The sequence below is a fragment of the Tauraco erythrolophus genome, chromosome 20 (assembly GCF_009769465.1).
Source record: "Tauraco erythrolophus isolate bTauEry1 chromosome 20, bTauEry1.pri, whole genome shotgun sequence".
Lineage (NCBI taxonomy): Eukaryota > Metazoa > Chordata > Aves > Musophagiformes > Musophagidae > Tauraco > Tauraco erythrolophus.
Window position 1 is genome coordinate 7,107,431 of NC_141484.1, and position 65,750 is coordinate 7,173,180.

Below are 65,750 nucleotides of genomic sequence, written 5' to 3' on the forward strand. Positions count from 1 at the left end.
CATGTCCTCCTGGGAGCTTCCTGGGCAGATGCTGCAGATAGAGCGGGGCGAACGGTGCGGCCCCAACTGCCCAGAGGGTTTTAATGGGAAGAGGTTTGGCTGAGAGGGGCTGCAGGAGGGCTTCGTGCTGCCCGCTGAGCTCCAGCGGACCTTCCCCTTGGGCAGGAGAACTTTGGGCCATGCCCATAACGGCCGAGAGCTGCAGGACTGCCTCGGCATCTCCATAGCAGCAGGAAAAAGCTCTCCGCATGGAAGGATGGGCCCTCCCTGCGGATAACGCACGGCCAGCCCGCTGCCAAGGCGGCAAGAGAACACTCATCTCACCGGGCAAAACCACTTGCATGGAACCATGTGCATGGAAGAGCTCAGGTTTTCTGCTCCCAGCCCTATTTCCATCAGGACTCAGCCCTTCCAACACCAAAAGGCGGAGGTTTCACCTGCCAGGCGTTATTTCTGTTGTCCAGGCAGCTGCCCTGAAACGCCACTGACACTGGAGAAAAGGCAAATTTCTTATGCTCTTGAAATTACCCGAGAGAGCTTGAAAGTCTTCAGATACTAAAACTTTGATGCTCAAAATGGCTCTTGCAGAAGGTGCTGCTGAACACCCCACCTTTGCACGCCTCAAAGATCCCACCCCGCGCTCCCCCGTCACGTAGCCGGTGGCTATTTCTGCCTTAGCACTGCAGTGAGGGGTTTAATTTAAGAAAGCCATTTAGTTCTTTTTTTAAAGCACAAAAACTACCTCCAGATACGGCATAATGGGATCCAGTTACCTAAAAAAAAATATCTCCGCCCGACTCCTTCAGAGAGGGGTGTTATTATCTCCGGTAATAAATGTTGGAGCAGGAGGAGCAATATGTGATTTTCTTTTTTTTTCCCCTGTTCCACATGAAATTTGTGGCAGAAAAAGTTTGGCTGTGTGGGTGCAGGGGTTTTACTTTCTTTTTTTTTTTCCCCAGAAATGGCTGGAATCCGGCTGGACACAGGTTTTCACTGCAAATTGCAGTGATGCTCGTCTGCGCCCTCACTGTTTGTTCCCCGTGTGCTCCCTCCTCTGGAGTCCAGCTTCATTCCGGTGTGGGAAGGAGGAATCCCACCTCCTGATGGAACACAGGAGGACTTTTACTTATGTAGGAAGATAAGCTTATATAGGAATAACCTGTAGGAATAACCACAACTGTCGTACCACAGACATTTACTTCCAGCTGCCTTTGGTTTTTGGCAGAGCAGGGATGCTCCACGTGGCTTCTCGAATAAAATAATGACAAAAATACTGAAACAAAGCTTTGCAGCGGTTAACAAAGATAACGAACTCTCTCCAAATGAACCCCTGAAACACACTCCACTTAGCCTCAAAACTTAGCCCACCCCCCGTGACCTGTTTTTTAGGGGAGTGGGTTGTAAGGATGGATGAATTGCCCAGTACTGGGCAGGGGCAGAGAGAAAACACACGGAGGAGGGCACTGGCACTTGGGACAAGAGCGTGCCCAAAGCATGGCCCGTGGGACATCCCATGGGGAGCAGTGCCGCAGGAGCCAGCGGTGCGGCTGTAGGTTCGTGGTGGAGGGGCTGAGTCCTTGCCCTGAAAGATCTGAGTTTCCATGCTGCTGGAGTCCACCTGGGCACCAGCGAGGGGCTGGACTCACTTTTGGAGTGACACCCGACAATAAACCCTTTAGTGAGATGGAAAACTGCCGAACAAATACAGCCAAATACGGCGCTAGATCCTGTCAGATTCTCAGTTGCCGTCACTGATAAAGGAGCGATACTTTATCAGAAGAATGTTTTTAATGAGTGCCAGAAAATAAATTATCAGCAAAGCAGAGAAGAACATTGGCACGAAAAAGAGTCAGTCTGAGGCCACCAGCAGTTTGGGAGCTTCAGCCCACGTGAATAATGCAGTCAAAGGGGCAAGCAGGGTGGGTGCTGGGTGCAGGGAGCCCACCCGCAGCCCCCAGCCCACCCTCACCTCCCACCGCCAGGCTCTTCCACATCCTGGCCAGTCCCCAGCCTGGGCTGCCTCAATACAAGGGACAGTTTTTTATTTCCAGCACCATTGCTGTACCGCTGAGGTCTCCAAATGCACAGGGATGATTTCATCCTAACCCCTCTCCACACCTCCTGCTCAACCTTACCCTCTCTGAGGTTGCTCTGAGGACATGTCCAAGCCTAAAAGAGCAGCAGCTCGTCTATCGAGCCAGCAGAAAGCCAGACCAGCCCTCCCTGCGTGTCCTGCTGGTGCTGCCAGCAGCAGAAGCAGCCTGTGGGGCCAGGGCCGGCTCAGATGCCCCACACCGTGCTGCAGGGCTCTCCTCTGGGCTGTGAGGCTGGCAGCACATTGGCGTAGATCTCCTGCTGCTCTGGCAGGGCCTTCCGCATGCTGGCATATGTAGCCTCTTTTTTCTCTTCCAAACACTGGAAAAGGAGGGGGATAAACGAAAAGCATCCTTTGCAGAGTCGTTCCAGGGCAGCACCTCTGTCAGATGCTTTAAGCACCCAGGAGCAGCCATGGGGACCGGAGAGGGCACCCACATTATCCAGGGTCATTCGCACCCCAGCTTGGCATCTCCCTTTGCAGCCCCCTCCCTACCCACCTGACCCATCCTGCTGCCCACGCCGTTGCCCACCCATTCTGGCTTTCCACCCATCTTGATCCCAGCGCTGCTTTGCGTTCTCCTACCTTGTTGCTCTGCTTGACCTCCGTGTATTCGGTTGCGTTGTTTGCCGAGCAGCGGAAAGCCTCGGCGCTGCTGTACAGCTGGCTCTCGCGGTGGTTAATGACTGCGTAGTTCAAGGCATCCGCTCTCTGGCACATGAAGGAGAGGGATGAGCTCCTAACCTGCTGCTGCTCCCCTGCCTGCAGCTCCTGCCTGCAGCCCACAGGGATGGGAACATCTCCCATCCTGCTGCATTTCCTGATGGGAGCTGAGATGGCTGCAGGAGCACTGGGGGGGAAAATTCAAGCTGCAGCAAACGCTGGCTCAACATTTCCCAAGGGAAATCTGGTTCATGACACCAGCCCGTCCTCGAAAGCTGGCAGCAAACCTGAGATAACATTTCCCAAGCAGTGACTGAAGAGCAGCTGCCCCGCAGCCCCCTCGGGTGTGCTTTGCTGCAGGTTCCCAAGACTGTTTCATCCAGAGAAGCAGCTCCGGGGCTTGGAGGGGCTCAGGGAGAAACTCCTCAGCTCAATCCTAAATTCTCTTCCCAGAAATACTCTGCCATAGTCACACAAAATCCCTGGTCGGGTCTTTCTGTTGTCAAACCAAGCCCAAAGGATCCCTCCCAGCCCAAAGGGCCATGAAGTCAGCTGTGACCAAATGACTCCGACAGCTCATGTGTTCAGCTCAGGCTGTGATTTTCCCCTCTCCAGGCGAGCTCGGAACACACCATCCCAAGACCTTGTGTAGTTTGCCTTACCGTATGTGACGCACAGCGTGTCCTGTCCACCTCTACAGCTGCTCCAGAGAGGGCTGCACGAAGCACGGATGTGGTTAGACACGAGTGAAACAAGAGGAAAAGAAATGTATTAAGTAACTGCGTTGCCGCTGTGAATCTCACCAGGGAACGCGTTGCCCCATCAACCATCTAAACTGGAGCAGTTCTCCAAATAAAACCAGAGCCCACCTGCCAGCTGGTGATGTCCCCTCCCGTCCCTCCCTGTCCTTCACACTGGCCTTTAGCTTTGCATCAAGCCCAGCACAAGCCTAGCCTACGGAGTTGGACACGTCGGGAGAAGTTGACGGTGCCCAAACCCAAGTGGATGCTGTGCCGGGCAGCACCCATCCTGAGAGCTGCCGTTCCCTGATGCCGTAGGGATAAGACCCGTGGGACAGTCCCACCACTGCCTCGGGAGAAGGAGACCTCCTTGGTGGAGGTCTCAGTGACAGACTCAGGAATTGGATGGATCAGGGAGGGAATGGGGGAGAAAAACAGAAATAGAGAGGAAAAGACGAATATAGCAGCCGAGGGGCTCTGGTGCAGGAACAGTGTGTGTTTTTACCCTTTTTCCTCCTCCTGGACAGCATTACCAAAACGCCAGCAGCAACCACAAGCAAAAGAAGAACCACTGCGATGCACGGAGTAAGGATGTGCTCAACCACGTCCCAACTGCAAGAAAAAAAGTTTCTGTCCTCACACTTCTCGGCAGCAGACCTGGGAGGAACCGGCACAGAGCCAGCACGCAGGGAGTGGCTGTGGGCGACGGGGCTTGCCCTGGGAAGAAGGGAAGCCGGCGTGGGGGCAGTCAGGCTGCAAGCTGGGCACGGGGCAAAGCAAACCAAAAACTGCGGCAGCAAACGGACACTCAGGTCTGAGAGCTGCTGCATCTTCCCTATTTCAAGAATCAGTTCCTGCACCTAATTTTGCTCTGGTTCATCTCCACTCTGTTGACTTGGTTGTAACAGGGCAGCCAGGTGAGGTGGCTGTGCCCACTTCCCGAGCATGCTGACGGGAAGCCTCAGCTTCACCTGCTTCTGCGGCACATCCAAGGGGCAAGAGAGGAGGGAGGGAGGGAGCTGTGCCGGTCCCAGTCCGTCTGGTGCTTTGTCAGCCATCGCCGCACCGCTGTGCGTGACTACAAAGCAGAACAGGACCCAGCCCAGTGCTCAGTTTCCCACAAGCAAAAGATCCCTCTGAGTTTTTGGGGAAGAAAGAGGAGTTGATGCTGCAGCCAGAACCTGCACCTTGCTTAAGCTGCAAGAGGGACAGGGGACAAGCAGGATGAGTGACCAGAGGTGCTGGGATTATTTTCCACACAGAGTGGCTAGCCGAGAGGATGAAACGCTGATCTCTAAAGGTGAAAGCAGGAGGTTCGGATCCCTGAGGGAAGTGTGAAGAGCCTGGAGGGTCACAGGGCTCCAGCTGCACCAAAAAGACCTCATGGAGGGAGGTGGCTGCTGCGGGCAGGAGCTGGTGCTCACCGTGGAGTGCTGGAGCCTTCGTAGTGGGAGAGGTTTGATCCCGGCGGCACGGCTTTCCCCGGGGGAGTTGTCTGTGTGGGGACTGACGCAGAGGTAGTGAAATCAGGGGGCTCAGTGGTCGGCGTGTAGGGTGATGCCGGGGAGGCGGAAGAAGGAACTGTAACAAAAGAGAGGCTCGGTCAGCATCCCCACCCCCGCAGGGGAAAACGTGGTGGGTTTTGCAGGACAGTCCCATACGAGTGCCCAGTGCAGGGGCTGGTCCCTGGTGAGGGGATGGAGAGGGACGTTCCCTAAGCCCAGAGCCTTGTGCCCCCACAGCGGGAAGTGGGGCGGCGTAGAGGGGTGAGGAACTCACTGGTGTTATGAAATAAGGCAAGGAGAGCAAAGACAGGGCTGGCAGGGTCTGATGAGAGGGGAAAACAGGGCACAGAGTCCGCAGCAATGGGAATGGCTGACCGTGGGGCATCAAGAAGGAGCCGGGGTGAGAGGTGGGCACGGGGAATGGGTGATGGCAGCAGCCTGCCAAGCTCTGGTGACACGTCCTGGGGCTGCCCCACGGGGCCTGGGCACCCACCTCTCCCAGGCTGCCTGTCCCTGCAGCCCCCGCTCCCAGCACTGGCAGGGGGACACACCAGTGCGGGACCTGGGGGACCCACAAGTACTGACCTGGGGACACGAACACCTTCACAACGTCACTGTCGTCACGAGACAGCCAGCCCGTTCGCACCCCGCAGCGGTAGGTGCCTGCGTCCTCCTTGGCCAGGTTCTGCACAGTCACTGTGAACCTCCGCAGTGTGCGATTGTCCCAGATGGAGTATCGGCCCTGCTGCACCATGGGCTGCTGCTCCGAGGTGATGACGAGGTCTTCAGCACAGGTATAAATACTTCCCTGTTTGCTCGGATTGCACCAGAATTTTGGCTGCATCTCTTGACCCAACTCGTATGTGCAGGTCACCAAGAGGGACTTCCCAAGGAATCCGTGCACGGTCCTGGGCCCCGTCACTGCCCAGCAGCCTGTGGAGACACACGGAGCAGCAGGAGTGCTGCTGCTGCACCGACATGTCCTGCCCCGCAGGGCCGGTGTGGGGCTCGAGCCCCCGGGATCCCCCCAGCCCTACCTGGCAGCAGCATCCAGGCGAGCAGCAGGAGCCACATGGGCAGGGACCGCGGGTCAGGGCAGCCCTCCTGCCCCCCACGCTCTGTCTTCGTTGTGTCGCCGCGGCGTTGCTTCCTCTTCTGCTGAGGTACCACGACTGCTGCTGGATGTTTAGCGAGAGCCTGGGCTTTCTCGTTTCCTCCGGTCTCAGCTGACTTCCTGCCTTCCCTATCACGGGCAGCACTGCCACGCTCTGTCCCCAATCCTGCCCCACCCTGAGGGTCCCCTTTCTGCCCCTGGCACAGCACCCACAGCGAGTGCAGTCTCACCTCCCCACTGCCCAGCCTCTGCAGTCAGGCAGGGCACCCAGAGAGGGATCTGCCCCTCAAGGGATGGTTCAGCCTGGCACAGAGACCCCCTGAGCCCCAAATGTGCCCCAGGCTGGGTGGCGAGGGCAGCACAGTGCTCCTGCGTGGGTGCCCTGTCCCCTCCATGGGGAGCACAGAGGGGGAGCCTCAGCCTCCTACCCTGAGCAGCTGGACGTGAGTGAGCACCCGTCCCCGCTGCCCTGGCCATCAGGTCCTGCTGGGCTGCCCAGTGCCCTGATCTGCTCTCTCCAGGCTTTCCCCCCTGTCCCCATCCCTTGTCCCCTGGAAGCACCACTCCTCCCCAGTGTCCTCCCTGCCACCCATCAGGGACTACTGAGCCGGTGCTGGGCTGGGCAAACCCTTTGGGAAAAGCTCCCGGGGGTGGGGAAGGGTTTGGGGACAGGCAGGACAAACACAGCCCGTGCACAGGGACCCAACACGTGTTGCGTGTCGCAGGGTCTTTCTCCTCCAGCCTCAGGCTGGTCCTATCTCAGATCGAAGTCGCGCACGCAGACCCGCTGCCGATACCATCGCAGCTCTGGCCTCGGCGAAGGCGAGCAGACGGCTTTGCTGCCCACGGTTGGTTCCAGTTTGGCAGAGCTGGGGGTGCTCCTTGGCGGAGACACAACTGAGCTGTCCCTGTCCCTGGCTTGTGCCTGGCCCTGAACCCTGGAACCCCACAGCAGCTCTCCGCGGGGAAGGATCCCTGCCCTGAGCATCACCCGGGCTGAGCTCCGGGCTGCCAGGAGTCACTGTGCCATTGCTCCTGGGTCCTTTCCACTGCAGGGAACAACCTGGGAGCCCTTCAGTTCCCCATGGTTCTGCCTTGGAGCTGCCACCTCCATCCCCTCCACACATGGTATTTCTGGGGCAGGGCTGTTCTCAGCTGGCAGTGCCGGGGGCTGTCCAGGGACAAGAGGTCTCACCCGCTCCCCCAGTGTCCCCTTCCCGGAGCTTCCCCACTTCTGTGGGTTCACCCAGGAGATGGCACTGGCCAGGCCCAGGAAGATGTTGCCTTTCAAACCCCCCAGAAGCAGACAATAAACAAGGAGTTGAGACCCCAGCAGGTGGAAGTGCAGCCCCGACCCCTGTGCTCCTAGGGGGCTCCCAGCACCGAGGCGGCAGGAGCAGGCGAGGAGAGCGGGGTGCAGGGCCCCTTCCCTCCCAGGCAGCCAAACTGCTGCATCTGCAGCGGAAGTTTTGCCACATGGGGCTGGAGCGGGCTGCAGGTTCCTGGTTTGTGCCTGCTCCTCATACCTCCGGCATTTTAGTTCTTTAAACAGAGCTGAAGAGAAACAACTCTCCCCCAAGGCTTCTGGCGGAGATGCCAGTGAAGCTGGTTGTGCCATGAAATGCAGGACGCGGCGTAGCCCCAGGGGAGATGGAGGTGGTCATGCCATTCTCCATGCCATGGGTGATGGTGCCAGCCATCCCGTGGGACACAAGGACACATAAGGAGCAGGGTTTCTGCTGGATTTCAGCTGGTGCCTGCTTTTTGGAGTTACAGAACCTGGAAAATATTAGGAGCAATGAGAAAAGAAGCCCACAGTGCAGCTGGGTGCCATGGGAGCTTTGCTCTCAGGCTGGGGGTGGAAAGTCGGTGCAGTGGGAGAGACAGTTGTGGAAGGACAGCATTCCTCGACTCTCGCTCAGCTGGAAATGGACACTTGGCTGCATCGGGCAGGGCTGGCAGCGCTAGGCCATCCTGTCCCCATGCCAGGGCTCGGCCCCCTGTGACCCCATGTCCCCTGCGGCTGCACCGCAGCGTGGCACCACACAGCCCCATACATCAGCATTGGCAGCCACTAGCACCCTGGGCAGTGCTGGCAGACGAAGGAGGGAGCACGCGGGTGGACAGGCAGACAGACAGACAGGCACCTACAGGACACCCAGGCTTTATTGCAAAATTATCTTCAGCTGGCAGCTCCAGCTCAGCGGACGCAGGCTCTCTGCCCACCATACCCTCCCCTCTCCAGACCAGGGGTTGCCAGGAGGGGCTGAGGCTTCCCAGGGGGAAAAGCAGCCGGAGCCAAGCAGCTCCTGGCATGGGGCAGCTGTGGCGGGTGGCGGAGTCCCGGCAGGGTGAGGGGCAGGGGGGCAGGAGGGTGTCCCTGCAGCTCTGGGGTGGTCAGGGTGGGTGGACAGCCCGGTGCCCCAGTGCCACCGGCCACCTCGAAGTGCTGCGGGTTTTCCCAGTCATGGCTCCTGCGCCGGCTCCTCACCCAGACAGCCCCGCACACCAGGGCCAGCGCCACGGGCACCTTCAAGCTGAGGAAGAGCAGGAAGTGGATGACGCCAGGCTGGGACCTGCATAGAAGAAAGGAGATGATGCTGCAGCTAGAGTAGGGTCTGGGCAGCCAGGACGGGGATGGGAGCACTCGCATATCTGCCAGCCGCCCCACTTGCCCTTGGGATGCTCCTTGGGGCTGCTGCAACTGGGGGCACCCAGGGCTGGGGGATGGACGCAGGGGAAAGGGTGTCTTAGGCTGGGGGATGCTGTTGGGAGCTTTCCCTGACCCCAAGCCCTGACTCACAGCACAGGAGGCTCCCTACAGCCTGTGGGGCACAAGGGGTTGGTGGCCAACGGGCTCACGTCGCTGCCCTCGGTCGCGGCTGAAACAGCTGTGAAGAAAACACAGAGTCAGAGGAAAGTGGGGACCCCCCCACCCTGCACCCCATCCTGCCCCCTGCGCAGGGGGTCTCTGCACCGAGACTGCAGCCACGGAGGTGCAGGAGGTGGAAAGGGAGGTCTCCGGGCAATGCCCTGGGCACCAGGGAGGAGGAGGAGGAAGGAAAATGTGCGTTTAACTGGGAGGGACTGGGAGCCCTGAGAGACAGGCTTGCGGAAGCAGAGAGGCTGAACGGGGAGGTGAGGGGGGAGCTCTGCTCTGCATGAAGCCCTGTACAGCCTTTTACGTCCAAATTTGCACCGAGGCTGCCTGCAGCCAGTCCCGGCGCCTGCGAGGAGCTTGTTCCCGCTTTGACAAGCCCTGTGTTCCCTGGCTGGAGACTCCCAGTCCCCAGCACTGTGACCCGAGCAACGGACTCCATTGCACACCCCTGCTTTGCTCCCGACCCGGCTTTACCTGCAGAGACCATCACCTCGGTGATGTGCCATAGGTTGAACTGCTTCCTCCTCCTCACCCCACAGGAGTAACAGCCTGCATCCCTCGGCGTGACGCTGCCCAGCGTCACCGTGAACGAGCGTGTCGCGTGGTTGTCCCTGATGGACACCCCACCCTGCGTCACCGTCACCTCTGAGCCGTTGGTTTGGGCGATGTAGTTGAAGCAAAACCAGAGGAAGTTCGGGCGGCACCAGTACTTGGGGTAGAGCTCGTAGCCCGGCTTGTAGCTGCAGGACACGGCCAGCGAGCCGCCCTGCTCGGCCGTCACCTGCGCGGGGCCCGTCACTGCCCAGCCACCTGCGAGGGACACGGAGAGGTGCTGCAAGCGCTGCTGGCATTGCCTCGGGGAGCCGGGAGGGATCCAAGCCCGGGATGCCGGGGGACAGCCTGTCCCGAGGGTGGCTGCATCCGTGCGCCCGCTGTGCCGGGGAGCGGTGCTGAGATGAGACCTCCCCAGCTGTTAAAAAAGAGCCCCCGTCAAGTGCGCGTGTTATTAAAAAGGAAAAAGCCGTATCGCCAGGGTTCGTGTGACAGCAACGAGAACACCCCGTAGCCATTCACTGGCCACACGGTGTCTGCCGGGCTCTTGCCATGGCCACGGTGGGCTCCCAGGGCTGGCTCAGCTGCAGGCTCTGCCCAGCTCTGTCGGAGCCCGTGGGTGGGAACTGCCTGAGCTGTGCTCCCGGCTCTCACCTGGAAAAGGGTCCAAACCAGGAAAATCCTCATTTTCTAGCTTCTCGCTCCTGATGCACACTTTTCCCTGCAGTCATTCAGCCAGCACCCTGTGGGACGGAGCCAGGGTCGCACACACCCGGCTGTCCCAGGAGTTTCCCAAGCCTTCTTCTTCCGTCGCTTCCCTGGGCAGTGTTTCATCACAGACCCTGGATGTCTTTTTTAAAGGCGGTTGCTTCCTCCCTTCGCCCAGGGACTGTGACTCACCCCGGGGGTGTCTCATGAGGGTCATTCTCTGCTTTTGCTCTGAAACAGACACTGGTTCCCAGAAAAACATCAAAATGCAGCCTGTTCCTTTGTCACGATGCCCGTCCCAGTGGGAAACGCAGCCCCTTCCCATGCACAGAGCCCGAAGGGCTTTGTGGGGCTTTGTAGGGGGAACGGGCCAGAGCAGGGGGCTGGGGGCTGCTGTAGGGCAAATACAGGTCAGCCCCTATGGATGGACCAGTTGGGACTGCTGGGATGCTCTCCCAGTTGAGATGGACTGGAATGAAGGACTGGGATGATGGACTAGGATGAGGGACTGGGACAACAGACAGGGATGAACGACTAGGATAAAGGACTGGAATGAGAAGCTGGGATGAGGGACTGGGATGAGGGACTGGAATGAGGGATTGGGATGATGGACTGGGACAATGGACTGGGATGAGGGACAGCCATCCCTGCTGCACTCCAGCTCCCTGGCTCCCGAGCTGGCTGCTAGTGTGAGCTGGGCTTCTTTTGTTTGTTTTCTCAAGCAGAAGTGTCTCATTTCCCCCCCAAAAATGCCTTTTTGGGCACAGCCGTGGGTTTTGAGTGGCAATGCTGTTTTTTTCCCAAAACTAAATATTTCCACTGAAAGTTTCAGAAACCCAAACACAAAAGCAAAGCTTCTTCCCTGGCAACTGCCTTGCTGATGGCTTCTTTCCTCGACACCCTTTGAAACAGGCAGAAAGCAGAAACCCCTGGCCCTGCCAGAGGCTGAGGCTGCTCCTTCCCCCCATCCCGTCCCCCATCCCCGTCCCCCCACCATGGCAAGAGGAAGCTCTGGGCTTCCCTTCTGATCATCAGGTAACCCTGTTCATTCCCCGAAGCTGCTGGCCGGCGGCGAGCTGAGTCTCTGCAAATAGCAGCGAGATCTGAATTCAAGAAGTGGCTGGAGATCGCAGACCTACTTTTTGCTGATAAGGCTCCCTGGAAAGGCCGGGCAGCCGCAGTCCAGCCGCCTCCCCAGCCGCTCTCATCTTCCTTGCCCCCTCCTAACGCAGCCCCAGCAGTACCAGGGTGTCCCGGGGACCCCTAAAGGGGACAGCGGCAGCAGAGCAGCTCTGTGGATGCTCCAGATTGTCCCCTTTTCCCTCCAGACAGAGCTCCCACAGAGGAGTTTCTTATTGGATTTATCTGAATCCAAAGCAATCTGTCTGCTGTTGAGCCGGGAAAACATCCTCAGCCTGGGCAGGAATCAGGGATGTGGCTTCTTGGCAGCAAGAATTGGGGGTCAATCTGCCAAAGCAAGGCAGGGGCAGGGGGCTCTCGGGGTCTCACGGGCTAGGGGACGGTGCCAGCATGGCCTTGGGCTCCAGCATCATGGGCAAAGGCTGTTACACTGCCACGGTGATGGGACAGCAGCAGCCACCTCCTGCAACACTCCTTCACCTCCTGTGTGGGCAGCAAGGACATCCTGGGGATGATGACAGGGACATCCCGGGGTGGCCCCGCAGGGACTCTCTGCCCATGAGGGATGCTGTTCTAGGATGAGTAGGGAATTTCTCCCAGGAAATGTCAGCCAGGCATCGCTGTCACCTCCCCTGACATGGGTGTTTGTGTAGATAACATCATCCTCCAGCTTGGGGTCCTGCTCCGTGTCACTGCGGCCACCCTGGTGAGGGGACAGCAGATCCCCTGAAGAAAGCAACCTGTCACCCCTCCCAGCCTCTGCCACTGGTTTATTCTGGGTGGTGACCAGCATAGCTGGACCAGAGCCCGGGGCTCTGCCCTGCGTCACCTCTTCCTCCCACCTCACTGCTGGCCCACGAGCCAGTGGCCACTCCGAAAAAGGGTTCTGACCAGCAAAACCTCCAGCTAGCTGGACACCAGGGCTTACTTGGGACCACCTTCACTGTCACCAGCTCCATCAGGCCTCTACCCATCCTTTCAACCCCACACCAGTAACTCCCAGTATCCGCATTGGAGAGGTCCTCCACAGTGAGCAGGACCATGCAGAAGATGTGGCTGTCCTGGATGGATACCCGCCTGTGCTGCCAGGGTACTTCTCACCCTGTCATCTCCACCGCGTTGCAGCAGGAGTCCTGGCTGGCCCTCGACACCAGCACGCGTCGTAGCCCCGTAGCCCCGGGGTCACCTGCAGTGGAGGGAGAGGATCTCCCTGACCTGGCTGCTGACCTCCCTGGGACAACCAGAGCCCAGCAAACTGCAAAGAAACCCACAGTGACACTGGAGAGAAAAAGATCTGCAAAATCAGCCTCCCCCGAGCCCTCCTCAGCCCCCTTTGGAAAGAAGCACTCTGGGGGAGACCCAGTGTGCTGGCTTTTAGCCCCAGATCTGAGGCTGTGGTGATGGGAGGCTTTGGCTCTATTGATGCCTGATGTGGAGCCCGTGCCCGTGGGAGTGCTCAGCAGCCCCAGCTCCCTGATGACAGCGGGAGCTGGAGCATCGCCGGCGGGGTTGGAGCCTGTCTTCACCTGGGAGAAGGAGCCAGCCCCAGCCAGGTGCCATCCTCGTGGTCCTGCTTTGCTCCGGAGATCCACGAGCATCAGCGTCCCACGCAGGGCAGTGAGATGGGGGATGCTGAGCTGGTCTGTGCTTTTGGCTTCTTTCTCCGCATCTTCGCTCATGCAAGAGGCGGCGGCGAAACCCACTGCTCTGCTGCGGGGTTATTTTCACCTGGCTGGGCTTCACCTCGGGGCTGGGGGTTTTCTGCTGCAAGTGACAAGCTGCTGAGACGCTTTTTGCAGACTTGCACACCTGGAGCACATCAGGGATGGTGGGCAGCTGCAGAAATGGGATGTGGGACCCCGTGCACCCCACTTGGCAGGAGATGGTAGGAGAGGAGGGGTCTTCACCCCAAATGGCTGCTGCAGAGAGATGCTGGAGCACATGAGCTGGGCAGAGCTTCCAATGCTGAAACGGGGCAAAACCAGCATGGGAGCTTTAACTTTTGCTTGATCTTTGCAGAGCCCACCTCGTGTTCCTGGGGGTGCTGGAGGCTGTGTGTGCTGGTGCTCCCCTTTGGCCAGGCTAAGGAGCAATGCCGGGGTGGGCACAGCCTCCCAGGTGCTCGGAGGGCATCAGCTCAGCCCCTGGGCTGCATTTTGGCTGAGAGAGATGTGCCCCACCCGCTCTTGGGGTGCGAGTGCCTGGCCCCAGCCCTGGGCTCTGCAGCACCGAGCCGGTCTGGAGGGAAGTAGGAGACATGGGACATATGGAGAGTGGGAGAAGGAGTGATCTGGGCATTGCGTGGCGCTGCTGAGGGGTGTGAGTGGGTGGCTGAGGGTCGGCTCTGCTGATGGTGCCTGCTGGGACAGGGTAGTTGAGATGGTGTGGAGCTTCCTCATCTTCCTCCTCCTCCTCTGGCTTTTTTATCGCAGGTACATCCATGCTGGGGCTCAAGGGAAAATAAGGAGCATGGCTGCATCGCTGGAGCAGGTCCAGGCAGCGGCTCCCCCCGTGCTCTCACTCCCTGTTCGGCACTGGAGCTTCTCGCAGACAATGAGGCTTGGGTTGCCCTCAGGAGCAAGTAGCACCCGGAGGAGCTTCCCTGGCCCATGGCTTCACCCCATCTTGAGCTTCAAAGGCTGGCCGCAGGCCCTTCTACAGCATCTCCCCACTTCTTTTTCTTTCCATCATTGTCGTTTTTCTTCCCCTTTCTAAAACAGCTGCGTAGGTTTCCATTTCGCAGCAGGGTGATTATATTTGGGCAGATGACGAGACCTACCCAAACAGGGCCACTTCCTTCCGCAGCTGAAATCCTGTCACTTGCATGGGAGGCTGGGCTGGGGGGAGCAGAATGGGACCCCCTCCAGCCAGGCTCCCCCAGGACTCTCCCTCCACCCCCCCCGCCCTTCAGCCCCTTTGCTCTGTGCAAAGACCCAGAGGGGAGGGAAGCGAACAAGGCGCCACATTAAAATAGAGAAGCAGAAGTCTGAGGGCTGTGTGGGAACAGGGGTGACTGTGCCAGCCATGGCACCACCTCTTTCCTGGGGCACCTCGGAGTCACTGGGGCCAGAGGTCATGTCTCTGACCAGATCCTGACCTCCTCTTCCTCCCCATGTTCTCCTTAGTGCTGAGCACAAGAACCACAGAGGATGAGAAGGGGCTGCCAGGGTGCAGCATCCCCTGGTCCCCACTGCAGCCTGGGCCAGGATGCTGAGCTTTTAACCCCTGGCTGGGGTGTATTTGAAACACATCCCAAATCCTCTGATCTCACCTTGTTTAATAACCTCGTGGCAGAGTGGGGATAAACAGCGCTGCCGGCCTGCGCGTCCTGCTGCGGGACCCCGTGGCACGCTGGGGTCCTCGGTGTTGTGGGAATGGAGGATACGGGGGTTGTTTCTGTGGGATACAGGGAATTGCGATAGGAGAAGCAGAGAGAGCTCAGGCAGTGGTGGGGAAACACATCCTGGATGGTGGGAGAGCTGCAGGGGATGCCTGTTCCCCTCCCGTGAGTGAGAGGCTGAGCGCGAAGCTGCTCAACGCGTGTTCATGTAGATCGGCGGCTCTTCTGGAGCTCTGGAAACGGAAACGTCGTTTTGATTTTCAAACTCCTGAAATAGGGGAGAAATGCAGAGATTTGGGGCACTTTGCAGGTCCATCTATGCTAAAGCACTAAAAGCTTGTGACTGTTTCTACGTGGTTTGTGAGCTGCTGCCTGGGACAGGCTGCTAAAGGGGAGGGAAAGGCTGGTGTGGGGAAAGGAGGGTGATCCCAGAATGGGGCAGCTCCTCCCCACTGCAGGGCTGGGAGCAAGGAGCACCCATGGGATAACTTGCTGCATGCCCCGGGGGCTGCCCCAGCCCCTTTACCTGCCACTTGGCCGGGCTGTTCTCATAGTCATCATCGATCGAGCTGAGCTCCCACTCCCTGTTCATGTAGATGTTATTGCAACCAGCCACTCGCTCCCAGCTTGCAGTGACCTGGGGGGGGCCGAGGTGTGTTAAGGACAAGGGGGCTCCGGGCAGCGGCTCCCTCATGGTGGAGCCATCACAAGACCCTCATCCCACCACCCTCCCAGCTGGGGTACCTGGAAGTCCTTGTTTCTCTTCCTCTCCATGGCCCGGGCTGCTGGGGAAAGAGCAAGAGATGGAGAAGACCAACACGGAGCTCTCTTTGCAGAAGGGGAGCGTTTTGGGGGGGTCCTGAGCCCTTCCCCATGGGTGTCACATCAGCTCCTGTGCAACCTCAGGTCCTGGACCATGGAGCTCAGGGGACTGGGATCCTGGGGAGAGCTCCAGCCCCTTTTGCCCCAAGCCCTGCTCATGTCCTGGGATAAGCAGGAGGGCAGTGTGCGGTGTGCTGAGGTGGGGGTACGGGTGCTGGGGAGCAACGCGGGGATCCCTGCAGCCACCCTGAAGAGGGGGGCCACAGCCTGGGGCCCCAGATCACTTGTACCTCTGCTCTTCTCCAACGATGCTCTTCTCATCCTGCAGCAGATGGTGATGCCCACAACCAGCACCAGCACAGCGGAGGGTGTCAGGACCAGAAGAAGCAGGTTTGGGGTGCTAGGAGGGGAGAAAAGGGTGTTACTGCCCTTCTGCACTGCCCTCTCTACAGCCCTGTGCCCTAGGGAGGGCTTTCATGCCTGTATTTATCACAGCCCTGGGGGGCATGAGACTCTGTGGGCTGGCGAGGATATTCCAAGGATTTCTCCCAGGTTTCCTGGCCAGGGATCCATGCATGGGCACATGCAATGTCTGGCCAACTTGGCGTGAGAGAGTTGCACAGATTCATCCCCCACCACCACGGACAAGTACCCAGATGCAGCACATGCCTGCCCGGGGTGTTGTGGTCCCCCGCAGCCCTGTGGGACCTGGGCAAAGGCTCTGGGACCCCCAACTAGTGCAGTGCTATGGCATGCAGGGGTACAGCAGCTTTCTCTAGAGATGCCCCGCTGGCCCCAAAGCCCTGTGGACAGGCTGGGGGGGGACCCTGCATCCTCAGGCTGCCTGGTCCTTGGGCTGGGGACAGTCCCTCTCCTGTCCGGTGGCCCTGGCCCTCACCCAGCCTGCAGGCTTCTGGCTTGCAGCATGGTCATGGTGTTTTCCAGCTCCAAGGGAGTCCATGGGAAGGTGGGAGCAGTTGTGGCTTCTTCCCTCTGTGTGATGTGGAGGTCATAGTGTGTTGTCTTGGGCACTGCAGTGGAAAGAGATGGAAGCAAAGCACCATGATGTGTGTTATCTGGTCCCGGGCTGCAGCTGAGGCTGGTGACAGAGTGCTCCGGGATCCCAGAGGCTGCTGGTGGGGAGGTGTTGGGGGGTGGCTGGGAAGCACCAGATGTGGTCCCAGGGGGGCTGTGTGCACCGCAGGAGCAAGGAGAGGGATGCTGGGGCAGCTGGGCAGCTGAGAGGGGGATTTCTTCTATCTCTGCCTCTCCCCGACCTCCCTCCCAACCTCCCCTCTCCATTCCCTCTGCCCCTCCAGCCTCTACCATAGCAGAACGGCCGCGCCAGGCTCACCTGGGAGAACAGACACCACGACAGGGACCATGGGGTCATACCAGGGTACCTGGATCCCACACCAGTACTGATCCCCGTCCTCCACTGTCAGGTTCGTCATGGTCACCACGAACACGTGCCGAGTGGGATCGTCTCTCAGGGTCATCCTGTCCCCCCGAGCCTCATCCCCAGGGGCTTGGGTCTGAATGAGGACGGAGCAGGAAAACCAGCCGCTGCCCCTGCACCAGTACTTATTGGCATCCACCAGCTCTGGCTTGTACTCACAGGGTACCTCCACGGAGCCCCCCAAAGAACCGTTCACCTCTGCGGGGCCCCACAGAGCCCAGCATCCTGCAGGAACAGAGACTGTGCCAGCCTTCAGGTGAGCACAAGACCATGCACAAGCCTCCTGCCAGCCCCTAGCCCACTGCCCGGTCCCCTGCCATGCCAGCTGCTTTGTGCTGCCCCCAGAAAACCTCTCCCATAGCAAGTGGGGCTGCAGCCCAGAGGTCCATGTTCAAGGTTGGAGGGGCTGAGTGAGCAGGGAGAGAGGACATGGGGGGAACGGCTCGGTCTCTCTTTGCCTTCCCATGAAACCCCAGTGCCTTGAAACCCACTTCTGCTTCTGCCAGTGGGCTCTTCCGAAATCTGCCCCCCATCCCTGGCAGGGCAGTGTCCCCAGGCTCTCCTGGAGTCAGGTTTAAAAGAAAAGGAGAAATGCCAAATATACCCCTCCCGCACTCTGCAGCCAGACCCACCCCAAAGCATCCGGCTTTCCGTTAAAGCCACCTCTGCCAGCAAGCACAAGGTAGCAAACCCACCCTGCCTGCTGCTCTCATGGTAGGTGGGGGGGTTGCAGGATTCAGAGACTCCCCACAGCACTACCACAGGGTGATTTTAGAGGTCTGAGGGTTGGAAAAGCTTGCCAGCATTTCCATCCCTGCTAGATGAGGATGTGGGGTTTGGAAGGTCAGGACAGCCCTGGTGAGCCCTTATCCACTCCCACCAACACGAGAAGATCCCGCTCTCACCTGGGAGGAGAATCCAGGTCCAGACCAGGAGCCTTTCCCCCATCCCTGTCTCTGGGTGGCTGCAGGCTCAGCCCTCGCTCTCCGGAGCTACATGTCCCCGGCAGTGGCTGTGCCCGGTGCCAGCCGCTCTCGAATGACCCCTTTACCGCCTCTGTGTCGCTCTTGGCTTCCTGCTCTGGCTCCACTTCCCCCAGGGTGCGGGTCCCACCTCGCTCAGGACAACACGTTTGGCTGCTCCTCGGGGCCAGGGAGACCCACACCTGCCAGTTCTTTCCAAAGTGGCTCAGCCCGAGCGGTAACTTTACCCTTGCCAGCAGCACCCTGGGGAGCCGAGAAGGGGGTGGGAAGCAGGGAGGTGGCTTAGGCAAAGACCTCGAGAGGCTGAACAGCCTTCACTTTCTGTTCGAGAGCTTCAGGGCTGACAGAAATGTAAGTTCAGCTTTTCGAAAGGGGAAAACTCGATGCTGGGAAGGAGAAATATGCTGAGGATGGCCAAACCACTATGGTAAAATACTGCAGAGCAGAGGACTGAGCTCTTCAAAGCACAAACAAGAAGGTGTCAGCCCAACTGGGAACCCATCAGACAGGAGAGTCAGGCACCAAGTTACCCTGCAAGGGTTTTTGCGCGTGGACCAGAGAGATGCGGGACGTGTCCCTGCCACTGCCCAGCAAAGCGCAGTGAGCCCTTCCACCGTTCCTTGGTGCGGGAGGAGGACTGGGAGAAGCAGCTCAAAGGCGGAGGCTCCGGCTGGAACACACATGGGGAAGGCACCTACAAAGGCCTTTGCTGGCTGGGGATTTCGAGGGCAGCTCAGTTATCTGAGCTGAAAGGACTCCTTCGAAGAGTCACTTTGGTAGAGAGGCTGGGGGAATTTTCCAAGCCACATCCGTGCTGTAGCCCTCAGAGGAGAAGCACCATTTCCCCTTCCCTTTCTCCGTTTCAGGTTTGGTTTCTGGGCAGGATGAGCAGCCACTCAGCCCAGGGCAGGGGCTGGGACCCCTGGCACAGACCAGGGCTAGTTCCACCCCATCGCCACAGTCCCCAGGACCGTGTTACCCCCCCCAGGTCTCCTTCCTGCCCCTGAGGACAGAGCAGTGATTTACAGCTGCCCAGCACCAATGCTGCAACACCCACATGGGGTTTTACCCCAATATTTCTCCCTTCAGCTGCTGAGCGGAGGGGCTCTGGCTGCAGCGGGACTCTGGCTGGTGGGTGTCAATGAGGGTTTTGCAAAGGGGGTGGCTCCAGCTCAGTATCTTGGCCCCAAACTGTCTCAGCAGCCTGTGAGTGTGCTCCTGGAGGGAAAGCGCAAGATGGGAGCAGGCAGGAGTGAGGAGCCCTGGAGCACCGATGCGAGAGGCTCTGTCACACAACGGGCTGTGATATTTATCCCAATTAAAGTGAGTGTCAGGTCAAAGCAATGAAACCAGAAAGGGAGTGAAGCAATTCAGACAGAAACCAACGCAGCAGAGCGTGGTGCAGAGCTGCGCTGCCTGGGCCCCTGCGGAAATGGGGACAGCCCAGTGCAGAGCCCCACCCCAACACGCTCCAGGCAGGGCATGGGTGCTGGGGTGCTGCAGACCCCCCGGGAGGGAATGAATAAATGCAGCCACCTGCAGAGGAGGCTGCAGCAAAGGGCCAGGGAAGGCACTGGGCTCCGCACCAGCATCTCTGCTGGGTGGCCGTGCTGGGAAGATGCTGCCCTGATGGGGAGAGCCGGGTTCTGCCCCTCTCTCTTTCGGCAGCAAGTGGCTTGGGAAACACAAGACAAGGCTCTTCGGTAAGAGAAGCAACGTTGCTGAAACGCTTCTCAGCAATTCCACTGATGCATCCCGACAGGAGCAAATCGGTTTGTCTTTTCATCTCAGCCACACTTGGGGCTGGAGCAAGCCCTCGCCTGTGGCTCGGTGGCCATGTCAGGGAGCAAAACGGCCCCAGCAGCGGCAGAGCCATCGCTGGTGATGGGAACGTGGTGTCGGGAGATGAGCTGACACCCGCGCTCCTGCAGCCCCGTTCCCAGCCCCTGCCCAGCAGTGATGGGACAGGGAGCAGCATGATCAGACGCTGCTTTTGCCCCAGCTCTGGTGAGATTCTGGGTCTGGGTTCAGGCTTTGGTGACGGCCTTAAAAAAGAGGCCCAAAGCCCTCCTGGGACAGGCCATAGCTGAATCGATCAGTGTGTGCAGCCCCTTGGTACACAGCCCCTCACCAACAGATCTCCCCCAGCTCCCATCCCACCTTACTGCCCACCACCACTGAGCCTTTCCAGAGTTGTCCTCTGCTCTGGGCTGCAATGACATTTCCAGCCTCTTATTCTTTTTATTTAATCTAGGACCTTTGAAAAATAATCTGGCTGTTTCAGACTGTGCTTTCATGGGCAGGTTTGGCAACTTTGGTGAAATTGTTTTTAGGAGATAAGGCTGAATATTGTAATTGCTAATGCAGCTCCTTGGCTACCGCTGACTGAGCACGCACTGTCTGCTCTCTCTCTTCCACTGCCATCTCAGATAACCAAGATAAACCCAGATCATTCCCAGATTTCCTGACTTCGCAAAGCTAGCAAAAGAGAGAAATCCTTGCAGACTTTGTGGTGGTGGAGGGTTTACTCTGGGCTGTGCCTTAGACTGGACTCCTCAGCCAGGAAGAGCTCAGGCAGGGTTAGTTACTGTGGTGAAATTAAGAAAGCAAATTTCAACAGATCCAGAGGATCTTCCTCATGGGGAAGGAAGGACTTTGGCAGGGCTCAGATGTCCCCAAAAATTGTTGTACCAGTAGTCCAGGGAGATCCTACAGCAGGTTAATGGGGTTGGGCAGCTGAGAATGAGCAGGAGCAGACGGTAGAAACTCCTGAGCTGGTTGTAAATCCTCCACTTATAGCTGTACTATCCAAGGCAAATAGACCAGTAATTAAGCTATCAGAGAAACAGTCTACCAGCAAAGGAGACCGAACAATGGAGCTAAATTGCAGGTTCAGTTGAAATCTTTCTTGCCACTTGCAGGTCATTTCCTCTGATTTCATTGCTCTGCACCCACCGCAGCTGGTCAGCGCTTGCTCGGGGCTATAAACTGCTGCTGGCTCCAGAAACCTCTGCTGGGGTTGGCTGGGAGGGCAAGAGGTTTGCTTTTGGTGGGGGAAAGACATCAGGGTGATGCAGGTATCAGGCTGCTGGGCTCTGATAAAGCTGCAGATACCACTTATCTCTAACGGGTCAGGTTACCCCAGAGCCATACAGTGGTGTAAAGCCCTTGGAGCCATGCCAGGCTGGGCTCAGTGGCTCTCTTTTTGCCAGCAATCTGTGTTGTCTCATTAGGCTGCATTACAGTTGGCAATATCATGATAGATAGGAAAACCGTCTTCCTCCCGAGCGCTGTTAAATCTGCTGGGCCAAATGTGCCTCTGGTGTAAAGCCAGTGCCTTCAGGAGGAAAGGTGAATTTGGCTTTACAAGGTTTTGCCTCCTCCCAGCCAGGTCTTCGCTCAGCAGCAGCTCCTTGCTGCTCTCCTTTGTGATTCAGAAAAGGGAAACAAACATTGCTGGAGCTGAGGTGGGTCAGAGGATGCCCTCGGAGCCCCACTTGCAGCCAGGAAATCTCCCCCAGGAGTAAGCAGGGCTGGAGTCTTGGACTGGGTGGTGCATTGGGGGCTTCCTCTCCTCTTCACTGGGGGTTAACTTCATCCCACCTCCACCCCAGGAGAGGTTTATCTGAGCACCAGCAGAGCTTGGGTGCCCAGGGCGGAGCTGTATGGCGCCTGTGGGAGATTTGGGTCTCCGGGGTCTGTGTGATAGAGCAGGCAGCCCAGGTTGGGGCAGTACCCCAACTCTGTGTGAGTGCTGGGGCATGAGCAGGCTGAGTGTGCCCTCAAGACCTGTCAGCATGAGGTCTCCATCCTCAAGGGGCTGAGGACACCCATGGAAAGGATTTTTGCCAAGTTCTCAGTGTATTAAGAGGCCAGAGAGCTGCCCTGGCTTTGTTGCAGTCACCCTGAGGTTCGCTGCACTCGTCTTCCTGGCTCTGCCCGGTGCAGGGTGTGTGCACTACATTGAACCGTGCTGCTCACCTTGCCGCTGATAAATTTTCTGATCCAGATCCCATGGCTCATGATATCTCTTATTTTTGTGCTGTTGATCGTCTTCCGGTGCTTGGGATCAACAGGTGGTCTGGCTGCAGGATCGTCTGTGTCAGGCCTGGATTTAGCTTCTCAGCCTCTGACAAGTCTGAGGACCCTCTGCCTCTCTGGGTTGTTTTTTGTCTTTTCTGGTTGTTGTTGCCAAGACTGATCATCTGACCCGGCAGAACCATCTCTTCTGTTGGAGGAAATAATGGGCAGATATAATTAGCAACGTCAGGCCCAGGCAGTCAAACAGCAATCAGGCAGGTACAGATGGCTCTTGGAAACATGGTCTGTTCCTCTGGCTTGGGGCCGTCTGCCGATCTGGAAGGAGGGAACTGGAGATTGAATTGAGTCTCTCTTAAACTTCTCAGTAAAGATTAATTTCTTTCCAGTTTAATCGAGAACACCAGATTGCTCTAAAGGGACTTGTAAATAAAAGTATCTCAATGAGATATCGACTATCACTTCCAGGTTTAAGCACAGATTCCTCCTGTTTTGAAGTACAATTTGTTTTTTACTCCAAGCAGGCTCCTAACTGGACTCTGGGAATGTGGTGAGTTTCCAAGGGGGAGCTGCTGGGTTAGCCAGGCTCGTGTTAGCACTAGTTTCATAAAGAATCTGAAATGGCCTGGCTAGCACAAGCCACTGCCCCTCCCTGGGGTGACACACCGCTAACTCTGGTGACCATGCAAGTCTGCACTTCTCCACTGCCCATGGACACCCAAAAGCTGCACAGGCTGACGGCTGGAGAAGTGTCAGCCGGAGCAGCCCGGTGCGGGCATGGGGCTCCCTCACGCAAGTGCCAGTGAGCCGGGTGCGAAGCACGGCTCAAGCAGCGCAGTGGACCTGGCTTCGTGCTCTCAGCTCAGCAATTGATGGGAGCTGGCAGCACGAAACCTCTGCCCAGCACTGCCTTCCAGCCCCGTCTGACTGTGCCCCACAGACACATCCCATGGCGGAGGGAGGAAGGGCAGCGTTTCCCGGTGGTGAGGGATGGCTGTGCCTTTGGGCAGGGACCCCCGGACTCTTTGTAAACTGGAGGGCGGGGGGGGGGGGCGTGTCTGTATCACGGTGGACGGAGATGGGGAGGGCGGGCTGGAGAGAGAGCAGCGGTTGTGTGGAACTGGCGCGGGCCCTGCCCGCGCGGAGAGGAGCTCCCGCGGCCTCCCCGCCCCCAGGAGGGACCGGCCTCCCCCCGCCCTCCCTCCTCGTCCGGGCGGAGGAACCCTGCGAGCGGGGCGGGCACGGCCGCGGCGGCGGCGAGGAGCCGGGCAGCGCTCCGCTGCCCTGCGGGGGCCCGGAACCGAGCCGTGCTGTGCTGAACCGGGCCGCGCCGGACAGAACCCAACCGAGCCGAACGCAGCCGTGCTGTGCTGAAGCGGGCCGGGCCGATCCGCGGCCCCTGCGGAACCGGGCCGGGCCGGGCCGGGCCGGGCTGACGGGCCCGGACCCAGCCGAGCCGAACCGGGCCGGGCCGGGCGGAGCCGGGCGCTGTCCGCGGTGCTGAAGGCGGCACGGGCGCTGTCCGCGGTGCTGCAGGAGCGGCCCGGCCCCCCCGCGGCGGCCGGAGCCGGCCCATGCCCCCCGGCCATGGAGACCCCCGGCGCCGGCTCGGGCGGGGCTGGCTACAACGAGGCCCTGCTGCACAAGGTAGGGCAGGGGCAGCGGCGGTGCTCGGAGAGAGGGGGAACAGGGGAGGGGGCTGCAAATTGCGCGGCGGGGGCTGTGCCGGCTCGGTCGCCTGCTTGAACTTCCCCGGCAAACTCTGTCCCTCTCCCCTGCTCGCTCCTCTTCCCCCAGTGGGGTCCGTCCGCCACCCCCCATCCCGGCGGGGTGGTGGGGGGATGCGGCTGCAGCTCTTTCCCCCCGACCCGGCGTCGGCCGGGGCTGGGCAACCGGCGGGGCTCGGCCGCGATCGCCGCCACCTCCCGGGTGACGGTGGGGAGGGGGGCGGCAGGACCGGGAGCGTTTGCAAAGCAAAGCGGGCAGGAGCGCTGGAAAGGGGCCAGCACCGCGGAACAGCCTGCAGCCGGCGATCAGCCGTTCCCGCTGCCCTGTGCATGCTCCGGGGGGTCGGGGGGAGGCGCACCCCGGGGGTTTGTTGCCAAAGTCAGCCTAAGGAGCTGGGAAACACCTGCCATGAAATAGCGGTGTCCCAAGAGACGTCCATCCCTGCCCTCCTTACTTTAAAATCATCTCTTCTGCGGAGTCCCTGGGACTGCATTTTGTAACTCCACGTTGCAGGGAGGGTGGCCGGGGCTGCTGCTGTCCCCGCAAGACCTGGGTGGCCCAGGCTCTGCTGCAGACTCTGCTGGAGCAGGGCTTTTGCTCCCTGCAGTGAGACACTGCCCTGCAACTCCAGGAGACACGGAGGAGACGCTGATCTCTGCCAGATCCACCCATCACTCCTCTCGCTGTCCTCACGCTGCTTTGCTGCAGTCCCCGGCGTGACTGTGCAGGGATCGACACCCCTGGGGAGCAGGGGCAGGGCAGGGGCAGAGCAGGGCAAGGGAAAGGGCTGGGGCTGTGTGGATCCTTTGCAAATCCTAGGATGTTTTACATCCTGTTCTACTCAGGGCAATGTGCCCAGCCCTTGATTAGCAGAAAAATATCAATTACTAGAAACTCTCATTTCTGTTGTACACCGAGTACATAGGACATGCCTCCAGGGATGACTCAAGAAACTTTGATTCTTCACAAAGCCTTAACTCTTTCTTCTCCAGCAACGAGCTGCTGCAATAGGGGAACAACATTGGTAGAAATGAGTTCCTGGGCAGAAGAGCTGCCCGTGCAAATAACCATCCCAGTTCCGTGTTCTCTGCTGTTTCCCTTGGTATTTTGCTACTGCTCCTGGCTGAGTTGCTTGTCGTGCAGAAACAAGCCTGCTCTCACTCCAGGGACGTAAGGCAACAAATACCTCGCTAGATCTTGTTTCTGAGCAAGGAATCACATTTCAGACGTGCTGAGAAACCCCAAGAGAGCTTTGCACTCTGCAGGCCAAGGTTAAGTGATTTCTGGTTGGTGGCTAGACCCAGGCCTGGGGAGGAAATGGACTAGGAGCAACTCAAAGTGGGAACAGCAGAGGTTTGTTCTGGGCTGTTCCAGAAAAGTTTCACTTGGCACAAAATGACAGATTCTGCTTTCAGGTGATTTGACCCTTTGCCACATCATTCTTCCTTCTATGGGATGCTTGGATCCATTTAGCTGGAAAAAGCTTCAGGAGGAGAAAGATGTGTCCCTGGGCTGTGGTTGATCCAGGGTGTTAGTGGGGGTTTTGCAAACAGGGATCTCCTGCGTGATCCGAGAGCCAGCTTTTGTTTGATACACAGCTCTAAAGCTCATGTCTACAGGGCTGAAATACAGCCTCTGCCAGGACAAGGGCTCAGCAGGGCTGGCGGAGAGCCCTGGACTCTGGCTCGAGCCAGTGTAAGAGGCTTGGCCATGGTAAAACAGCGCCTGGGCAGGATGGGGACAGCCCTGAGGTGTCCCTGTGGCACAACACAGCTCGAGGCAGCATCCAGCAGCATCCAAGTTACCCTGGAGCACTGCCTAGAGCCGGGGAAAGGCAGCGCGATTTTGTATATAGAGCAGGTAAAAATAAGTCTCGTTAATGTGTCCCTGAGAGACGGTGGGAACGGGGTGGCGAGGGGCAGAAAGCAGCCGCAGCTTCGCTCTCAGACCTCTCCCAGTGCCGCCTCCTGGCTGAGCCCTGCAGGCAGCTGCGCTGGGGTACACATACCCGATTCTCACAATTTGTTGTGACAAATCCTGCTGACCTGGGAGTGAACCTTTGAGTTTGGGGCTCCAGCAACTCTCTGAGAGCAGCAGAAGAGCCCCTGGATGGCACCTCTCCCCTCCCCACATCACCCAGGACTGGAGTTCTACCCTGCCAGGCTCCTACTAGCTACATTTAACTCAGGACTAGCTACCACCTGCTAAAGCTGAAAAATGAACTGGGAAGATAACCTCAACCCACACATGCTATCCCAGATCTCCTCCCGCTTGGCTGGCACTGGAAATGCAGCAATCACCTCCCTACGCTGCCTTGACAGCCATGCAAAACTCCTCTTCCCAAGGCATGACAGACTGAAATATCTCCTTCACTCGCCGGCTGCCAGCACGGGCAGGGGAGATCTGAGCGGGTTTGCCCTCGCTGCCCCATCTATCCGCCTTGTCTCTGCAACCTACACCAAGCTAGCAGGGATTTTGGAGGAAGGTGGTTCATCTAGGTCTGAATTAGCCTCAGGCCCCTAATTTGGGGATTTTTGCTCTTTGCCTGAGGCAGAGCTGGCAGACAGGTCTGCTCAGGGGTGTGTGACACACTGTGCCTGCTTCTCTGCTGGGGCTGTGGAGCAGGCGAGCTGTGGGGTGCTGGGGAAGGGAGCTCACCTCTGCCCACCCAGTGGAAATAATTTCCTTTAGCTGGAAACAAGAATTGCTCCGATTGTGCTGGGGCTCAGGAGCAGTGCTTTGGGAGTGTCACCGAGCTGCTCTCCTGGTCTTGGCCAGGTTTCCCTGCGCCTTGACCAGCCCGTCTGCGTACTCACCCCAGCAAAGCACCACTCCATCCCCACACCTCCCTGCAGAGAGGAACTGCAGCACCAAAAGGAGTCTCTGGACTTTTTTGCCAAAGTTTTCCAGGCAAAGAAAAACCTCCTGGAATACCCAAGGAGCTGAGGAGGTGCTGGGGAGGCCGAGCTGTGGCAGAGGGTGCTGGAAAGAGGCGGGGTGGGTACGGAGCTTTGCACTGGGAGGCTTCTTGTTATCGTGACTCACGCATGTCCAGCCTGAGTTTTGACAGTGGGTAGCCACATCCACACCACAGCTGTTTTTTTATTCTTATTTTATGTTTATTTCGTGGGCCTGTACCTCCACAGAGCTCATGAGCTTCTCCTAAAGTCATTAGGAAAGTCTCTTGGCTGAATCAGGCCAACTTTTACTATTGTTATTATTAAGTCATGAAGAAATTCACGAGTTGTCTCTATTATAAATCCCAATTAAATTATTGATAGGCGAGTCTGCCTTTTATACATGTTCTCTGTAAATCCTGGAGGCTTTCTGGTGCTCATTCCAGCCAGCTCTCTTCTCTCCATAATTAATGCCCTTCTCTGCATTAACTGCTCCCAAGGAGAGCACCGCAGGGCGCAGCTGTTCTCGTTGCACCTCCCAGCACCAGTAATTCACCTGGGAATAGTGCGTAGCACCAAAAAATGCAGTGCTGGAGTACGGGAGCCCCACAGTAACGAACTCTTGGGGTGTTTTCCTATGTGGCTGCTCCGGGGTAGATCCTGCTTTCTGCATGAGGAACATACCTGGGCCCCAGGGAAAAGCCAACGGGGGCTTGGGCAGGGAAATTTCCCCCTGGGAAAGGGGTGACCTGGCTCCTCTAACCCAGGTGGAAGGGTTTCACTGGGAGATTTCTGCCTCCTGACATCTCCTCAGCTCCCGCACAGGTTCCCAGCACACAAGGCTGCTCTGAACGTACAAGTGACCTGCAAACAGCCCGATGTCTCGTTAGGGAGCTGGGAAGGCACAGAAATCTCCGGCTGCAGATCTGGTCCCAGATTGCTGCCTCTCAGCTCTGCAGAGGTGCAGGGCTCCCTCCTGCCAACAGCTCTGCTGGGCAGGTCAGGGTTTTCCCAGGAGAAGTTTAGGGTTTGGGATTTTTTTTCAAGGGAAAATGCTGATTCACTGAAACAAGCATTTTGCCGAAGCGTATCGGTGCTAACAGGCTCCAGGCAGGTTGTGGTGCAGTGATTTACGCAAGGCAGGATGCTGGTCTCCTACCAGTCCGTGTTCCTGCTTTATTTGTGGTCCTCAGGCTCCTTGGCTTTTGGTTTCAGCCCACTCCTTTGGGGTCTGTGGGGTGGCAGGAACCGGGGTGCTGGGCACTGTGGCATGTACCTGGTGGCTGTGTCCCCCATGGCCTCCGGGAACATGAAATTGGGTCTTGATCCACTGGGGCTGTTCAGGCACTTGATTTAACACATTCCTCCATGCTCCTCTGCCCTGCACTTCACCAGCAGCTACGTGCGGTGCTTGAAGTGGTGCCAGGCTGGGTTTCACCCAGGACCCCTCAGTGCATGGGAGGTGATGGAGGGATGGAGCCAGCTGTGCACAAAGGTTCCCCTGGTCATCAGGAAGATGTTGAAGCAACAGCTCCTGCTCGGCAGGTGAAGAGTGACCTTCACGATGTCACCTGGGGTTGGGACAAAGGGCTGAGGTGCCCTGGAATAGAGCAGGGCTGCTGAAGCTTCATCAGACTAAACAAAAATCGATGGGGGAAACAACAGATGCAGAGAAGTGCGGCATAGGCGGAGATGGAGAGCGGGGAGGTTCAGCCCCAGCCCTCGCTGGCTCAGCCCTGCAGCCTCAGGGGTGGCCAGGGACTGGTGACAGGGTCACTGCCCTGGGGCTGTCTCAGTGCTTGCTAGGGCTGCATCTACAGGAACACCCATGTCCTGGAAGGCAGAGCCAAAACCACTTCTGAGCAAGAAGCTGTTTTGCAGAGTGTCTTGACTTGCGTCCCTGTGAAAGGGTTGAAAGTGCTTTGGTTTACTGAAAAGATGGGAACCTTTGTGCCAGCGGCTCTGTGAACAAAACCCAGATACTGGCAGAGAGGAGAGGGAGAGGGGTTGTGTTTGCACCGTTGGTCTCCCTTCAGCTGGGGATTTGGAGGAACATGGGCACAGGCAGAAGGGAGGCCGGGCTCTCTGGGGATGTGATATGGCTACCAGGACCACAGGCCGGCAGCTTGGGAGCCACTCAGGAGGTGATGGCAATGCCCCAGCTCTGATACCTGCACAGCTCCCTCGTCCCTTCTGCTGGGAGCCAAGCTTTGCTCCCTGCGGGAGAGCCCTGGGGCTTCCCATGAGGGGCTGGAGAGGCAGAGGGATTCCGTGGCTTCAAATCCAGCACCCTGCTGTGAGAGAGCACTGCAGGTCCATGGCGTTAGCGCAGCATGAAGACAGCCTGGTGCCCTGGGAGGCTGCATGGCTCCGGAAGTGTCTTTTTGCAGCAGCTGGGGGAGAAGCTCCCATTATTAAACAGGTTTGGACCTGACCCAGCACTTCCAGAGTCCTCCCAAAGTGGTTTTCCACCAGAGCTGTAGGAGCCAAGGCTGACTCTGCCTAGCAGCTTCCCAAGCCGAGTCAGGAGCGTCTCTCCTGCTCGCTCTCTGTCATGGGCTATGCTTTGCTTTCTCTTCCACTCTCCTCTCTTGGAGAGGGCACGGTGGGGCTTGTGCCTGAAGCTCAGCCCGAGGCACGTTTCATTTATTACAGAGATGGTCAGAGGAGTGGAAATGCCTCCCTGGGCAGGCAGCAGGACCAAAGGTGACAGCGAAGGGCAGGGCACAGCGGGACAAGCCATCTGGCCACAGCACTGGCACCCAGCAGCCCCTGGAGACAAACTGCTGCTGAGTGGGGCTGTGCAGTGGGGCTGCCATGGGGCTGCCATGGGGCTCATGGCTCTGCCACGGGCTGAGGCCAGGCTGGTCCCTCCCAATCCTGCTGCGTTTGATGCTGCATCTCCCCAGCACCCCTTCCCCAGACGCCTGGCCCCTGGCTGCACGCCGCATCGCCTGCTCCCATACACTGATGCCTCTTTACCTGCTCCTTGCAGACAATCCTGGTCGGAGACAGTGGTGTGGGGAAGACATCTTTGCTGGTCCAGTTTGACCAGGGCAAGTTCATTCCTGGCTCCTTCTCCGCCACCGTAGGCATTGGGTTTACGGTAAGAGCCCCGTCCCCGGTCCCTGGGCTGTGCAACCTCGCGCACCCTTAGGGGAGCAGATATTTTTGGGTAATCGTAATCTATGATTCTATGATTCTAAGTGGTGCTCAGCACGAAGAACTGGCAGAATTTGTTTCGGTGCTGCTGATTGAGGACACAGTTTACCTGCGTGCTCACCGGCAAGCCAGGGAAGCGGCGTTTTGGGCTGCTGGGGGGGATGGAGGAGTCTTCACGCCGCAAACCCCTCAGTGGGGCCATGCCCGAGCAAAGCCCTTTGCAGTGCACATGGAAAGCCGCCTTTGGAGCAGCCCTGCTCTCCCGGCAAGAAGGCAGCCTGTGTCCTGCCTGTGCAGCCTGGGGCCCTGGTGAAATGCCAGGCAGATGGCGGCAGCGCCGGGAAAAGCACTCGGCCGCTGTCCAGCGCTATTTGCAGAGCTGCCGCGGGGCTGGCGAGTGGCTCCGGCGCATGTGTCCCCTCTCCCAGTGGACCCCGGGACAGAGACAGAGCTTGGGATCTCGCCACATGGCAAGACCAGCATGCCTCCAACATCCATGGCAAGGCTGGGGCTCAGCAAGAGGCTACGACCCACAGGGAGCCCATTACCCACCAGGATTTTGTCTCTAGTTCTGGCCAAGGAAGCAGGGAAACATGCAGTACCAGCATGGGGGGTCTGGGGCCAAGCGGCCCAGGGGCTGGCAGCCAAGAGTGCCCGTGCGGGAGTGCCAAGCCCTGGGCAGGCAGTGGAGGCTCAGCCATGCTCCTGGCCTTTACCAGCTCCCAGCTGCCTCATTTCTCCTGCAGAAAATGGCATTGGGCAGAGGTGATGCTCAGCCAGGCGTTTTTCCTGCCCAGCTCAGCTCAGCTGCATCCGGGAGCTCTGAGAGCCTCCATCCCTCAGCTCTGGCCACTTTCCTGGCCAAAAAGTGTATATAAACTATAATTCCCCTGTCTCGGTCTGGGCGCAGTTACGGGACTGGAAATACAGGTTCCCTTTCCCGAGGGGCAGAGGAAGGCTTGGCTGGAGCAGGAGCCAGCAGCCAGGGAAGGTGCGGAGGCGGGTGCCATCGCAGAGGGCATCTCTGCCATCAGACCTCCCGCAGCCGTGCGTGGTCTTTGCCTGGAGAGTGGCAAGGGGCACGGCTCTGCACTGGAGCCCTGCGCGCCCGAATCCCAGCGGCGTGAGTGGGGCTGAGCGGTTTGCACTGAGATTAGCCCCGGCACAGGGGAGATGGGCTGGCTGTCCCGGGGAAAGCAAATCAGGGGGGGCTGAAGGTTCCTGTCTGTGGAGTGGTGCCTGTAAGCCTGAAGATCCTGAGCAGTTGTAGTGCACGGACCTGGATGGGGTTTTGTGGAGTGAGTTTTTGGGTAACACAACATCTCTGGCTCTTTCATGGACTTCTCCCACATTCCCATGCTTAGGCTTGTCTCAAATGAAGTGCACTATGAGCCAGGCCCCAATGGCAGGAGAGGGATACTGGGGGCTGTGAGCAGCCGGGGAAGCGGGAGCCCTGGCAGCCGTCCTGGCTGAGACGCAGGTGCCGCTGAAACGGCTCACCGCAGCGCACGGCTTCCGGCTAACAGCTGCTGCTTCTGGTTTCCTCCCAGCTTCACTGCACCGCGGTGCTAACCCAGGGCCCAGCTCAGCCATCGGGGCTGCAGCGTATGGGGCAACGCCCCACCCTCGGGTGGGCTGGTAGGGTGGGAGCAGGAGCTGCCGTCCCTGCCATCCCCACCAGCCCAGCATGGTGAAGGTGATCCGGCATCACCGGGTCTCCATCCCCACACCTTGCGGGGAATGGGGGGATGTTCAGTTGCGGGCTGAGCGGTTCCTTCTCTCCCCATCGGCGTGCCAGGAGGGACGTGCCACCGCTCTGCCCACCCTCTGGTGCCACTGAGCCCCCGGTCAACCCCAGCACCTAGGGTCCGGATGGGGAGGTGCGGGGGGGGCAGATTTCCAGCCTTGAGCCTCCTCTTCCTCACCCTGGGGCCAGGCCGGGCAAGGAGGCGGCCGGGTACAGCCTTGGGGGTGGCATTGGCCGGGAGGAGGAGGAGGAGGAAGAGGAGGAGGAAGGCGGGCCGGGTGGGGCCGCGGCTCCCGCTGGCTCCGCGGCGCCGGGACTCGGCAGCTCCGCTCGGCCGCATCATGAGCGGCCCCGGCGGGGCGGCGGAGAGCGGGACCCCCCCGGCGGGGAACGGGGTCCCCCCGGAGGGCAGCGGGACCCTTCCGGCGCTGCCCCGGGACTACGAGCTGGCCGGCAAGGTGGGAGGCGGCGCGGGGTGCAGGAGGGGGCAGGAATGAACCCCCCAGTCCCGGCAGGGGTGGCGGTTGGGGGTTGCCCACCGGCCCGGGAGATACCGGGGGGGTCCCAAGGGCCACCCGCTTCCTCCACTGCCGCGACTGCACCCAGGAAGCGGCTGCTGACCGGGGAAGGGGAAGGAGGCAGCAGCCCCGGCTAAGCCCCCCCCCAGCCCTGCCCACCCCGCGGGGATCCCAGATCTAGCAGATGTGGGGATGAGGGTCCTCCCCCTCTGGCTGTGCTGGCCCGCAGGACGTTTGCTGTGCCGTCCCTTCCGAGGGTGGCCACGGCTCCCTGTGTTTGCCCAGCCCGGGGGCAGCAGGGTCACCTGGGTTTGCTTTGGAGGCTCCAGCATCCCCGCAGGGTGGGTTTCTGGGGATGGACCTTCTTGCTGGAGTCCTGCTCACTGCCATTTTCAGGCAAGGGATAGATGCAGTCAGCGTCGGGTTAGTTATTGCCGGGCAGGAAAGGGCGGCTGCTGGCGAGCAGGGAGGAGAGCACGGCGCCGGGTAAGGCTGTGCTTATGGAGACCGGCGTCGGTCCTGGCTGTGGCCTGCCCGGGTCTGGCGGTGCCAGAACGGTTGGGGAGCCCAGGCTGAGCCTGTTTGCTTAGCAGGAGGGGAAAAGGCGCTGTGTTTGCTTTGGTGTCTGCGGCGGGCAGGGCCCTGGGCACCCACAGGGCGAGAGTCCCGGACACGGCGGGCTTTGCCCAAGCCATGGATCAGCGCTTGGGCTGGGCACGCCTGGGCTGGGGGCAAAGTGTGGGTGGAGGTGGCTCCACGTATCTGGGAGCTGCGGCCGGTTGTCCGAGAACCCTCCTGGGCTTGGAGATGACCAGGGGTGGGCCAGGAGTCATCTGCTCTTGCTGCAGTACCTGCCTTCCCACCAGCTCTCCTCTTCTGCTCTCCCCATCTCAGTGGCTGGGGGCTGCTCCACTGCCCTGGGGCACTGCCTGGTTGCACCCTCAGGGGTCCCACCCCATCCCCAGCTCTCACGGGGCTCCCTAGACTCGTCAGGATCAGCCCTGGGGAAAGAAATGGAGGGACACAAGGGAGCTGGGGGAGCTCAGGAGCACGCAGGGCAGCTGCTCCCTCCCCGTCCCACTGACACCTCTCCCTGCACCCATCTTGCAGGTGATGTTACTTGGAGACTCGGGCGTGGGGAAAACCTGCTTCCTGCTCCGCTTCAAAGACGGGGCCTTTCTCTCCGGGACGTTCATAGCCACCGTGGGCATAGATTTCCGGGTGAGACCACCACGGCTGCCAGCCCCTCGCCTCCCCCAACCCACACCTTGGCCAAGACAGGGTGCTGGGAAGGGAAGACTGAGGGGTTCCAGCCTCTGCACCCCAAATGATCTCCCAACTGGCTGCAGGCACTTGCTGAAACCCTTCTACCTCTGCCTCAGAGAGCTGTAATGGATGGAAGAGCCCACTGGGAGCATCGCCTCTTGCCTTTAAATCAGCAAAAAGCCTCAGTTTAGCCCATCCGGGCTGGGTGCGTGGGCTGAGGGTGTGTGGTGGGCAGCCAGCACGCTCCCCTAGCCAGGCTGAGGCCGACAGCTTGTGGGCAAACACTGGTTGCCATAGTTTTGTGCCTTGAAAGAGCTGATATTGGCTGCCGAGGAGTTCTTAGGGTCACTGGATCCCGTTTAGATGCTCTCGCTGCTCCCTATTCCTCACATTTCAGCTGCAAAGTCTTGGGGAGTGCACAGGCAGGCAGAGCCCTTTGCAGCACAGGATAGAGAGGCATTTCAGCAGGCTGGAAGTCATGGGGGTGTCCCCGGGCAGGGCTCTGCCCACGGCTGCCGGCATGTGTTGACCGCGGTCAGCGCTTCCTCTGCCTCCACAGCTGCTCTGGTTTTCCGCTGCCTTTTCTGCTCAGGCTGCTCTTACAGGGGGGAAGAAGGAGGAGGTTTGTGAGCAGGGGCTGAGGGGAGAGAGTGTGGGTTCGTTTTGGAGGAGTCTCACAGCCTGTCCTTCCAATAAAGTCATGAAAGAAAGAAAATCAGCCACGTCCCACCGCTGGGCTCAGCGCTGGTGGCCCCAGGGGTGTTGCCAGCTTGTACGTACCCGCTCTGCCTTCTTCAAGTGTCCCCTGCAGCAGCTCTCAGCTTGCTGCTGGTAGGTCATTTCCAGAGTCTCCTAGGGCACATTTTTGTTTGATTCAGCCCATTTTCTCAAACTTTGTCACCTCCACATGAGCTAAATTTCCATCTCAAACAATTCCAGGCAACCAAATTTTTTATAGGGAGTCTTGTCTTTCCAGAATCATCCTTCCAAGTACAGTTCTTTAAGAGCCTCAAAACAGCCCTTTGCTAACTTATACTTTACTTTCCCCTGGCCTCTGGAGAGAAGTCCCTGCACTTCCCAGTTGGGTACAGCGATTGCTTAAGCCCCGGTAACTGCCTTCCCCACTCACATGCGAATGCCTCTTCCCTTCCCTGGTCCCAGCCCTGCTACCTGGCTGCAAACCACCTTAACCCAGGAGATTTCCTCCTGCCAGGCTGGATAAAGCTATGTGCTACCTGCAACCCCCCAGCTCAGTGTGTGCAACCACTGTAAGGGCCAAGCAAGAAAACCTGAGGTGGGCACCAGCATCATGCGCTGAGCACCCCCGGGCAGCTCACAGTATCCAAAAGCTTTAAATTGCTGCAAATAGCCCAAATTTTTAGTGCAACAGTGGTTCCTTCAGCATGTGGAGCAGAGGAATCCTGGCAAAATGGTCAGGACTTTATGGTAGGCAAACATTATAAAAACAGGCCAAGGTGTTATTAATAGACACACATTTGCGTGTGGTTCATGCAAGACCCCCCCACTTTCCCAGTTCTGCTGAACTTCCCGTGGCCACGCGGGCAGGGGCTGGTGTCCCTGGGCTTTGCAGGGCAGCCCGCGTCGTTAGCCGGCTCGTCAGGAGTCTCAGGAACCATAGGACAGGACTGCTGGCTGGAGGAGATGACCAAGGCTCTGGATCCAAAGCCGACTGAGATCTTGCTGTCCTGTCTCCGACGGCCTGATTCTGCCCTTTTCCACCCTGGCGTGATGGGATGCTTCTCTGGGATGTCCCTGTAGCCACCACACAGCATCACAGCCCCTCAGCAGGACCAGGGTTTGTAGCAATGAGCCTTCAACATCCAGCCCCACGGGCAGCCTTGCTTCATCCTGACAGCCAGGAGAGAGCAGCTGTGGGGCCAGGGAATGGCGGGTTCCATCACTGGGGCTGGCCGGCACCTGCACCAAGGCACCGTGGAGCAGTGGAGAATCCCCCAGCTTTGGGCTGATAAACGTGTTCTCCTTCTCTTCTGCAGAACAAAGTGGTGGCTGTGGATGGTGTGAAGGTGAAGTTGCAGGTGAGCTTTGGGAGGGGGTGAGCAATTCCCAGCCAGATTGCTGGAACTACTTCTCAAGGCTGAGCGTGGTGGTCCAGCGGGGCTGAGAGCCACAGAGGCATCCCCAGCTGGAGGGTTTCCCCTCCCCACTCTCACCGAGGTGGCTTCTCAGCAGATCTGGGACACGGCAGGACAGGAGCGTTTCCGCAGCGTCACCCATGCCTACTACAGAGATGCCCAAGGTGGGTTCGGGGGCCAGCGGGGATGGGGGAGACTGGTCAGAGCGCAGCCCTGCAGCGGGGCAATGCCTCTGCCTCTTCCCTTCCAGCCCTGCTCCTGCTCTATGATATCACCAGCAAAATGTCCTTTGACAACATCCGCGTAAGTCCCCTCCATGGGGTAGGGAGCGTGTTTGTCCCCGGGGATTGGGGTCGTCGGTGCCCCCCATGGTTTGCTGGGTATTCAGGGCACTTTGAAGGCTGTTTTGCATGTAAGTGCCAACTGCTTTGGCCAGACCCAGCCGGCTGGGTGTTGGTCCCCGGGGCGGCTGGCTGGGTGCTGCATGGCTGGGTGAGTTTTATTTAAGGACACGGTAAATGGCTGGAGGGAGAAAACAGGGTTTGGGATGGACACGAACTCCGTGTAGGCTTGGGCCGTAGCCAGGAGACGGGGCGTTTTCAGGACTGTTTGGCTGCGATGCTGGGACAGTTCCCATGCAAAAAAAAACCCAGTCATTTTCCCAGTCCTCACTGGGGGGGTGTGAGGGCTGAGAGGGGAGGGATGGGGGTATCGCTCACCCCGACCCAGCCCCACTGCCCCACAGGCCTGGCTGACGGAGATCCATGAGTACGCCCAGAAGGATGTGGTCATCATGCTGCTGGGCAATAAGGTGCGTGCAGGGTCCCCCTTCACCCTGAGTTTGCTGTGCCGTGCCATTCTGTGCCGTGGCGTGCCAGCCCTGCCCTGCTCCCACCATCCCTGGGGCTGCAGAGGGATGGGGCTTGGTGGGTGCCCTGCCTGCACCCTCCGCCGGGCTCTGCTGCTTTCTGGACTCAGCCAGGCCCAGATGTGACCCCAGAGGTTTGCGGAGGGGGAAGGGGCAGTGTCCCCGGCAGCCAGTGGAGGGCAGCACGAGGCTGAGGCTCCTGGTACCGGATGCTGCTGGGTACCGGATGCTGCTGGGTACGAGATGCCCAGCCAGGTCCTGGATGGACCCCCAGATCCCAGGTAGTCCCAACTCCCAGATGCCCAACCAGGTCCCAGGTTCTCTCTGGGGGTCCCAGATGCTGCTGGGTTCCCGATGTCTGACTGAGTACTGGATTTTCTCCTGGGATCGGATGCCCCCTGGATCCTGCATGATACTGGGTTCTCAATAACCAGCAGGGTACCAGAAACCCCCCTGGGTCCTGGATGCCCCCAGGTACTGGATGCTACCCGAGGTCCCCAGTGTCCCCAGATCTCAGGTGCTCCCCCCAAATCCTCAATGCCACCCAGGTCCCAGATGCTCAACAGTTCCCAGATTCTCCTCTGGGCACTGGCTGTTCCTGGGTCCCTGACACCCCCGGTTCCTGGCAGCCCCCTGTGCACCCCACACTGCCTGCTTGACAGATGCCCCCAGGATGCCAGCCAGCCCTGTTATGTGGTGACACTTTCCTTCTCTTGGCAGGCTGATGTGAGCAGCGAGAGGGCTGTGAGGACAGAGGACGGAGCATCGCTGGCCAGGGTGAGCTGTGCTGGGGTCTACCCCAGCTGCAGCCCCCCCAGACAATTGCACATCACCCAGGGTCCCCACGCAGCCGTGCCATCCCTTCTGATGGGTGCCCAGACCTGCCTAGCTCTAGCACGGGCAGCACAGCAGCAGCTTGCACACAAAACCTGGGGTGAGGCAAAGAGGGGAGAGCACCTTGTCCCCAAGCCTCGGCCAGGTGACAGGGACAATTTGGAGGGGAAGAAGGGCGTTTCAGGGCTGGCCGCTGATGGGGCCATGCTGCCTTTGCAGGAGTATGGGGTGCCTTTCATGGAGACGAGTGCCAAGACGGGCATGAACGTGGAGCTGGCCTTCCTTGCCATTGCCAAGTGAGTACTTGGGGGACCCGGGCACAGGAGGTGCCCCCCCGCAGCCCCACTGCCTCCTGCACTGGCACTGGAGCAGACGGGTTGGGGTAACGTGGCTCCACCAACCCAGGGAGCTGAAGCAGCGTGCGGTGCAGCCGCTGGATGAGCCCCGCTTCCAGATCCATGACTACATTGAGTCGCAGAAGAAGAAATCCAGCTGCTGTGCCTTCGCCTGAGAGTGGCCGGAGGAGCCGGCAGCCCTGGGGGTGCAGGCAGGCAGGAGGCAGAGCGGGGACCCAATCCTGCCCCTCCAGTACCCAAGGGAACCAGGCTCTGGCAAGCTAAGCGTGGATGGGACAATATGGCAGAGCGGAGCATGTACAAGGAGAGCCATCGCTCCAGTGCCAGGATCCAGGAGCCAGATCCTGCTGCCCTCTGGGCAGTGGCTGGAGCTCGCTGTGTGCCACTGGAGCAATAACCGTGGTGTGATGCCTGTCAGCCTGGCCAGTGAGCCACGGTGATGCCTCCATCAGCCAAGCAGGATGCAGAGTACGGGCCCACACCTAGCTGAATGGAGCGGCTGGAGGGACCGTGTGTGCCATGGATGAGCCCCGCACAGCCCCCAGCCCTCCCCTCCCCTGCAGCCATCCCTTGCTCTTGATGTTGCTCTTGTCTGACTGGAAGGGCCTGATCCAGCCCCCCACGTCCCCGGTGCTGCCAGGCTCTGGCTTCCCTCCAGGGAGCCTCGGCTCTGCCCTCCGGGCTGCCCCCCCCACCTGAGTGCAGCCAGTGCCCACGCTCTGCCGTGGCTCCTCACTGCTGCAGTTGCTGCTGTCGGCTTTTATCCTCCTTCCACCATGGGGACAGCGATGTCCCTGTTGTGTCTTGGTTCTGCCGGAGGGAAAGGCCAGGGTGGGGAAGCGTCCGGCCAAGCCTGCTCGCTGCCCGCGCTGCTGGTGTGAAAAATAAAGCTCTCCTGGGAGCATCCGAGTGACACTCGGGGCACTTCTAGTACTCATGGCAGTTTGGAAAAACTGTTATTTCCCCACTCTTGTAGCCACAGGAATTGGAGACTTTTTTTTTAATGAGAAAAGCCTTTTTCTTTTCAATCTCTCCAAGCAAAACCATCTCCGGCCTTACGCAGGCTGGAGCTGGTGGGGTGGAGGTGCCCGTAGTGGCCTGGGGCTGCTGTGCCTGCTGGGTGCCAGCACGGGCTGCGTTTCTCTCCCATCACTGCACACATAATACAACTGTTTCTTCTCGCCGGTGGCAAATAGCAGCTGAAACCCGCTCTCTGGAGAGCAGATGCCTGAGATGCTTCAGCCAGCAAACCCTGCTACGTTGGGCACTGGTGGGATGCAGGGTGCAAGGCTTGGGCCTCGAATTGCTGCACATCCCCGGTGCCCAGCCTGGCCCTGCCGACCCCTCTCTGACACACTACCGGCTCCCCCGAGCACTATGTAGGGCGGTGGGACGGTGAGTGTTTGGTTATGGAACTGAAGAGCTGATGCGAAGGGCAGCTGCGGCACGCATGGCACCGCTGCACGTAGGAGTCAGGGACTGTCCAGCACATCCATCCCCACCAGCATCTTCCCTTGCCCTGCACCCGAGCTGCTCGTCTCTCACTGACCCCGGTGCCTCCTGCGCCTCTGCTCTGCTCCTGGGTCTCTCTTTGCAAGTTTACAGATTAAAGCTGAGTATTTTGGAGGCTTTGCATCTGCCTGTTTTTTTATTGCGTGAGAAATCCCTGCCCTGGGTCTGGAACGTGGGAGGCTGCTGCACCCAGGCGCTGCAAAGCAGCGGGGCCGGGGGGGGGGGCCCTGGGAGCAGCCGTGGGGAGGGGGAAGCACCCACAGCCCCTTCCCTCCCCGCCGGGGCTTTCGTTGCACATTTCAGACAGTCCAAAGGTGAGAGAGGAAGAGTAAACATGGCCTGTTAAATTAAAACCAACCTCCTCCCCTGCTGTTCTCATGGTGCGGAGTCCAGCATTCCCCAAATAACTCCGTCTTCCCACCAATGGCGTTGCTGCTGCTGCTTGGCTGATGTCTGCAAAAAATGCTGGATGGCTTCAACACAAACAGACGTTGGCTCTTTTCTGCTTCCCCCCTCCAGCCTGAGCTCCCTTAACGTTACGCCGAGCCGCAAAGGGCTCAGGCAGGAGCAGGAAGCTGGGCTGTGATGGTGCTGCCTGCACCAGTGCTGCCTGCACCCTGCCGTCCCATGGGTGCTGCCGGGGTCTGCCAGACCCAAAAGCAGCTCCAGCTGTTTCCTTTGTTGCTGCCTTTCTTCCTTATCGTGGTCCCATGTTCAAACCAGCCCTCTTGGAGCTGGGTTTTGTTTCCTGACTTAATGTTCCCAAAAACCATCCCCCTCGTCTCCCCTTTGAATATGCACGCTTATGGAGCCGTGCTTCTCACAACCCCCTTGCCAAGGGGAGGGCTGTGCAGCCCTGATGCTGCAGGCGATGGACCCCCTCCCATCCTGGGGCTGTACCACGACACGCTTGCCCTGGTTTTCCTCTCCGCAGGCATCTGCCTCCAGCCGCCGTGGGATTCCTCTCCGCCGCCTTTCTCAGGGCCAAGTGGCCGCGTGCGAATGCTCAGCCGAGTGGAGGAAACAAATGAGCCCACTCTCCGCTCGCAGCTCGGCCCCGAGGAGCCGGAGCACAGCCAGCCCCCAGCACATAGGGGGCTTCTTGGCTGCTGGGGTCCCTGCAGCATGGGTTGGGTGCAGAGCCACCCAGGAGGGATGTGTCCTGCATTGTGCTGCTGCCATCACCTTCCTGCTCGACCAGCTGTGGAATGGTTAAATGTGAACCTGGCGGCCCTGAGGACCTTTGGCCAGCCTGAACTTCAGCCAGGCCCTGAAGGCCAGCAGTGAGAGACATGGGTGGTACCTCCATGCCACCCTCCTCAGGGCAATCCCAGGAGCCAGCTCTGCCTGAAACTGGAGCCCTGCCTCACTCTGCCCTGGCTGACCCGAAATCCCAGGATCTCAAACTCTCATAACCCCCTGCAGCCACTTCTGCTTCCCAGGCGGTGACCGGAGCACAGCGGGGCAGGGGTAGAGCGAATCTCCCCCGGGTTCCCCTCATTTCCCCACTCAGCTCCGGGGTCCTGAAAGGGGACCGAGGGCTACTCGGGAGTCACAGGGCTGCTCTCTCATTTCCACCACACAGTGTTACCGGTGAGCACGGCCTCCCGTGCCGCTTTCCCACGCAGTTTCTGTTTGGGGTTTTGTTTCGCTTTTGAAGTTCTGAACTTCCCTCCAGCCCTCCGCCTCGGAGCAGCGCCGGGGCCGCCTGCGGGAGTGGCGTTCGAGGAACCGAGCGAGGGGACGGGGAGAACGCGTCCCGGGAGGTGTGCCGAGGTGTGCTACCCGGGACGTGCCCCGGGCGGGGCAGGGAGAACGTGCAGCATCCCGCCGGTCTCCAGCCACCGTCGGGGCTGTCTACGGTGACCCCGGCGGCAGGCGGAGCCGGCCCTCGGCGGGGGCTCAGCGGGGAGCGGGGGCGGCCCCAGGGGAGCGGTCCGGCCCCACGGCCCCGGCCCCGGGATGCCCGGCCGGGGAGAAGCAACATTTGCATAATCCCGCCCTACATTTGCATAACCCCGCCCACACACATCCTTGTTTGGCCCGTCTCGCCCCGCCCCGCTCTCCGATTGGCGACCGCTCGCCCCGCGCCCCGCCCCGCCATATAAGAGCGGAGGGCGGGGGGAGGCGGCGCAGAGGCGCTCGGCGTGAGCGGCGGGGACGGGCGGCGGAGCCGCTCCCGCCCTTCCCGCCATGAGCAGCAGCGCGGGCCCCGCGGCGCGGCTGTGCCGGCTGGAGCGGGGGCCGGACGGCTACGGCTTCCACCTGCACGGCGAGAAGGGCAAGCCGGGCCAGTTCATCCGGCTGGTGGAGGAGGGCTCACCGGCCGAGCGCTCGGGGCTGCGGGCCGGGGACCGGCTGCTGGAGGTGGATGGCGTGAACGTGGAGCGGGAGAGCCACCAGCAGGTGGTGGAGCGCATCCGCGCCGCTGCCGGTGCCGTCAGCCTCCTCGTCGTGGACTCGGTGGCCGACGAGCAGCTGCAGAAGCGGGGTGGGCCGAATACCGAGCCCCCCGTGGGCGGCCAGCAGGCGGTCCCGGAGCCGGCGGAGCCCGCGGCGCGGGAGCCCAGCAGCGGCGGCGGCCAGCGGGTAATCGGGCGGCCGGGCGGGCGCTGAAAAGTTTTCAGGGGCAGAGAGGGTGGTGTCCGGGGGAGGAGGAGGGTGTCGGGACCTCCCGGGGCCATCCCCGGTCGTCGCCTTCCAGCCGAGCGAGCGGGAGCAGCAGCAGCCGCCGCGTCTGCCCCGGCCCCCCTAGGCGCCCTGTGTCGTTCCGCTCTCGGTTGTTTCTTTTTCGCTTTGTTTCGCTTTAAACGCGGCTCCCCAAGGAGCACCGGGCCCCGCCGCGCCCTGCTGCTTTTCCTTTTTTGTTTTCTTTTTTTTTTTTTCTTTAACATTTTTCTCTACCAGCCGTGCTGGGTGACGAGCGGGGGCAGCCGGGTACGCGGGGCTGTTTGGATCCGTAACCGAGCAGCCCATCGTGTCCCGGAGCCTTTTGGCGCGTCCTCGTGCTGCAGGGCCGGTAAAACGGGGTGAGAAAAGCAACAGGGAGCGAGGGCGGGGGCGAACTTTGACGTGCAGGTGAGCCCCTGCCCAGGGCTGGGCTGAGTTCCAAAGTACAACAAAAAAGCTGTGGCAGAGGGTGCTTTTTGAGGGCTGTGACTGCAGGTGTTGGTGGCAGCCACTTGTGCCCTGAGTGCATCTGGTCTCTGCTGCCGTGCGGAGGTGGCGGAGCCCTTCCTGGGCTGGGAGAGACTGATGCTGGTGGTTGGTCCCCATGTTCAGACACTTACTAATTCAGGAATGTCGGCCTTAAGCAGCGCGTGGGAGTTAGCCATTGCACAAATAAAGTGATGTAGAAAGGTGAGGAGTTGAGAAATATCTGACCTTTTCTGCCCACAGCAGTTCCTGAGAGACGTTCTGGGCTGCCGGAGATAATACTGGGTTTTATTTACCCAGCAAAAATGTCTGTTTGTTGTTACAACAGAGATGTGGATGGTCTTCCTGGGAAGCAGAGTCCTGGTGTCTCTGGAATGAGGGACCTTCTGGGGAGCTCGTGTGACCTCCCAAAGACCAGTCATGGCGATGACCAGTGGGACGGGCTGAGCCCCAGCTCCTGATGCTGGTGAAGGGCTGGTGCTGTGGGGCCTTCCCAGTGCCAGTGCTGAGCCCCAGGCAGACTTTGGTGTCTTGCTGAGCTGTTGCCATGCAGGGTTTTGCTGAATATCAGGTGATTTTATTAGTTGTGTCTCCTGTTGGACTTTAGCCTCATGCCGGTTGCCCGTTGCCCCCGGTTGGGCTCATCCACTGCAGGGTGCTGGTCTCATCCGTGCCTGGCTAAAGCACCACTCCAGCACCTCCCTGTTCGTGTGGGAACAACCAAGCTCTGTCCCTGTCACTGCCCTGCTTGCTCGCTGTCCCCTGTGGCATTCCTGGTCCCTTGGGTCTGGCACTGTGCCGGGCTACGGTGCTGCCCTGCACAGGGAGAGCATGTCTGCTCCCCCGTATGTCACGGTGCCAGCGCTCCCTCGGGGCCGGCGAGACCGTCTGTGCTCTGTTTTCCACTGGTGAATCTCTCCATGGACTGGGAAAAATACAAGAGATGTGGTTAATGCAGCTCAGGCGAGTGCCCTGCCAGACCTGGGGAGCTGAGGACGTGTAGTCCCCAAGGGGGACAGGACCCCGACACGCTGCGGGATGGCTGCGTGCTCGCAGGGGCTGTGCTGGCCAGAGCAATGCAGAGATCTTGGGAAGCTGGAGAAGCCCCCATGGGCTTGGGGGGGCAGCCCCAGCTGGAGATGTCCCACAGACTTGAGGGGCAGGCTGGGGGCACAGCCCATGTAGAGTTACTGCAGACAGTTTCTTGCTGCACGAGAGCAGGAAGTGGGTGACGTGGGTGACATGGGGTGACATTGCCGTGTGGCCCCGGGTGGTTTCTCAACAAGTAGCAGGAAGTCTTGCGGTTGGGGGCAGGCCCCAGTGCTCAGGGCAGGAGAGCAAAGGCAAGCGGCTTTGGAGACATCGCCCCAACTGGGCACCCACCGAGTAGGGTGGGAAGATGCCGGGCGGGATGCCGAGACAGGCCAGAGCGGGCAGAAAGGGATTTCTCTCCGGCAAGCCAGGAACACACTGGCGTGCCTGTTCTCTGGTCGCTGGCAGGCAGCCGGTGCCTGCTGCCCCATCCCCCCGCAGCCCCCGACAGCCCCCTCCCAACCCCACAGGTTGGTGGGATCCCCCGGGATCGCTGCGGCGGGGAGCGGGACATTTGCGTGTGTCAGAGTCCTGTTTGCTTTACCGGCTGGGCTTGCCTTTATTTGCTTAAGGAGCTTGGAGACGCTTGCTGCTGGGAGAGCTGCTGCTGGGAGAGCCGGCTGGCAGTGCCCGCGCCCTGCCTGGGGCCGAGCGAGAGTTTGACATCTCCCATGTTTAGGCAGGATCCAGCCCCGCTGCCTCTCTGCAAACCCTGCGGGGTCCCACACAGTCGGGACCCTCCCTGTGCCAGGGGGCTCGGACACCCCAGCAGCTCCCAGTGCTGGGCACAGGGCTGAGAAGGTTTGGAGGAGGTCATCATGGGCTCCCTTCTCATTTCTATAAAACCTTGGGCGTGCAAATCCTGGGGTTTTGAGCCTCCCAGAGAGCTGATCTGTGCACCCTTCCTGTGGTGCTGAGCCAGCGAGGGGATGATTTTACACGCCTGGTGCTGAGCGGCTGAAGGTGGGGGCCAGCCCCGTTTCCGGGGGGCTCTGCGCCACAGGAATCGTCCCCACCACTGGATCCGGAGCTCTGACAGCTCGTCCTCCCCCCGCCTGTGTTTCCGGAGGCTTCGGCTGCTCGGGAGTGTCTTGAGAAACTTTCATGCAAACCGCGTGGCGTTGGAGCAGCACCGGCAGCTGCCAGCCCAGTGCCCTGGCACGAGCTGGGGCTGCTTTTACCAGGGCAAGGCTTTTGCCACCAGCCCCAGCCTTCCCTCTTGAAATTTAGTGCTAAATTAGAGCCATCCCTAGCAGCAATGCTTATCCTGCTTTGTAAAATCCGAGTGAGCCTTCCAGGGCTGGGTTTTGGGGTATAACAGGGAGCAGATCACCCCCCCATTTGGGAGCATTGCAGTGGGAGTAGCTGGTGTCTAATTAGGAAATGAATTAAATTTCCTTTCGAGGCAGCTGCATGAAAAGCAGCTCCAGTCCAACGGGACGTGACGGGGATGCTGTGAGGAGGCTGCTTTGCATCCCCTTTGTATGAAGCCCAAATGCGTGCGCCAGATTTCGGGATCCGTGTGAATTTGCTGGCCTGGGTGTCCTCAGAGCCGTCATGTTTCTCTTTGAGTAAGCAGGAACACTGCTGCCGACGGGCTTGTTGCTGCTTGTAGGGCTGTGGGGAGTTTCCTGGGACATAGGGCTTCAAAACCTGCCCTGAAATTGCTGTTGGGGAGCTGGAGAGCGGATCCTGGCAGCTGGGGTCCCCACATCCCTGGGGTCGCTGGTCCTGCCAGGCAGCCAAAGGTGCTGGGGAAGGGATGGCCCAGCATGATCCTGGAGGGAGAAGGGTCTGGAGATGCCCCAAGTGCTGTTCCAGGGCAGGAATAGGGATGTGATGCTGCTGAGCTCCCCATCCCAAGTGGGAACCTCTGCAGGCAGGAGATGTCCCTCTGCCCCCCCTGGGTGCAGAGGAGAGGGGAGGCGTGGGATGCCCGTGCTGGGGGCTGAGTCCGGCTTCTCCCGCCGCCCTCCCCACCGGAGGCTGTAATTGCTCCTAACAAGGCTCCGCTGGCTAATCCGTGCCCCAGCGCGGCAGGAGGGCTGCTGGCCTTGGAGGAGAGGACACAGAAGCTTATAGAAATGAGGGGCATTTCCGTTTTCCTTCTATCCAACTCCCAGCCTTGTGGCCATGGGGCTTCTCTGCATCCTGGGTGTTGACCCCAAACCCTCTCACCTCGGGTCCCTTCTGGCCAGGCGGACTTTGGGGCTGGAAGGATGCCCTACTGCGGGGTGCTCGCCCCATGAACGGGCAGGATACGGCCACTGGAGGATCGGATGCATTTATATTTTTATCTCGGGGATGCAGAATGGTGGCTGCCTGCAAGGTTTCTGTTGGCATAAGGGGTTTGGGGAGGGCAGCCTGGCATGCTGAGCTGGAGGAGCTGCCAGCCACTGGTGGGGGGGGCTGGGTCACGGCTTGGCCAGGCTGCCCTCGCACCGAGTGCACCGGCTGCCTTTGAGGGCTCGGAGCCTCCTTGCTGCCATGACCTGACCCCTGCCCCGAGACATCTGTTTGTCTATCCTGCAGGGCTTCCCCACAGCCCGAATTCGTGGTCCCAGTGTCCTGGGGAGCCTGGGCTGCCAGGGCTTTGTTGGTATGGGTGGGAGCGCAATCCTCCCCCTTCCTCCTCCTCACCCGGGAGCGCTGCCAGCGCCACTTGCCGGGTGCTCCGTGCGGCTTTGTCCCGAGCTATCGGTGTGGAGCAGCCCCGTGATGCTGCCAAGGGCGCCGGGAGCGTGGGTGCTCACAGAGCCCAAACCCCCTTCCCAGGGCTGGGCCAGGGCACGGACCTGAGGGGGTGCTGCCTTCCTCCAGGCTCCACCAGCTCCTGCTTTTTGGTCTTGTTTTGGGTCTTCTCTGTCCTCACCCTCGCTAGGGATTGCCGCCTGGGTGAAGGGTGCAGTTGCAGCACCTTGGGCACCCCATGAGCCTGCTGCCAGCCAGGCACAGGGACTGGGGCAGAGCCCCCCAGCACAGGGGAGCAGAGGTTGGCCGGAGCAAAGCCGAGGTGGTGCAATACCCACCCAGCCAGGAAACACGGTCTGCGGAGGGCTGGTGCACCGGGCATCGCCCAGCCGAGCCGCAGGCGGAGCGGGTGCTGTGTGACCTACGGCCCCCCAGGCTCACCTTCGCTCCCCGGCTGGGTGCTCGGTGTGCCTCTCTCCCTGGGGCGTTGGCAAGAGGTGCCGGGGCGGCCGCTGGCCTTGACCCTGCAGGAGGGCGTTGTGCAAGAGGACGGGGTTTTATTGCAGCGTTGCAAACGTGGGACCCTGTGCCACTGCTGCGCTGCCGGACATGGGGTGCCAGCACCCTGGGGACCAGGCTTTCCTGGCAGGGGGATTTCATGGTGAGAAGGGACCGTGCTATGTGGGCGAGTGAAGGCAGCTCCTATTTGCCAAAGTTCTGGGGATGCTCCTGCTTCCCATGGGGTATTGCGCTGTTAACGGGCTTGTCGGGGGCCAGGTGCGGGGCCATGGGTGCCCCAGTCGGGTTCCCTGGCTCTGGGTGCTGGTGGATCCACGGGTCAGGGTGAAACCAGGCTGGGTGTTGCCTCCTGGAGAGGTGAACGTCCCCCGTCACGCCGCCCCGGTCGAGCTGGTTTCTCTGTTTTGCAATCACAGAGGGTCGTGCCGGGGGTGTTGGGGTGTGCTTCGGTATCGAGGCTGCTCCGTCTGGCTCCCTGCCTGAGCTCCTTGTGCCCCTTCCCCACCAACAGCAACTGTGGAGTGCTTTCGGGTGGGGTTGGGGTCCCACTGCTGGATTTGTGGTGGAGAGGAGCTGGAGGTTGTTGGGGAGTGATGGAGGGGATCTGCACCCACAGCTGAGACTTCTCTGGTAGCAAAGGCTTCCTGGGTGGGGTGAGGGTGCTTCCCAGCAGCCTGGGCTGTGTTTCCCCCTCCGCCTTCACATGGCAGTTAATCCTGATCCCAAAAGGAAGAGCGTGGTCTAGGGACAGACATAATAACATGTTACCTTAATGTTTTGCAGCAATTAGCATGCCCTGCACCTAATGAATTAACTAGAGCCTGGGTTCATAGGGTGTTTTGGCACCCTGTGTCCCAACTCGAGGTGTCTGGGGGTGCGGGTGGCCACCCAAGGATGATGTTCCTGCCACCCAAGCAGACGTCCGGTGGTGCCAGTGCTGTCCCTGGGTGCAGGAGCAGCATTCCCATGGTCTGTCCCTGTTGCAGGAGGAGCTGCGACCTCGGCTGTGCCACATGAAGAAGGGTCCCAATGGCTTCGGCTTCAACCTGCACAGTGACAAGAGCCGGCCGGGGCAGTACGTCCGTGCCGTCGATCCTGACTCGCCGGCTGAGGCGGCCGGGCTGGCCCCCCAGGACCGCGTCATCGAGGTATGCCAGGGCAAGGGGGGAGGTCTCCCTGAAAAGCTCGGTGCTTCCTCGCATACTGGTGCCAGGAGAGAGGTGCCCTTTGCTGGGAGGGTGCGCAGTGTCCCTGGTGCCGGCGGTGACTCACGGCGCAGCCGCCTGACGCGTGCCAGCCTGCCGGTCCCCACCCAGGGGTGCAGCCGGGCGGGCAGTGGGGAGCAGCACCGTAGAGGGCTGGGCACTAATTAGCTGGCTGTGGGTTAGATGATGGTATCGCCATCCCCTGCCCAGAGCAGGAGTGTCCTGGGCTGTCCCTGAGGTGGGGTGGGCTGAGGACAAGGTGAATGATGGCCCCAAGCCCTGCTGCCAGCTGTGACCTGGGTGGGGACAGGGTTTGTGCCAGACGGGATGGTGACCCACAAGGGCAAGGACTGGCCGAGCCTCAACCCTGCTGCTCACCAGGGCGTGGGGCTGCTCCCTCTTTTGGGGCAAAGCTTTGAGGTCTCTGGGGACCATGCCATGGCATGGGGGCTTTGTGCCTTGCCTGTGCTGTCCACCTCCTGCGCCAGCCTCGGGTCCATGCCCTGCCGGGCGCTCCCAGCCAGCTTTGCCTGTGCGATCCCGTGCTAATCACTCAGAGGAAAATCTGCTTTTAATGAGGTTTTGCTGGCTTCACCGCTAATCCCTGCAAGGCTGCGGGTACCCGCGGGGGCCGTGGGGTGGCCAAGCTGGGGTTGTGACTGGTACCAAGGCTGGTACCAGGCCCCTCCATGGAGCTCCCAAGGGATGGATGTCCCCTGGCCTCAGTGGTGATGTGGTACCATGCCCGCAGGTGAACGGTGTGTGCATGGAGGGCAAGCAGCACGCTGACGTGGTGGCAGCCATCAAGGCGGGTGGCGACGAGACCAGGCTGCTGGTGGTGGACGTCCTCACAGATGAGTTCTTCAAGAAGTGCAAGGTGGTGCCCTCTGAGGAGCACCTGGCAGGTGGGCTGGGGGCTGCGGAGAGGGGTGTTTGTGCCACATCTGCCAGCTCCATGTTGCCTTATCATCAAACCTGTGGGTGCGGCGGGAGTCCCTGAGCCATGGGAGGTGGAAGTCTCGTCACCCTGGGGCCAAGCAGGGTCACCCTGCTTTGGCACCTTCCTGTGCAGCTGAGAGCCCCGTGCCAGGGCAGTGGGGCTTGCGTGGGCTCTGCGGGAAGGCAGGTTTATCGCTCTGGATTGCACTTTGGCAAGGTTTATGGCTCAGGGAGTGAACAAGCTACAGCTGCCCTTTGCTCTCTGCAGCCTCAGCACACTGCAGCCCCCTCACTGCGGGGTGACGGTGGTCCCTAAGAGGATGGGGAGCTCTCACTGGGCTCCATGTCATGGCTGTCCTGACAGGGATGTGCCTGGCAGCATTCCCCCATGCTGCGGGGCTCGCTGCAAGGGGTGGGTTAAAAAATTCGGGACCCAGCCAGACCCTGGGCAGTGTTGGGTGAGTGCTGGCCACGTGCAGCCTTTCTGGGCACTGCTGTGGGGGAACAGGTAGGAGGGGACAAAGCAAATGCGTCCTCACCCAGCTCCCGTGTCCTCACCCTGCAGGTCCCTTGCCAGAACCAGTTGCCAATGGCGATATAGGGAAGGTAAGAGCCTCGTCTTGCTTTTATATCCCATCTGTGCCAGTCTTTGGGCAGGACCCCTGCCTGTTTAGTTGTCCCCCCGCCCATGGGTGGGTGATGCCACCAGCGACTGCAGTGCTCCCAGGCTGCCACACAAGAGCAGGTACCACTGGGAAGGGGACCAAGAGCCTGTGCCCCCCCCAAGAAGGGGGTTGCCTGTGGGGCTGAGTGTGATGGAGGTGGCTGCAATGCCTCCCTCCTCTTCATCCTACTCCATCCTTATGATGCTGCAGGGCTGGGAGGCTGGCCTTGTGCTGCAGGGAAGTAGCATCCAGCCCTGCAGCCACCCTCCTGCTCCTCCTCCCGCTAAAGCCAGGGCAGTCAGGCTGGGTTTAATCCTTCCCCACCCCGGATGGGCTGCACTGAAGGTATTTATGAGCCTGGAGCTCGCAAGAGATTATGTGCGGGAAGGACGGATTTTGCAGCCCCCCGGGCAGGACTCGCAGCTCCAGGTGCTGTTCCCAAACCCCAGGGCTGGAGTCATCCCACTCACGCTCGCTCCCTGCTCCCCCCCAGGAAAACAATGAAGAGCCGCGGTCCAACTCGGTGTCCGAGAGCCCGTCCAGCCCTGGGCCACTGGCCGTGTCCCCCAACTCCGGCGAGACCCACAGCGAGGTAGGGCTGGAGGTACCAGGGGGAGGTGGTGGCTGGAAAACGGGGTCCGGGCTGAGCCCCTGCTGCGGGGCTGTCCGGGGGGGCACGGTGGGGCTGATGCAGCCTCTCGCTCTCCAGCCTGACACACAGGAGGGTGACAAGCGCCATTCGGCATCCGGCTCCCTCCTGGACCTCGACATCCCACTGGCAGTGGCCAAGGAGCGGGCGCACCAGAAGCGCACCAGCAAGCGGGCACCCCAGATGGACTGGAGCAAGAAAAACGAACTGTTTAGCAATCTGTGAACGCCTCAGGGCAGGGGCGAGGGTCCACTGACCCCCCTGGCCTTGCACCCACCTCTCCTCCATCCCCCTCCTCCCCACCACAAGCTCCCGGCAGGGATGCGGGGCTGCACCCCACCACACTGACCCGAGGGATGGGGCTCGGTGGCCAGTGAGCATCCCCGCGGTGGGGTCCTGGGCAGTGGTTTTAGGCTAGAGAGAGCTGGGGGGTGTCCCCTCCTGTGAGCCCATCCCCGGGGTGCTCCTCCAGCCCTACCTTGAAGCCCTGCACACCCTGGTAGGCACAGCAGGGGTTTGGGGAGGATCAAGCATTTGGGGTGCCCCAATGCCCAACACTTCTGATCCCTGCTGTTCCCTGGTTCTTCCCCCACCCCAAACCCCATCTTTGTTTGAGCCCCCCACCTCAATTGCCCTTTCACTGTAAAACCCGAGGCTTTTAGTGACTTTTAGCAAATCCCACCTGCCTGGCCACCAAACAATTCCTCCCTGGGGTGTTTGACCCATGCCTGGCAAGCTCCGTCCACAGTGACCCTGTCCCTTTGCTCTCCCCCCTCAGGGTGCAAGGAGGGACAGGGGTGCCTGGCATAGGGAGGAACCCCCAGCACCCTGCCCCGGGGCTGTTTTGGGAGAGGAGAGGGTGTCCGGAGCCAACACAGCAAGCAATAATCATCTCCTTTCCTCCCGCTCACTCCTGGAGACAGAGCTGATCAGGGTTCGAATCCGACACTGTTTAATTTAAAGGCTTCTCAATAGACTCTGTTTTTTTTTTCCAAAATAAGAGTTTTCCAATCACACTGTTTATTTTTTTTTTTTTTTAAATGTATTTTGTGGAAATTCTTCCTGTGGATGTTTTGTTTCTGTGTGTTGCGATCGGGTGTTGTTGTACTGTCCAGCTCAAGAGAAATTCTGTTTACTGGAATAAACCTTCCTGACTTCACCTGATGGTTTAAGGCTAAATCCTTCCAAAGCCTGAGGGTGTGCGGTGCTGTGGGAAGAGGCAGGTAATGCTCCCAGTGGCAGGGCGACATTGGGGCAGGTTTGGGTGCCCCTTCAGCACCCAGTGGAGCCAGGCTGGGGGGGGTTGGGGAAGGACCAGCTGGTCCCAGCGCAGGTTAATGCTTCGGGGTGATTAAAGGGCTCTAATCCCCGGGGAGTGCAAGGGGGGTGATTCGAGGCTCTAATCTGTGCCTGCTGGTCTGTCTGGAGGGTGGCAGCTCTGCTGGGGGCAGCCCAAACCTGCCTCCAGCCCCTCTGGGGAGGGTTGGGGTGAGCCTGAACCTCAAGGTTGCATCCTGGGCTGTGGGGATTGATGGGGAGAGGGTCGCTTGTCCCTCTAAATTGACGGATCTTAGCCCTGCCTGCAGAGTGGCGCAGGGGAAGGCAAGGCAGAGGTGTTGGTGATGGTGCTGTGGCTGGAGGCCCACCATGGTGAGGTGTGGATGTCCCCACAGCTCCGCCACCCTGCCTGCTTCCCAGGGCTATTTTTAAGCCCATGCTGGGCAGCTTATACATGGCCAAGCTAAGCCCTGCTGCTGCAGCGGGCAAGTGTGGGGGCACGCTGTGCCTGGGTGGCTCAGCAGGGCTGGGCTGGGGGCACCATGGCTGCACTGAGGAGGGTGGGATGGTGGCTTCCCAGGGACAAGGCAGGGCTGTGCTCTCAGCTGTGGCCGTGGACCCGCAGCCCTGGCCTCTGCCTGGCACCTTCATGTCCTCCCCTTCTGCACGCTCTTGTTTCATGCTCCAAGCCTCCAGACAAGCCCCTCTGCCTGGGCAGATGAGTCGTCAGAGGGGTCTGCAGCTCAAATGACACGCAAGTGACAAAGTGTCACCAGACCTGCAGGGGATGTGCAGGCTGTCACTCCCCCCTGGAAGCTGGGGGAGCCCATTTCAACCTGCCTCGTCCTCCAAAGTCACACCCTCTGTGGTGGTGCTGCTGAGCGGAGGTGAGCCCGACCCCTCGTTTCCCACCATCACCCCCTTGGGGCCAGCAAGGTGTCCCTGCCTGGGACGGGGGGTGATGCCATGGGCTGGGGCTGCCCTTGTGGGGCAGGAGTGGGGGCACCGAGGGTCCTGGGAGCATCTTTTTCTTGTTTGCCTGGTCAGAGCAGCCTGGGGACTCGTTCCCTGTGGGAACCTCAGTTGAGCCCCACCCGGACCCCCCCCAGCCTGGGGGAGGGCTGTGGCTCCAGGACAGACCCAACTTTGTTTCGGGTTGCCAGGGCGAAGGCTTTTCCCAGTCGCCCATGGAGGCGGGGGAGCGTGCTGGCGTTGCCGGGGGACCGGGGATGCCGAGCGGGGCACTTGCTGGCTCCGGAGCAACCGGCCAGCCGGGCATGGGGAGGCACAGCAGGGCCGAGGACAGCAGCATGGTTCCACCGTGCCCCCTTCAGCCCTGGTAGCAGAAGTTTAAATTATTTTTCCCACCTTGATCACTTTTTAGGGGAGCAAATTCCACCCCAGCTACACCTCTCCTGCCACTCAGACCTTGCTCCTCCAGCAGAGGGATGAAACGCTCCATGGAAGGAGCACAGAGCCAGCAGTTTACTCGGCAGCTCCTGCAAATTTCGTTCTGGGGGACAGAATCCGTTCCTGCCTGCGGCAGGTGACGACGAGCACGAGGATTAGCAGCCCTCGTCATGGTAATCCCAGCTGGAAGTAGAGCCGCTCCTCACTTTATTACCGCACAAAGCTTTCACTACAACTAAATCCACGCTAAATACTTGTTTTTTAAAATACCATGATACACTGTTCCCACGCTTCGTTTTAGTATCAGTCACAGGAATGATGGTGAACTAGAATTGGAAAACTAAAACCCCCAGGCCCTAAAAATACAGGCACAGCAACACTAAAAATTCCACCGTCTACCAATCTCTGACAAAGACATCCCTGGGCAAATCTGAAAGCTATTACCTGATGCTGTGTGACTGGAAGAGATAATTTCTCGTTCAGAATTAGCTGCTATTACAGTGGGAAAACAGGCAGGAGCATCAGTTATCCTCCTTACCTTCTGTCCTCTCCTCTTAGCAAGCTTCCCTGCTGTGGAGAAGGTGCTGCGTGGGGACGGAAAGGTCAGGCTAAATAACTGCACTAAAAAATCTGTCCAGTGGGAGTCAGGCAAGTTCCTCTCCTTCAGCAATGGATCTCCTGCCCCAAACACATCTGCCCCCAGTAAGGGTTATTTTTTTTCCTCCCATTTATCTTACTGGAGAGCAGGGAACGGAGCCTCCACGCTCAGCAGGGCAAGTCCTGAGCTCCCTGAAGCAGGGAATTGCTATTCTGTCACCTTTCAGTTGTGCTCTCCTCCTCCTCCTCGCTTCCATAAAAGCAGCCTGGCAAAAAGAAGTGCAGCTTCCTGCAGCTCCCAGTCCCCCTGCTCCGCAGCCATCGTGGCAAAGCTCTGCTCTCGTCTCAGTTGGCTGATATAAATTCATTTTCATCATCTTAACTTCTCCTTTGGTTGTGCTCACCCATATCTGAGCCTCTCACATCCAGGATCCAGCAGTGCCCCCCTGCAACCCACCACACTCCAGAAACAAGAGTCTCTGCTGTCCTTCACAAGTTCTAACCACCCTCTCACCAGCCACAGTGGGCAGCCAAGCCCCACCGCTCCCAGATAGCTCTGGAGAAACCTCAGGTTTTTGTCAGGTTTTTTATTCAAAAGAGACTGAGCTACAAGTGCACCGAGACTGTCTCTGTCGAACTGATGAATCCTGCTCTAAAGGCAGTGGAAGAAGGAACAGTAGGTGCTGCTTGTCCAGAAACTGGTCACACCAGCAACCAATTAACTACTGGTCATTTTGGGCTCTGCTGGAACAGCGTGTTAAGGTTACAGTCATTCCTCATCAAGCCTGTGAATTAGTGGCTGCTCTCCAGGTCCAAATTTCAGGCAGTGATCCTGGCTGGTGCAACAAGGTGCAAAGTTGACAAGATGTCAAAGTAACTGAAGGAGACATCGAAACAGTCAAGTGCAGCGTTGGCTCACTGGTGTCTTCCACACCCAGACCTCACAACAGCGTCCAACTCCTCCCTGGAAACCAGGCCTGTGTCTGGAGGTGTCTGTCAGGTCTCCAGCACCCCAGCTGGCAGCTTCAGTTCCACATAGCTCTTCTCCTCCACATGGTTTGTCTGTTCTAGGAGCCATCGTCTCTCCTGGTCGCTGACATCCAGCCTCAGCGTCACCTCTTGGAAAACGCTGTTCACAGCAACCTGTGTCATACAGAGGAAAAGCAGGTCAATCTCAGTCACAGGGCAAACGCTGCTCACGTTCCCTGAGTAGAAGACGGACTGTTACCACACCTCCTTAAAATGAAGCTTTTTGAACATGCAGATACTGGCTTCATTTTCCTGACCAATCTTTGCCTCAAATTTGGTGATCCCCAGCTTTGTCACTCCTGCAAAAGAAATCAGAAAGAGAAGCGTTTCTATTATCTGCTCGACTGCTACATCCGTGAAAGCACAGGACTCCAATTTCTGGGGCAGATGCATCTCTTACTACCCTGTCTGTATCACTGAGAATATGTGCTTCTAGATCACATCCCAACTGTACTCCCATTCCCGTGCATTGAGCCACCCTTACCATAGGACATCATCATCAGAGTTGCCTCCTTGCCAAACCCTCTGCCTCGGTAGTTGGGTTCTGAAAAAGACAGCCACAGAAGAGAGCATTCAGTTACATGAGACAAATCAGCCATGCCAGACACTTTTCAGAAGAGACTGTGACCCAGACCAGCAAAGGATGCTGATCAGGACTGAACAGCCACGGTAAACCAATGGGAATAAAAAGCTGCCGTACATCTGTCTGCAGCTGGCTTTAGACATGGTGACAAAGGTCCAAGCTATGAAGGAGAACTTGACCTGCAATCATGATTTCGATCTCGCCCAAAGTTGGATCCTCAGCATCGGTGAGGAAAAGATTCACGTCCCCCACCATGCAGTCCTCGTCCGCACACGCCTGCCCGGACCACCGCTCCGTGTCCAGCACAATGAAGGTGCACTCTGGGGAAAACAAAAACGTAGCAGAATTTTCAGGGCATGCTGAGAATTATTCACAAATTACTGAAGAATAAAATTAAAGGCATGCGATGGACAGAGGAACAACAGTTTCCACATGTTAGCAGAGAGGAAGAGCTAATAATTTGGCTTCCCATGCCAAGTGTGCCTGCTCCCATTCCTAGGAATGTAAGAAATATTTAAAAAAAGGCATTGTGAGGGTGATGCAGACACTAAGACTAGACACAGCCTGTTTAAGGAGCACGAAAACTTCCATCTCTTGACTGACCTCTCACTCAGCAGCAAGTTTGGGCAAAGAATTTTTTGGCGTACAAGAGACTGAGACCTAGTGATTCACCTAGTCCACATTATTGTTGCTTTGAGTAAGGCTTTTAATGCCAGCTAAGACAAATGCTCCAGACTGAGGTCTCTGCCAGCCTTAGTACTTTCTAGCTCACTATATTTCTACCAAGCTTTTATGGGCAGTGATTCATTACCTGTAGGAGAGCCAGGGAACGAATTCAGTCAACATACCTCAACTAGGTAATTATAAAGTCATTCCATTTCTCAAGGAAAAATACAACCCCCATCCACCTTTTTACGACGATCAGACCAGAGCAGTGTTGACTGTGCAGCAGCTCAGCAGATAATGCTGTGGGAAGTAAATCACTGTAATATTTGAAAAACTGCATAAAAAGGACACCAGCAGCCCCAGACATTCTCTACTTCCCTGAGCATATACCAGCTATAAACCAAAAGCCAGTTCAAAGCTACTGTTGTAGAAGGTCTCACATTCCCTCTGCTTCAGCAAGTAGAGCCCACTCTCTGGGTGCCCTTTACAGGGCAGCGGGGACCTGCTCACCACTCCCACCCACTCTTAGAAAGCATTTAAGATCCTCACTGTCTGCGTCGTCCCGCCAGCTGCGCTGCATCTCATACTCCTGCTCCAGGCTGAGCGGTTCGGAGGCGGTCAGGCGCTGCAGCTCCTCTGACTGCATCCACTCATGGTACCTGACAACGGGACCCAGAACCAGATCACTGCCTGGACTACAGCATCGCAGTCTGATTTCCACAGGCACTCTGAGGATCAGGCTGTCGCAAACTGGTTCTGGAAACACTATTCTGGCATTCATGGCAACTTAAAAGTACCCACAAGCCTCCCTTCCTTAGGTAACACAGGAATCGGTGCTATCTGTGGAAATTTAGCAAGGTTTGTCCGTCCTGTAGCTTTGTCTGAAGAGTGCTCAATGCAAACTTGGTGTTTTTAAAAATACTGACCCAGAAGCATTGAGTTCTGGCGCATTTCATCCTGAGATTGATACAGCATCTCCTGGACACTGACAAATTGGCTATCTTTGTGCTGAGGCCGCAGCTGCCCAGGCCAGCACTTTACGAACGGCCTGCACGCCACCTTCTAATTTATCAAACATCCATCTGGCTTTACACATTGAAGTTTTGCTCTTCCCTCATTAGGGAAAGGCACCAATGAACAAGAGAACTGCTGGCGGTTCACGCAGGCAGGTACTGCCCTTTCCGTGAGTACACAGCGGCACAGATGAAGATCTCTTGCCAGCAGACCTGCCAAAGAGCACGGACCTGCCAGGGATGTCTGCTGCTGGGCACAGCGGACAGCGCTGATCGCCTTTCTACCAGTGCTCTTTCCGCTGTGCCGTTCCCAAGGGGAAGAGGCCCTCCAGCACCCTTTCCGAACACCACCCTGCCTTCATGAAGAGAAGCGAAATCAGACCGTGCAAGCGTATCGGGGGACACAGCCACGTACCGGGGCACGTGTGCAGAAGTGTACGGCACCAGGGTCGCCTTCGTCCCTCGAAGCACAGTGTTCTGGTTAATCTTCATGGCTGGGGGAGCCCAACACACCGCTCCGTGTCTCCAGCGAGGCCAAGAGGTGGGACGGCACCCCCGGAGCCCCTCGGGAGCCGGCGGCGGCCGCTCTCACCGCGCCGACAGGCCCCAGCTCACACCGATCCCCACACGGCGACCCTCCCGCGTCCCCCCGGCTCCCCCCACCCAGGGCAGGGCTGTGTCGGCCCCACCGCGGCCGGGGGTCTGCCCTGACAGGGGCCATTTAACGCTTCACGGCCCGAGCGGTGGTGGAGAGGGCTTGAGAGGGAATTGGGGCCCGACGGGATCCCGCGGCTGATGGGCGCCCCGGGACCGGGAGGAAACGCCTACCTGCCGCGCTGCCCTTCCGCGCATGCGCACAGCCGCCACCTCCGCCACCCGAACGGGGCGCGTGTCAGCGCCCCGCCCCTACCCCTGCCCCGCCCCGCCGGCGCACACGTGACCCCGGAGTCCAATGGCGAGCTCCACATTCGCCCCGCCCCGGCGCTCGGTCACGTGCGCGGAAGATGCCCCGAGGTGAGGGGGGCGGGGCTGCCGGCACCTGCCGCCGCCGGTGAGGCGCCGGGGTCCCGGTGTGGCACCGGGGCTCCCGCGGGGCGGTGCGAGGTGAGGCGGGGCGGCAGTAGGTGGGGTCTGGGGAGGGCCCTGGGGGGGGTCTCCGTGAGGAAGAGAGCGAGGCGAGGCCTGAGGAGGGGTCGCGTAGGCGGGAGCGCGGGGCGAGGCCTGGGGGTCCCGGTGCGGGGCAGCGCTGAGCCGGAGCCGTAAGGCCCTGGCGCGGGTAGGGGGCCGCTGGGCCGCGGAGAAGGGGGCTCCCGGGGTTGTAGGGGGCTTCTGTGAGCTTCCCCGGGGAGGGCGGGTTGGGCGAGCTGCGTTGCCAGCTGGGGGGCAGACCCGGCGGGAGCCGGGAGGTGACAGAGCCGGGGAGCTCCGGAGGCCTCGGTGGGCTCCAGGCCCCGGGGTGGGGCCCGTCGGGGTCGGGGTGGGCGCCCTGTGCGAGCACGCTTGCCCCGGCCCTGTCCCGCGGGTGTCTGTGAGCGTGCCCGTGGTCTTGCTGCTTTCCCTGGGTTCGTTCAGCTCGGCTTCAGTGGCTCGGGTTGGGGGCTGTCACAAAAGGTGATGTTTGGCCTCTTCTCCCGAGGGCTGCTTTAGTTGTGACCTCAGCGAGCTGTGCTGCCTGGTGGATTTCTGTCACCTGGTGCGTGTGTGTGAGCTTGTGAGCTGTTTGGGGGTTTTTGGCAGTGCTCTTCGCTTGTGAAGTTTGTGGCAACGATTTGGCCCAGTTGGTATGGCTAAGTTGGAGCACAGGTAGAAGTATGAGCAATTTGATAAAACTCTTAAACAATTCAACTATGGCTAACTATTGCCTGAAACCTTTCAGAAGGCTCAGGTTCTCCCTCTGCCTTGTGGTTTTTCTAAGACAGTGTGAAGTTCCCCAAATACTTCTGCTTTGGAAACCTTGGTACATGTAACAAAACTTGTTGTTGTTTGCGTGGGTTTTTTTTCCCATAGGTCCAGTATTTTCATTTGTCTGCTTATTTCTTTACTTGAGATTATGAGGAAAGACTGTAGGCTGTGTTGTTTTGGATCTTTTTTACTACTTTGATTTGCAGGAGGCACGTGTTCTCTAAGAGTAGTAGCTGCGTGAGAAGGAACAGTATGAGGTCATCCTCAAGGCAGGCATTCTTCCTCTTGAGGTGTTAGTGTCTGAAATGGCCCCTCTGGCTGTTTGGGGAATGTGAAGTTTGGCCTTCCCGTGCTGTGACAGCGCAGGGGCCTTTTGGTTACTCGTAAACTAGTTTAACAGGTAGGAGAACTTTTCGTAGAGTATTGATCCAAGTGGTGCTGGTGAGTGGAGTCTGTCTGTCCGAAGTGCAAGGTCCTACTGAAAACTTGTTTTGTTCAAATATCAGAAGCCTGATGTGCGAAAGCTGACTCGTGAGTTCCGAAAGCTAACACAACTTTATGGTGTTTCCCTAGGTTAAAGGCAAAAGAAGTTGAAAACACCCTTCTGAAAACACTCTCCTCGCTTTGCTTTGAGCCTCCTCACCGTCTCCAACATGGCTGGTGGCATTACTGATACAGGAGAGCTTTACTCTCCCTATGTAAGTTTGGCTGGTTGTGGTTTTGCTCACGAGTCTCTTCAAAATCCTCTTCTTTCAACGTTGTGTTTTCATTTCCTGCTTCTCCATGGAGATAACCTCAGTGTCTCAAGTGATGATGGAGGTCAAAGGGTACTTCAAAATGCTTGGTACTTGTAGTCGTTGGTTTTTTTTTTTTACATCACAGATCACTTTATATAATGTAAAGGGACAATGTCTGCTTAAGGCATAGTTCTAAAACTGTTAAAAAGAGCTTTATGTCCCATACCAGCTCTTGAATCCTTCTACCCGCTTTCCTTATATTTTGTTAAGGTTTTCATTAACCCACATTGTCATGTGAAACTAGCATAAACAGAGGGGATTGTGACATGGAAACTGTCCCACTTTGCTTCTCTTTTTTACTTTCTATAACACTTTCCCCTGAGTTTCTTAAAGTTTACTAATTTGTGGCTGTTGTAGTAATTTGTTCTAAACCACTTCCCTTAAAATTGGTAATTAAGATGTTTCTTCCTTGTAATTTGGTATCCTGTGAAACTGCAGAGCCAATTACTGCTTTCCTATGTTACTGGAAATACTGGTTTTCATAGCCATGAGTGTTTACGTAGTGCTAGCTTTTAAAAACAGTGCTTTGCAAACGCTTTTTTTTTTTTCCTAAAGCGAACTCACTAAATATAGAACCAGTCCTGAAATCCATGTGTTGACTTTCGAATGCTTTAAAACTTTCATCCCCGTGTTAACTATTGAGATTAGAAGAACTGGATATTAGGCTGCAGAAATAGGTCACAACTGAGAAGATGGAGAACAAGACGGTAACTGGGACGTCTGGACCCTAAAGGATTATTGTCACCTGCTTTTAAGTTGTTAAGTTAGCATTGTGTGAATTTCCTAAAGTCTAATCCCAAAGGCTATGACTCTCTCATCTTTCCCTGAAGATATCTAGCTAAACTGAACACACAGGCACCATTCTCATCTCTGTCTACTTGACCAGAGTCAAGGAAAATCACCTGAGGTGTCATTTTTAAGAGTCCTTCACTGAAGAGTAAGTCATGGCCCCAGGCACTTGAGTTGTGCTTGGGGCATGACAGCTCTGCCAACTGAATGAAACGAACTTTCCTGCAAGCTGCAATGGCAGATATTTTTTTTTTTTGTCATTCTGGGAGAGTCATGGAAAGATGAACTGGCTGTGCTTATGTCAGTGAACAAAGGACAGGAGTGCTTGCAGGGTCTCTGGGGGGTAGTTCTTCTGGTATTAATTGCCCCACACCCAGAGAAGTGTTCCCAGATGCAGTTCTTCACTGGCTCTCTTCTGGAGAGACTCTGACTTATATATAAAAAACCACAAAACTTTGGGGCAACTTTTGATCTTGAGTTCAGCTAAATTTAAAGCCTTCAGGGGGTTCTGTCTAGGTATACGGTTACTTTTTGCCCTGGGGCAGAAAAAAGCTCATTGTTGGAGAGGATAAAATTCTTTCCCTTGCAGAAGTAAAAATCCCTTCTTCAGAATGTGCTCAGCTACTTACTGGTAAAATGGCAAGCAGGCTTTGAATTAGAATTCTGTTTGGATGTTTCCTGCATGACCAAGAATAAAGAAGAGATTCTGAAAGGTAACTTAGGTACGTAGTGGTAGCTACTTACGTTCATGTCAGAAAACAAGGAGAGACTCCAGCCCACAGTGTAGACCCTTCTGGTAGAAGGCAGTGAATTTGAAAACAAACGAAAAGCTCATGTGCTTTCTGACTTTAAAAGTTAGAAATAAAAAAAAAATATTAAAATAACTAGAAAAATGGAGAATATCCATTTCTCCAGAAATGTGCTGACACTCACTTTGTTCTCCTTGGTTATCAGTCCCCTCCTACATTTATTTCGAGCGTGGGCCTGCTCCCACCCTGCTTACTCAAAGATTAGTCCTCCATTGAAATCAGGGAATCTGTGAGGTGTCTTGGATGATCTCTGGCACAGCTGCAGACTCTCATGTTGGATCGTGTGGTTGGTTGCAGGTTGGTCTGGTTTACATGTTCAATCTCATCGTTGGAACAGGAGCCCTGACCATGCCGAAGGCCTTTGCGACAGCGGGGTGGCTCGTCAGCCTTGTTCTCCTAATGTTCCTGGGATTTATGAGGTAGGATGTGAGTATGTGTCTTAGGAGACTGGGGGGTTCAGCTGGCTGGAGCTCTAAGGACAGCGCTAAGACTTTTGCTGCTTTTTGAGTGATCCTGTCCCTCTGTTGCTTGATCGTTGGTCTCTGCAGTTGTGTTGCCTGTGGACCTTATTTGGAGGGATGCGTTTTCTGCCTGCCTGCAATATGGTGCTCTATCCCTTTTCCTGGCTGGTGGAAAAGACTTTTTTTCCAGTCCAGAGCCTTCTGAGACCTTTCTCCTAGCTTCCTTTTTTGACACTGTCCTCACTGTGGATACATCCTGCCCTTGCCTCTGTAATGGATCAGTTTCCCAAACACTAACCAGGTCACAGGTGACACGGGGTTATTTCTCTGCATTGTGACTTGCAGCTGTGATGCACACCTGTTGTGTTACCTTTCTCTTGGCTTCTGGCAGTGCTCTGGGCAGCTGCAAGAGTGTCGGGAGAACAAATTATGGTATAGCCGGGCTTGTCTTATTCGCCTCTGCCACCTTTGCTGCTCAAGACCTTGGAGTTGGCCTCAGGATTTTCATGCTGGCTCACCATGAGCTGCTGCCCAGAAGCCTCCCTGCTGGAGCAGCAGGTGGAGCTGAAGGCTGTTGATACAGCACTGATGTCTAAGTAGTTATTAATAGAACTGCCGTCTTCTGACGGGCTTTGAGTCTCTGCTTGCTTCTTGCTTGGCTTTAAAATAAAATGAAACAAAATCCCTCCTGCCATTTGTAAGAATGGAGTTTAGAAGTTCCTTTGTTGTCAGTAAGCAGCTCTGTCAGCCCGAATGTGCCTTTGGTTTGGAGGCAGTGCTTTTAGGGTCTGTTAGATGCTGCTGTATAGAGGTACTATATGGTCCGTACTGACTGTAGTAATGCTTCTAAGTTCCCCACCTCAAAGCTGTGTACTGCAAAGGCTTGATAAAATATAAACTCCGGGAGTACTGGTGACTGGGAGCTTTGGAAGCAATTCTTTTTAGATGTGTTAGTTTAAAACCATGAATAAAGTGTATGAAAGTCAGCACCAAGAGCCAGCTCTTCAAGGTCAGCAGAAGAGCACAAACCTCCAAAACCGCACTGGATTAAACTGAGAAGCTGATGCAGCTCAAAGTGCTGTGTTCCTGGAGAGCTGCGTTGCCCTGCTGCTTTTGTGCTGGTGCTTGTGACTTCCTCATGCTCACTGGGGACCCTTCAGTGCAAGAAGAGTCTAGGCAGAAATTGCTGCATGCTCCTCAGGTCGGGGCTGCTTGCTATCGTTCTTGCAAAACTATTCTCTCATTTGAGCTTGATAAGTGAGTCCAGTTCCTGAAGCAGTGAGAAACCACTTTAAAGCCTTAAATAAGATTGATTTGAGGAGGTGTTTTGTTTTTTTTTTTTTTTTTTTTTTTACTATAGGACCAGTTTTAGCTGAGATAATGATATTCCTTCCATCAGTGGCTCTAACTGTCTCTCTGGACAGCATTTCCCTTGGCTTCCAGCAACGTGTATTTGCATGCACATGTGGTCTGCTTGTTGCTCTTGTATTACTGCTTTGCTTCTGATGCCATTTGTAAGATCCTTTAAGGGACCATAGTACCTTTGTCACAGACCCTAACAGATAGGCTTCAGAATAGTACTGTGTTCATCCTAGGCCCTAAAAAGGAAGGAAGCTGGCTTTCTAACAAAGGTGGAAGTCCTCTTGCCTTCTTCAGCCCACAGAAACACTAGGAAGGTGCTTTCCAGATATCTAAAGTGTCATCTTGTATCTGAAAGCACGTTATGTTTTACTGCCTTTTTGAGGTCTGCTCGAACACCTCAATCTGAAGGACAGGAGTGAGCTGCAAACTGAAATGAAACACTACTGAAAAGGCAGTGTGTGTGTGGGGAGCTGGTTTAGGTTGGTTGTTTGCTTCTACAAACAGATAGGAATAGTTCTCCATCTTCCTTCAGTGGCAGTTCTTGACTATTACTGATATTGATTGAATTTCTCTAGCTATATGACTACGACCTTTGTGGTGGAAGCCATGGCTGCTGCAAATGCCCAGCTGCGATGGAAGAGAATGGAAAAACGCAAGGTTTGTGTGGGGTTTAATTTTCCATTTTCTTGTGTTCTTTTATCCTGTAAGACTTGCCCGAAATTCCTCTGTATCTTTGCCGTGCCTCATTAGTAACTCTAAAGGAATGAATTTCTACTGTGCTTAACTTTGCCATATAAAATATGCCTGTTAGTTCCCTGTGGGGTTGCTCATTAAAGACAGGATTTTCTGCTCCTGCTTTGAAAAATCTCTTGTGCTGTTCACATTTCTTACTGGTTGTGCTCTCCTTGCCCAGAAGCGCTGCTCAGTGAATGGAGAGGTGGCAGCCAATATATTGGTGCCATTTGGAGTGTGCAGAGATCTGTAAATCCTTGCTGATATCAGGTCATTCAACTGGGACAGACTGGAATGTCCTTGCTGTCACTTGGGCTGTATCCCAGGGAGTGGACAGCCCCGAAATATGTCTTTACTGTAAAACTTACTCGTGGCTTTTTAAATCCTGGCGTTAGTGGCTTTTCTGGATCACTGCGAGGCCTAATTGTTTGCACTGATTTAGATCCCTGTGTGTATGTTAGTGGGTTAGAGTTAGGAGCTAGACCTGTTTGCTCTGACTAGCTAAGACTATATATGTTTGGATTTTTTTTCTGCCAGTTCTGCAACCCTGCAGATCTGCTGGAAGTTTCTAACTTCCTTGTGCCACATATCATTACATGAATTAGACGCTGTTGCTGTGTGCGTGACCTAGGCTAGGACAGCAGAGCCTGTCACTCACTTCAGCCTGATCTGCCAGTGCCCTCTTCAGGTACCTCCACAGCATCCCAAGCCTGGGCCAAGGGCTTCCTGGTATTGCCTTTGCTTGCATGTCCTGCCCATCCCTGTTTAGGACCTTCCTTTGAATTTCTGGAAGTGAGACCACGACACTGGTGGTGCCACAGCCTGTACTGTGGGTAGCAGACACCTCAGCAGTGATCTGGTCTTTTCTTCCAGGAGGATGATGAGGATGAAGATTCTTCCTCTGGAGTATCTGACAGTGATGTTCTCCTCCAAGATGGCTATGACCGAGCAGAGACACGACCTATCCTGTCAGTTCGTAAGTACCCAGTTCATACTTTTACTGGATCCAAGACCTCTTCTCTGCTGACAGTGTTCCAGTGGGCTCCAGCAAGTGCAGCAGGACTCTTCTGTCCGTTTCACCCTTAATTCTGTGTGCTCACATCCCAAAGTCCTTAGCACTTGCAAGATAAGACTCATTGAGAATTCAGTTTACCTTCTGCAGTCTGATAAAGATCTTTTCCTTCTAGGTCACTAAGATGAGAACATCTTACTTTGCAAACACTTTTAAACTAACTTCAGAGAAATTGGACCAGTGACTCTGCAGCTGTGGAGTCGTACATATTGTCCTTCAAAGTGTTGCTAGAGCTTCCTGAATGTCTTCAGATAGTCTGGCCTCTGAGAGGAACTAGTTGAAGCATTTCTTGTTTTAAACTTTCAGAGAGACGTGGCTCACCCAATATTTTTGAAATCACTGAGAGAGTGGAAATGGGCCAGATGGCTTCCATGTTCTTCAATAAAGGTAGGTGATTCACATTTTCAAAAGTCTCTGCAGGTCCTCCTGCACGTTGTGTGTATGGCTTTTCCTTAAGTTTGCATGCTTCCCAGTGTAGATTTGCGTCTTGAGGTTGTGATGATTCCACCCAAAAGTGTTGTTCTTTCTCTGTATTCATCCTGCTGTGTGGTGTTTCTACAAAGTAGAATATTTATGGGCCAGGTGGGCCAGAACCTGCATGAAGGGGAAGGGTGATGTGGTGCTGGTGGAACTATCCAAAATACTGCAGGTTATGGTCCCGGTTTCTTGAGTCGGGTAAGTGTAAGTCAGTGCTTTTTCTGACTGCCCTTAACCTAACTCTGAACTGCGTCTGCCCTCTGTGGTCTCCACTGTCTAAGGCAGTAGAGCCCAGCTGTAGTGTTTTCTAGTTCCGTCTTGGTTGTAGCATTCGAGAATATGATGTTTGGACTTCCCTGAACCCTGTAGGTATCAGTCTGAAGGAGAGAGACTTCTAGGGAGAGCTGCTGAGAATTGCATGTGTCTGGGGAGTCACCAAGAGAGCTGCTGGGATGGGAACTGCTGAAAGGGTCCCTGGTGTACATATGATAGGCAGCCGTCTTGTCTTTTTGCTTTTAAGTGTCTCTTGTATGCCAGGGAACAAAATTGTAACTGTACTGCAATAAAGCCATATCCATGGCTGCATGTGATGGAAACGCAGACTACAATGTTAGATATTCTGAACCTTGTAAAACAGTACATTTGAAATGCTATGCAGAGCCAGAAAATCATCAGACACCATGGTTGTGCAGTTTCGAACCTGTCAGGCCCCATTTCTTGTGCAAAGTGACATTTTTCTCTTGCTCACTGCCCACCTTACAAAGACATGATGGGCTGGTTTTTTCCACTACATTACATCAGCTTTGTGCCCTGTA

The 65,750-nt window shown here is 57.7% G+C and overlaps 7 protein-coding genes across 10 annotated transcripts in view; 3 read left to right on the forward strand and 4 right to left on the reverse strand.

Annotated features, from left to right (window-relative positions):
• Positions 1-1,989: 1,989 nt before the first annotated feature.
• On the reverse strand, positions 1,990-6,077 carry LOC104382976 (uncharacterized). The gene is made up of 7 exons (XM_086624126.1): positions 6,041-6,077; positions 5,589-5,936; positions 4,923-5,079; positions 4,004-4,110; positions 3,421-3,473; positions 2,681-2,806; positions 1,990-2,415 (listed from the first exon to the last, which is right to left on the reverse strand). The coding sequence occupies exons 1-7, from the start codon at positions 6,075-6,077 to the stop codon at positions 2,281-2,283; spliced, it is 963 nt and encodes a 320-aa protein (XP_086480252.1). The 3' UTR covers positions 1,990-2,280.
• A 2,240-nt stretch (positions 6,078-8,317) lies between these two features.
• On the reverse strand, positions 8,318-12,441 carry LOC104382975 (CMRF35-like molecule 7). The gene is given in 5 exon segments (XM_086624327.1): positions 8,318-8,693; positions 8,921-9,008; positions 9,473-9,811; positions 10,189-10,293; positions 12,327-12,441. Coding segments are annotated over 5 exon segments (1,023 nt in total).
• A 2,490-nt stretch (positions 12,442-14,931) lies between these two features.
• LOC147527346 (CMRF35-like molecule 7) lies at positions 14,932-17,967 on the reverse strand. Its single transcript, XM_086624329.1, has 7 exons — positions 17,925-17,967; positions 16,915-17,244; positions 16,459-16,591; positions 15,851-15,960; positions 15,483-15,523; positions 15,265-15,375; positions 14,932-15,006 (listed from the first exon to the last, which is right to left on the reverse strand). Exons 1-7 carry the CDS (start codon positions 17,965-17,967, stop codon positions 14,932-14,934), a joined length of 843 nt encoding a protein of 280 aa, XP_086480455.1.
• A 5,660-nt stretch (positions 17,968-23,627) lies between these two features.
• On the forward strand, positions 23,628-37,738 carry RAB37 (RAB37, member RAS oncogene family). Of its 2 annotated transcripts, XM_086624015.1 has the most exons (10): positions 23,628-23,687; positions 29,661-29,771; positions 33,203-33,313; positions 35,374-35,415; positions 35,570-35,636; positions 35,723-35,775; positions 36,218-36,283; positions 37,061-37,117; positions 37,394-37,470; positions 37,580-37,738. In XM_086624015.1, the coding sequence occupies exons 1-10, from the start codon at positions 23,628-23,630 to the stop codon at positions 37,683-37,685; spliced, it is 750 nt and encodes a 249-aa protein (XP_086480141.1). In that variant the 3' UTR covers positions 37,686-37,738. The 2 variants fall into 2 exon arrangements, with proteins under 2 accessions (XP_086480141.1, XP_086480142.1); XM_086624016.1 differs by lacking the exons at positions 23,628-23,687; positions 29,661-29,771 and adding an exon at positions 31,916-32,032.
• Positions 37,739-41,235: 3,497 nt separating this feature from the next.
• Positions 41,236-51,117, forward strand: NHERF1 (NHERF family PDZ scaffold protein 1). 2 transcript variants are annotated; one of them, XM_086624083.1, is made up of 6 exons: positions 41,236-41,631; positions 47,487-47,648; positions 48,457-48,610; positions 49,210-49,250; positions 49,803-49,901; positions 50,019-51,117. In XM_086624083.1, the coding sequence occupies exons 1-6, from the start codon at positions 41,236-41,238 to the stop codon at positions 50,181-50,183; spliced, it is 1,017 nt and encodes a 338-aa protein (XP_086480209.1). In that variant the 3' UTR covers positions 50,184-51,117. The 2 variants fall into 2 exon arrangements, with proteins under 2 accessions (XP_086480209.1, XP_086480210.1); XM_086624084.1 differs by having other exon boundaries at positions 50,031-51,117.
• A 2,714-nt stretch (positions 51,118-53,831) lies between these two features.
• Positions 53,832-57,026, reverse strand: NAT9 (N-acetyltransferase 9). Its single transcript, XM_009981314.2, has 6 exons — positions 56,950-57,026; positions 56,071-56,180; positions 55,035-55,175; positions 54,757-54,816; positions 54,477-54,571; positions 53,832-54,386 (listed from the first exon to the last, which is right to left on the reverse strand). Exons 1-6 carry the CDS (start codon positions 57,024-57,026, stop codon positions 54,240-54,242), a joined length of 630 nt encoding a protein of 209 aa, XP_009979616.1. The 3' UTR covers positions 53,832-54,239.
• Positions 57,027-59,021: 1,995 nt separating this feature from the next.
• SLC38A12 (solute carrier family 38 member 12) overlaps positions 59,022-65,750 on the forward strand; it is a 44,252-nt gene continuing 37,523 nt past the window's right edge. The window contains exons 1-5 of one of the 2 annotated variants that reach the window (XM_086623969.1): positions 59,022-59,134; positions 61,129-61,250; positions 63,230-63,311; positions 64,260-64,362; positions 64,765-64,845. In XM_086623969.1, coding sequence (XP_086480095.1) covers positions 59,090-59,134; positions 61,129-61,250; positions 63,230-63,311; positions 64,260-64,362; positions 64,765-64,845 — 433 coding nt within the window. In that variant the 5' untranslated portion in view covers positions 59,022-59,089. The remainder of the gene's footprint in view (positions 59,135-61,128; positions 61,251-63,229; positions 63,312-64,259; positions 64,363-64,764; positions 64,846-65,750) is intronic. The other variant, XM_009978524.2, reaches the window with a different exon arrangement.

Excerpts from the sequence above, each read along its gene's own strand:
- RAB37 (XM_086624015.1), top strand. The coding sequence starts at position 23,628 with ATGGAGACCCCCGGCGCCGGCTCGGGCGGGGCTGGCTACAACGAGGCC. Across the intron at positions 37,118-37,393 it reads ACGGAGCATCGCTGGCCAGG|GAGTATGGGGTGCCTTTCAT; the intron begins GTGAGCTGTGCT and ends CTGCCTTTGCAG. Across the intron at positions 37,471-37,579 it reads GCCTTCCTTGCCATTGCCAA|GGAGCTGAAGCAGCGTGCGG; the intron begins GTGAGTACTTGG and ends CCACCAACCCAG.
- LOC104382976 (XM_086624126.1), bottom strand. The coding sequence starts at position 6,077 with ATGTGGCTCCTGCTGCTCGCCTGGATGCTGCTGCCAG. Across the intron at positions 5,937-6,040 it reads CGCCTGGATGCTGCTGCCAG|GCTGCTGGGCAGTGACGGGG; the intron begins GTAGGGCTGGGG and ends GTGTCTCCACAG. Across the intron at positions 3,474-4,003 it reads GTCCAGGAGGAGGAAAAAGG|CCCTCTCTGGAGCAGCTGTA; the intron begins GTAAAAACACAC and ends TGCTTCGTGCAG.
- NHERF1 (XM_086624083.1), top strand. The coding sequence starts at position 41,236 with ATGAGCAGCAGCGCGGGCCCCGCGGCGCGGCTGTGCCGGCTGGAGCGG. Across the intron at positions 47,649-48,456 it reads CCCAGGACCGCGTCATCGAG|GTGAACGGTGTGTGCATGGA; the intron begins GTATGCCAGGGC and ends CCATGCCCGCAG. Across the intron at positions 49,251-49,802 it reads CCAATGGCGATATAGGGAAG|GAAAACAATGAAGAGCCGCG; the intron begins GTAAGAGCCTCG and ends GCTCCCCCCCAG.
- NAT9 (XM_009981314.2), bottom strand. The coding sequence starts at position 57,026 with ATGAAGATTAACCAGAACACTGTGCTTCGAGGGACGAAGGCGACCCTG. Across the intron at positions 54,572-54,756 it reads TCTGATGATGATGTCCTATG|GAGTGACAAAGCTGGGGATC; the intron begins GTAAGGGTGGCT and ends TTTCTTTTGCAG. Across the intron at positions 54,387-54,476 it reads AAAAGCTTCATTTTAAGGAG|GTTGCTGTGAACAGCGTTTT; the intron begins GTGTGGTAACAG and ends TGTATGACACAG.
- LOC147527346 (XM_086624329.1), bottom strand. The coding sequence starts at position 17,967 with ATGGGGGAAAGGCTCCTGGTCTGGACCTGGATTCTCCTCCCAG. Across the intron at positions 17,245-17,924 it reads GACCTGGATTCTCCTCCCAG|GATGCTGGGCTCTGTGGGGC; the intron begins GTGAGAGCGGGA and ends CTGTTCCTGCAG. Across the intron at positions 15,961-16,458 it reads GCCAGAAGCCTGCAGGCTGG|CACCCCAAACCTGCTTCTTC; the intron begins GTGAGGGCCAGG and ends CTCCCCTCCTAG.